Source organism: Arvicanthis niloticus, chromosome 28 (genome assembly GCF_011762505.2).
Source record: "Arvicanthis niloticus isolate mArvNil1 chromosome 28, mArvNil1.pat.X, whole genome shotgun sequence".
Classification (NCBI taxonomy): domain Eukaryota; kingdom Metazoa; phylum Chordata; class Mammalia; order Rodentia; family Muridae; genus Arvicanthis; species Arvicanthis niloticus.
In genome coordinates this window covers 4,382,607-4,433,869 of record NC_133436.1, presented here as the reverse complement: position 1 = coordinate 4,433,869, position 51,263 = coordinate 4,382,607, and the positions used below count along the sequence as shown (strand labels likewise).

The 51,263-nt window shown below is 47.9% G+C and overlaps 1 protein-coding gene across 2 annotated transcripts; it reads right to left on the bottom strand.

Moving 5' to 3' along the window:
• Positions 1–15,666: 15,666 nt before the first annotated feature.
• On the bottom strand, positions 15,667–39,603 carry Ccr6 (C-C motif chemokine receptor 6). 2 transcript variants are annotated; one of them, XM_076926615.1, is made up of 2 exons: positions 29,802–29,981; positions 15,667–18,675 (listed from the first exon to the last, which is right to left on the bottom strand). In XM_076926615.1, the coding sequence occupies exons 1-2, from the start codon at positions 29,940–29,942 to the stop codon at positions 17,569–17,571; spliced, it is 1,248 nt and encodes a 415-aa protein (XP_076782730.1). In that variant the 5' UTR covers positions 29,943–29,981; the 3' UTR covers positions 15,667–17,568. The 2 variants fall into 2 exon arrangements, with proteins under 2 accessions (XP_076782730.1, XP_076782729.1); XM_076926614.1 differs by lacking the exon at positions 29,802–29,981 and adding an exon at positions 39,341–39,603 and having other exon boundaries at positions 15,669–18,675.
• Between the last annotated feature and the right edge of the window lie 11,660 nt (positions 39,604–51,263).

Below are 51,263 nucleotides of genomic sequence, written 5' to 3'. Positions count from 1 at the left end.
CCTCAGACGCTTCATGCCTAGCATTCCCTCACAGGGCAAAGGGCTACAGACTGCATCCTGGTGGTTCTGACCTTGGGGAAGGTCGGGGCTAGGCTATCTTGCTGGTTTTCCCAGTCTGCATGTATGTTCTCTTGCACAATCGCCTGTTTCCATGAAGGTGACAACCAAGTTCCAGGCAAGCCAAGATCCAACAGCAAAGTGAAGGTCTCTGCTTACAGAGCTTCGTGAGGAAGCCAGAGTCCCGAAAACAGCCAGCAGGAGCAGGGTCTGTGGCTGCCAGAGTGCCAGACATGCTCCCAGTCTGTCAGCCCACACTGCCTGGATTTACCAATAGCAACAGAGCAAGCAGGAAGTATCTTTTAGGGGCTCCCAGTGGCCACACACAGAGAATGTGAACATTGAAAAGAATACTTGCTACAGATGTCGAAGCACTGACATAAAGTTCTGTTAATTCCTGACCCTCAAAGGGAAGAGTAACAAAGGCCGTAGAGTGGGAGACAGTGTTCTTCAGATCATCTGTCTGTAATGGATAGTCTTAGGGTTGTACTGCTGTGAACAGACACTGTGATTAGGGAGCTCACAAAGACAACATTTAATTGAGGCTGCCTTACCGGTCAGAGTTTCAGTCCATTATCATCACAGCAGGAGCATGGCAGCATCTCCAGGGCAGGCCATGAGTTGCAGGAGGAAGCTGAGAGTTCTACATCTTAACCCAAAGGCTGTTAGCAGAATACTGACCCCAGGAAGCTAGGATGAGGGTCTTAAAGCCCACCACTCAAAGTGGACAACACCTACTCCAACAGGCCAACCACTTTAATAGTACCACTCATGGGCTGAGTATATACAAAACCCACACAGGGATCCATATCTAAAATGCCCAAGGAGCTCAAGATTCCAATAAAGGACAACCTGTTAAATAATAAGCAGAGGATGTGAGAGACTTTCTCCAAACGCAGAGCCGTCAAGCACAGGACAGTGCAGATGTCCATTACGCCCAGGGAGCTGAAAACCACACTACAAGGAGAGGCCCCTCAAGCAATCATTACTGAATTTTACTTCCTTTTTGTCCTATATTTTACATACATGATTCAATTCAGATGCTAAATCTTAACTGACAAAACATGATCTATATTTGAATTTCACAACAAATGTAATCTTCAGAAAATAGTCAAACTGAAGAGTTTCCAAAAAGGAAACCTAGCCATAAACGCATCAGGTGGCGGTCATAGTGACCAAGTGGGGCCATCTACAGGAGAATTATGTGCTTTGAAGCAGACAATGGACGTTGTAAAATGATAGCACTTCAGGTCAATTCTTACCTTCTCTCCTCTCTTATCCATCTCTCTCCTCTCATCTCCCTCTCTCTCCTCCTTCTCTTCCTCCCCTCACTCTCACCACATAGCCCAAGCTGGCCTGCAACTCATGATCCCCTGTGCCTGCTTTGCTAGTGCCAGGATCCCAGGTCTGCACCATCACATCTTGCTTAGTTCATCCACTCCATGGCCTACTCAGTTGCATTAACATGAAACCATGGATCATTACACAGCTGAAGACAGCTCTTCAATCTGGGGGGAGTTCTTAGCATCTAATGTGCATATTGTTGTCTCCCATTAAAACTGTGCTCATGCTAAGGCACGTGAAGCTGTTCTTACTGATCACATTCCAGAAGTCTTAGTGGCCAAAGGCATCCTCATATCCAACTTGGTCCTAAACGAGCTTTCTCAGGACACCCTGTACCACATGTTCAGTCTTCCCTGGTTTGGGCATTTGGTAAGCAAATGTTGCTGCCATTGTCCCCTTTGATTTCTTAGATTTGCCAAACATTTTATTGCAGAAATTCGAGAATTGGCTCAGAATAAATCCTTATAAAGCTCTACTGAAACTGTAAACAGGGCCCAGACCTTAGCATAATAGAGTCCATGATGAAGCACCATTCAGGCCATAGAACACAGTAGACTGACAGCAACACCTGCCAAAATGAACACAAAGACTGAATCCATCAAAGTCTGTAGTCTGGGGAATATGTCTGCCTTGCTGTTTGGATTCTGTAGTTCCGCTCCTGGAACTGTTCTTGTTAACCAAAGCATGTCAACCCAGAACATAGTTTTTGCTTATAAAGCTCACCCTGGAAAGGCTTGGTGCTACATTGCGGACCCAAACACCCAATGTTGTTGCTGACTAAAAAGACTTTCTGTTGGCTTCAACTCACATCTCAACAGTCTTCTCTGGTGACCCACATCGCAACACATTAACCAGACAATGGCCAAATTCTCCCATGGCTCCCAGCACAGCTGGTGGTGAGCATTGGCACCCCAGAGATAGTACTCCTTCAGCAGTAATCCTTACTGTTCGGTTCAGGTAAGTCCAGGGTGTCAACACAACAGGACACCTCTGTTGAGACAGAATCCGTCGTGTTACCTGTAGCTGACATGCTGGAAGTTTCCAGTGCCTGTGCTCTCCGTTAGACTGTCTTCAGCAAGGTTTCTCTTTCATGCCAGAGACCTGGGGTGTACTAGCCCTGAGTCTACATCATCCACTTCAGATTAAGTGGTGTAGCTATATTTTTTTTTTTTTTTTTGGGTGTGTTTGGGATGTTAATGCTCCAGGCCTTATGCAAAGGAGCCCCAGCCAAACTCCAGAGTCATTAGAGGCTAGGCTCCCTCCTGCGCAGTACTGTCTCCTTAACCAGAGCTTCAGCCTCTGCTCTGGCAGGGCACCAGGCAGAGCATGCTGGTTTGGCACAGTCCTGGCTTCCAGCTCTGATCCTCCTGTTCCTATCGCCAGTGCAGGGATGGTAGACATGCTCCAGCACACCTGGAATTCTCTGGGAATGCCTTCTTAGAGTGATTGTACTTCCTCTCCTCACTCATGTTTGCCTTAGTTGAGACCTTTTGCATTGTTCAAGATGGCACTGCACCTGTGCCTCTTTAGCGGAAGCAAGGCCACCTTGGGTTCTGAGGACTCAGCCTCGGTGGAATGGTTTGCTAAGGGTAACCAAAATCAAGGAAACCTACATTTGCCAGCTGGACTCAGTCAGTGTGATGTAGGAGGAATATCTGAGCTGGCCGGCTGACTCTGTGCCTAGTGAGCCATGCACATGGAAGTGTGGCGGTCTTAGAGTTCTCACTAAGACAACAGGTCAAAGTCTAATGAGTTACCTTTGCTTACTCAACTTCAAGACACTTCCACGTGGAAGCCCTGACGGCCAGAGTGGCTGATCTGCAAGCTAATATTTGCTGTGGCTCATCAGTTTGTCTGGGGGAAGCCAAACAGACAGCAGCTGCATTCCAGCATCACACCCAGTGGAGAAAGGAGTGCTGCCATGCCCCTCCCTGTACCCTGGACCCCTTCCTTGTAGCTCTGAGAAGGTCGTGTGACTGCATGTCACAGCCTTCCTTCCCAAAGCACCTGAGACAGGAGTTCATCCCCACAAGGCTTAGGGCTGGAGCTTTAGCCTGAGATACCAGCCCAAGCGCATACATTTTCCCTCCATATGGCCGATGCCACATGTCTACGTTAGGTTTCCCAGGGACACTGTGGGATTGAGACAGGATCCGAAGGCAGAGGAGTTTTTTCCTAACACATTGACTTCAGATCAGACCTGTGTATGGCAGGTCCTTGCTTTGATTTTCATCTCTCCCATCACTGTAAATCACTGTCGCCCACAGTGTCATCAGACACCAAAGACTGGTGGGCAGGTGTAGCCAACACATAGATAAGGGGGTCTTCACTGCTCACCCTCCAGCAGAACAGGAGAGGCTTGAAGGGGGAGGGGTGCATCCATCCAGGCTCTGCTGTATGCCCGGAGGAGGAATGACCCAACAGGGGATCATGGGAGGTAGACAGGACCAATCAGCATGCTTCTTGAGAACGGGAGGTTCATGGGGAGGTTGGTGGTAAGTAGCTGGCAGAGCCATAGGGCCACAGCATCTCACCACCAGGAGGGACATACTACAAGGGTTCCAGCCTGGGATGCAGGCAAGCAAGCACAGAACAGGTGACAGGACTCTGGTACCTACAGGACAGGGTGACTACAAGTATCTATTTGGGTTTAGGTCCCAGGGACCACAGTCAGCCCCAAACGGCTCAGAAAACACCATGTTCCCTCAGCAAGTAAAATAAAACTCACTGTTATACTCATTTGTACGACCTAAAGCCATTTTCCTACAAATCTATATTATATATTATGTAGATTCCTTCCATGGCTCCCTACCCTCTCCCCTTTCTCTTTTTGAAAACTAGCCTCTGGATTTTTCCCAGGTCCTGGATGACCCTCAAAGTACAGCCATTGTGCTTTTAGACCTGACCTGATAGTTCACAAAAATGAAGCAAGCACACTTGGATTTGGGTGTGCCCAACAGGGGTGCCTCATGACTGGGGAATGGATATCTTGTCTTCCAGCCGGCCAAGTCCCCAAGCACAGCTTCCTGATGTGAGGAACAGCCTCTGTCCTGGGGAACCTGCCCACAAGACTTTCCCTGAGGCCGTCAGAGATAAGGGCAGTCTCTGACAAGGAAGCCTGATCTGTAGCCAAGCTCTGCACAGTGTGTATCATCCCAAGGTGCTGACCTATGGGGCTCCTGGGCTCCTCCACAGTGGAAATGGGTCGAGGGCTCTCCCTGAACTGCCTTTCCTGGTAGGAAGTTACTATCAAAGATATCTACAATGTCATTCACAGAAAACAGGAAATCACAAGGAACGTTTCTGCTGTCTTTGTGATCTGGAATTTCCCCAAAGGCTGAGATATACGAAAGGCTTTTAGTCCTTAGCTTGGAGCTGTTGGGGAGGCTATGGAGACTTTAGGAAGTGGGCTGGAGAATGGGAGGTTATTAGAGGCATGCTCTGAAAGAGGGTTATGAGATTCACAGGCCTTTTTTTTCTCATGTTCCAACTATGAGCTTCCTGTACCACAGAAACCCACCATCATGTGCTATCATGTACTGTGTTCAGAGCAATGGGACCAGTCAGCTATAGACTGAATCTTCTACAACAAAACCTTTCCTGGTTTGGGGTTTTGTTGGTTTGGTTTGGTTTTTTTGTTTGTTTGTTTGTTTGTTTGTTTGTTTTTTAAAGAAAAGTGTTTCTCGGTGTAGCCCTGGCTGTCCTGGAACATGCTTTGTAGACCAGGCTGGCCTCGAACTCAGAGATCTGACTGCCTCTGCTGGGACTAAAGGCATGCACCACCCCCCACCTGGCATTTCCTGTTTTTAATATAATGATTTCTGTTATTTTGTCACAGTCACAGAAAGTGAACACAGCTTCCAAATAGATCAAGTGACAGATGGGAAAAAGGACAAAGGACATGTCTGTTGGGGATTCCAGTAGGCCCTGGGACCTACTCGGGGGATGAGGACCATGTATGGTAGCCATGAGAGATTTCTGGGGCTGTTATAACAAACTCCCATGAGTGGATGGCTTAAGTAGACACATTTCTCACACTCAGGGGGGGCTGGAAATCTATGATGGAGATGCCAGCTGGAATACTACTTACTTATCTCATCAACTCATTCATGATACCTGAGAGAAACAAGGAGGGACGGGGTATTTTAGCTCATGGTTCAGTCTGTCATGGCAGGGAAGGCAAAATAGAGGGAAGGACTCGTTCATAGAGACAGGAGAATGGAGTGAGGTGGCTCATGTCACATTGGACCTGAAAAGAGCAAGACAGGCCAGATCCCAGGATAGGTGTCACCAAAGTCCTGCCCCGTGTCACCTGCTTTAGCCAGACTGCACTGCCAACTGGGAACAAACCAGGAAGCCGTGAAGGACATTTCAGAGTCAAACCATTAATAGCAGCAGGGTTGGTCCTTCAAGGCCCCTTCCTTTGTTTTCCAAATGGTGTTTGTCTTTGCAACTCAACACAGCATTGTCCTCTGTATAAGCTGTCTCTGCATCAAACTCTTTTTAAAAAAACTATTTAGTTGTATGTGTGTATGTGCACTTGTGTGCGCTGGTATTATTTACCGCTAGATGGAATAACAAACCCCAGGAATTCTCCTGCCTCTGCTGGGCAGAGAAGGGAAGGGAAGGGAAGGGAAGAGCTGGGGTTACAGGTATGCACTAAATACCCAGGTTGGTGCCTGTGTGCTGGGATCCAAACCCACCCTTATAATTGTTATTGTTAACAATCATAACTGTTATTGTTATATTGTTAACATGCTCTTATCCATGAGTCAGCTTCTCAGATCCCCAAATCTCCCCTTTTAATAAAGACACTAGTTATGTTTGGTTACGGCTGATGTGTTTTATAAAGCCAATATGTTTTATACAGTGCGGTACGGTGTGGTGGGAGGGGTGGGCCCATGCTGAGGCATCCCCCCCACCCCACCCCGAGGGACCAGCCATACAACTGGTGTAGTATATAATAGAGTTTATTTGGGAAGGGGAGTTGAGATGGGAGTAGAGGCAGAAAAAGAGAAGAAGAGGAGGAGGAGGAGGAAGAGGAGGAAGAGGAGGAAGAGGAGGAAGAGGAGGAAAAGAGAGGGAGGGGGAGGGGGAGGGGAGGGGGAGGGGAGGGGGAGGAGAGAGGGAGAGGGAGGGGGAGGAAGGAAGGAAAGAAGGAAGGAAGGAAGGAAGGAAGGAAGGAAGGGGAAGGGAAGGGAAGGGAAGGGAGAGAAGAGGCTGGCCAGGAACCTTGGAGAGAGATGGGGAGAGGGAAGGTGAGAGAAGGAGAAGGGTCTCAGAGTGAGAATAGGGACAGAGAGACAGAGAGAGAGAGGGGGAGGCCAAACAGTCCCTTTTATAGCAAGCCAGGCCTACCTGACTGTTGCTAGGTAAGTGTTGCACAGAGCACAGAAGAAATGCCAACTAGGGCCACCCCCACATGGCCTCATCTTGAACAGATGGCCAAGTGAAATCCCCATCTCCAAGTCCAGTCACACTCTTAGGTCCTGGAGGTCAGGAGTTCAGTAGGAGGTGGGGACATGGTCACATCTTCAACAATAGTCACCTAGAGTTTTCTCTTGGATTTGCTCATGAGCACTCTCCCTCCTCCCCACTCCCTCCCTCCTCCCCACTCCCTCCCTCCTCCCCACTCACATCTAGCAAGTGCTAACCATCACCAACTTGTCTGTTTGGTCACAATTTTCAGGTGACTCAACTAGAAGATGGAAGTCACCAGAACCATTTGGAGAGGCTGCTGAGACCGTGGCTCCCGCTAGGAACGGTGTGCACCTGGCAGTCTATGAGGAGGGGCTGTGCTATGCTAGGAAACTAGGGCTTGCTGATGTCATTAGTGCTGTGGGGTAAGTGGAGGCATGGGGCAATGAGGGTGTCCAGACGCTGTAAGACAGACTTAGTGGGGTGTGACCAACAGTCTTTTCCTCTCTGCACATTCGAAGGATGGGGTTCAACATAGGGACTTTTTTGAAGCACTCATTTTCCCTGTGCCATGAACTGTTCTCAGAAGCCTGGACTGAAGTGGGCAGTGACCATACGTGGGGATGCAATCTGCTTGCACTGGAGAGAGATCATGGTTCTGTCAGAGTGCTGGAGCAGATATGACCACTGAGGCCCTGCTGATGGGAACTGAGTCGTTTACAGAGTAGAGAATCCTATAGGCTGAGCCTCAAGTGACATTGGTCTTTCGCAGCCACATGGCCCCCGGGGCCCCATCTCCTGCTCTCTATGGAAGTTCTGCAAGCTACTTGTACTCTTACATTGTTTCTCTTCTGGGAACTTGCTGGAGCTGTTCCTGACCTGTAAATCCTGAACCAGAAGATTGGGTAGAACATGACACCAACCCCTGGGGGTTGGGAACAGAACTGTTACCATCCATGTGTCTACACAATGGCCACAAGCCTAAGGTGAGTAAGCGTTTGGAGTGTGGCTAAGTAGTCACAGAAGTAAAACTGGCATTGCATTGAAGTAATTTAGATGTCAACATCCACAGTATGTGGCACCCTGTGGGCTGCCAAACACCAGCACTGAAGCACAGAGTCACAGTGGACAGCCTTAGCAGGGACTGGCCAAGGTCACAGGTAGACCAGGAACCTGGATCTCCTCCAGGATGAGAGCTGCCGAGGGCTGGGCAGAGCCATTTTAGTGGAATGCTGAGTTGGTTATGGAATAAGTTTGAGGAGACCCAGCCGAGGCTGCTGACAGGGGCTATGGTAAGATGGAGGGACAACCCAGGTCAGGAGTTACCAGGACACCTTAGGGTAAAGGAGGTCTTGACACACAACAGAGTGCCCCTGCTATTGAGCAAGGGGGCATTCTTGTTATAAACCAAGGGTACCCAAGAAAGTAGAAATCTGTTTAAGGAGAGATTGTGGGTGCCAATCTGAGTGTTTTTGTCTTATTGGTTTTTTGTTTAAAAAGCAAGCAAGCAAACAAACAAACAAACAAACACAAACAAACAAAGGGGAGAATGGTATCTCAGGACTGACAGACACTACTCTGTCTTGGTGGTTTTAGTCCAAAAAGACTAGCAGAAGCCAAAATCTTTTCAATCTCTCCAAAGAAGATGATATTGCAGGGGCTGGAGAGATGGCTCAGCAGTTAAGAGCACCGACTGCTCTTCCAGAAAACCTGGGTTCAATTCCCAGTAACCACATGGCAGCTCACACTTGGCTATAACTCCAGTTCCAGGGGATCCCACATCCTCATGTATGTAGGCAAAATGCCAACACATATAAAATGAAAATAAATTTTAAGAAAGAGAAGAAGATACCTGAAAATATGTTATCAGAAAGGTCTTGCCAGGTGGTGGTGGTGCACGACTTTAATCCCAGCACTTGGGAGGCAGAGGCAGGCAGATTTCTGAGTTCGAGGCCAGCCTGGTCTACAGAGTGAGTTCCAGGACAGCCAGGACTACACATAGAAACCCTGTCTCGAAAAACCAAAAACAAAAAACAAACAAAAAACAACAACAACAAAAAAAAAAAAAACAAAAAAAAAAAAAGAAGAAAGAAAGAAAGGTCTCAAACCAAGAAGGGGAACAACACAGGACCTGAGTACCCATGAGTGAGCATCTTGTTACTCCACATCTGTGTCCTGTGACACAGATACCAGCGTATATTGATCTGAAGAAACAGTGTACCAAGGGGCTGTGGGTATGCTCAACTTTTGGCCAAGAGTCTGAGGGAAGCCAAAGAAAATGCCACGAACAGATTGCTAAGAGTTGTAGGCTGTCTTCACCGAGAGCTTCTACTTCTGAGTCAGTCTAAGTTAGGACTTTAAGAGTACCACATAAGAGGGCTGGAGAGACGGCTCCATGGTTTAGAGCACTGACTGCTCTTCCAGAGGTCCTGAATCACAACCATCTATCATGGGATCTGATGCCGTCTTCTGGTGTGTCTGAAGAGGGTGACAGTGTACTCATATACAGAAAATATATAATTTTTTTTTAAAAAAGAAAAAAACAACAAATAAGCCTGGCAGTGGTGGCCTACAGAAATCCTGTCTCAAAAAACAAACCAACAAATGAAAACCAAAAAAAAAAAAAAAAAAGAGTAACAAATAAATGATCAGACCTAGGTGGCGGTAGTGTTGAGACCAGGGAGAGGAGATGCCTGAAGTGGGTACTGAGACCATGGAGGGAAGATGGCTCAGCAGTCAAGAAACCCACCAGCATGCCTGATGACCTGGTGTGATCCTTGGAACCCACATAAAAATCAGTATGTGGAAGCATTCATTTGAAATCCTGGCACACCAAAGTGGAAGGCAGAGACAGGAGAATCCACCAGAATCACATAAGCTGAACTGCAGCAGAAACAAGACAGATCCTGCCTCAAAAACAAGGCTGAAGAAGGAGAATTGGCTGATCTTGATGCACACACACACACACACACACACACACACACACACTTAAAAATACTCCTTTGTTTTAAAAAGTAAAAGTGTTTATTACAGGGCTTAACAAATGCCTCTAATCCAGTTTTCAGGAGGCTGAGGCAGAAGTTCAAGGCTAGCCTGTGTTACTCAGTGAAGGAGACCCTGTTTCAACAACAACAACAAAAAAAAAAAAAAAACAAGAAACAAAACAAAATAAAACAACTCTCCTCCCAAACCCCACTAAAGTACTTATATAGCAGCTTGCTCGCCCGTTGAAGAAGGCATCTAAACCCTCCCATTGGAGAAACAACCAGTGCCTTGGTTTCTAAGGACACCACCACACGCTTTCCACCCGTGCAGGTCTATCGTGAGATTTAAGATTCTCAGCTTCTCCCAGTACACACCATCAGAGCACGGTCCCATGTTCGGCTCAGAGCTCAGGGCCGGCAGTCGCCTATACAGGCTGTAGAAGGAACCAGAAGCAAACTCTGGCTGACGGTGTCACCTGGAGAGCTCTGGCTGGCACAGTGCCTGGCTTCAGAGAGAGCTATTAAAGGCTCTGGAAGGCTATAAATACCGGCAGGGTTGAGTCTGCAACTGCTGCTCTGTGGACGTGGACCTATCGCCCTCTAGTGGCAGATTGTAAAGTTGCAAACACACAGAACTCGTGAGAACTCAAGTTCCAGAAAGAGACCCACCAGACAAAGAAGTCCAAGAAGACCACTTGATACTCCTGAAAACATCAAAGCCCCACTTAGAACGTGTATAGCTACGGATCAGGGATAGGAGAGCACGGCTGGGGGACATCCCACTCCATGTCCGTCCTGTCCACATGCAGACTTCGGCACCCAGGTTGAATTCCTATTACCATTCCCACAGCCAGGAAGCTTCCAGGTTCTTCCTACTGAAATGATGAGGGAGATAGACAGACAAACAGACAGACAGACAGACACACACACACACACACAGAGAGAGAGAGAGAGAGAGAGAGAGAGAGAGAGAGAGAGAGAGAGAGAGCCAGATAGTCAGAGTGAGACAGACAGACAGACAGACAGACAGACAAGGAGACACACACACACACACACACAGACTCATGGTGGAGTTAACTAACAGCTGTACCATTATAGATCTTGTTGCATCCCTCTGTATTCCAGAATCCAGGACATCTGGGATTTTATGAAGGTAAACAGCACAGGTGCATGCATCGTGTACCTGTGTTGTCTGAGGTGGAAGCTTATACTCCTGTGAGTTTCTTCTGCAGGAAACATGAACATGTGTGTTCCTAGGATGACCAAGGACAGAGACCACCGGCTGCCTTGCCACAGGGTTAAGCTTCTGCTGTAATGTAAATTATATCGGGAAACTATCGTAAGCTATTAAAAGTTGTTGAAAATGGACTCTTGTCCCTATAACCCCTCCTGTCCCGAGCCAGGCTGTCTGGGAGAGGGAAACCCAGCAAGCTGGAAACCCAGCAAGGGCATGGAAGACATGGAGTCCTTGAGACCACTTAGGAGACAGGCCATTTTCAGCAGGGTTTACCATGCTATAAAAATGCTCACAGAGGGGCTGGAGAGATAGCCCAGCCGGTAAGAGCATCGACTGCTCTTCCAGAGGTCTTGAGTTTAATTCCCCTGACAACCACATGGTGGCTCACAACCATCCGATCCGATGCCCTCTCTTGGTGTGTCTGAAGATAGCGGCAGTGTACTCATATATAAAATAAATCTTAAAAAGAAAATGCCCGCAGAGGGGACAAGAAGCAGGATGCTCATCTATGGAGAGAAAAGCCTCCAGTGGGAGCACCAGCCAACTGCCTCAGCTTCTCAGGTGGTTTCTGCTGGTGCCTGTAAGTTTCTGATTCGATGATGCCACCTGTTTTCTCTCTCAGTTTCTGGCCTCTGGTTAACTGTGTTAGGTGTCATTAACATCCAATTTGATGATGTCTTTCCATCTATCTGTTGCTTCTCTCTGTTGGTTGTTGAGAGGCAGAGAAGGCACGCGTGTGACAGTTGGTGAGGCACATGCTCAGCCTGAGTCAGGCCGTCTGGGGGATGGATGCTGAGGAGAGGGTACTCATATGCATTGATGGGGCTGCTGCATGAAGACCTCACAGAGCAGCTCAAATCTCCAAAACTGCTCCTTGTTCTGGCTCCAGGTCCCAGTGGACCCCCCGGAAGCATTTCCCATCATCCTCTTGGATGTCCTGCCCTACAGTCCTGTGGGAGAGAATTCTCCACCGTTTCATGAGTTGGTGTGACTGTGATCACACGTCTGAGTCACTTTGCAAACCCGAGACAGTAAAGTTCATGGAAAACCGAAGCTGAGATGAGTTGCCTTTCAGATTTCTTTTATCAGGGGAGCTTTAGGCTCGTGGCCACAGGAGGCTGTGAGGTTGAAGACTGTTAGGAGAGACAGACACTGAATAGCATGAAGGTGGTCCCCAAGGCAGAGAGTCTTCAAATCCCTTTAGTCCTGGGTTATTAAGGGAGAATTACTGGTTTAGATCTAAAGGGGGTTAGAAGACCCGTCAGCATCAGGAACAAAGCAGACTGCCTGCTTTTACAGAATCTGTTCTGTCGCAGAGGATATGGTCTATACCACAGGACTGAGTCTACATGCTTGACATCAGGAAGCTACTGGTAAGGGCTGATATGACTCTTGACTGACTCATGTTTGAGCAGTTGGGAGGGAGGCCAGAAGGGAGATAGAGAGACTTTGATGGCTGGCACATAGAGTAGCAAGATCTACTCCCTGGGTCGTGTGCCTTGAGTTTTGGGCCAGAGAGCTGGAGCTCAGGGGACCTGTGAGCTAACAGGAGGGGCAGGACATGATGAGTCTCTGTCCGACGCCTCTGCTGCTCTCTACTCTAGTCTGAAGGCTCAGCAGGCCACCTGTGTGTTCTGGATGGAGTGTCTGCTTGGAGACCCCATTTTCTCAGTCCCTGCTCCTCACCCTCCTCACCCTCCTCACCAGCAGCCATTCCCACAGACTTGACCTCCCTCCATGCGGGGTGCCTCTCCCCAGTGCTCTGCCAGTGCTGTCCGGCACAGCCTGCACTGTTCCACAGCTGTCCTGCCTTTCTCTCACTGGAGGACATGGGTGCCAGAGCAGAGACCACATGTCACCTGCTTGCAGCCATTGACAGAGGTTGAGAGCTGGTGGTCTATGGGAAAGGCGGCATTTGCCCCTGCTCTGCAGGAAAACTCTAGGGAATCTGCTGTTAAAGTTAGCTACCCTGTGCCCTTTCTTTTGTCTCCATCCCTTAATTCAGTAAGTTTCCCAGAATGCTGTGATATCTGGGATGGGACCCTGAGGATGCGTCCTATCAGAGATAGGGTGGTGTCTGAGATGGGGGTCACCTGGAACCCCAGAGGGCAGTATCACCCCGGTCTTGCTGTGGCCCTTCCCACCACAGAATTCACCAGAGAAATGGAGACTACCCAGCGCTCCTGTTACAGGCTTTCTGCTGCTCTCAGGCCTGCCCTTCACAGCCACTGTACTTTGGAGTGGCTCCTCTTCTGCTTCACTGCATGGCACTTCTGTTACTTGTACCCAAAGGACCCTAATAGACACAGAGCTTTTTGCGGCCCGAGCTGCCCCACGCTTGGAGGCCAGAATGTCAGGGACCGCTCTATCGATGTTGGAACCTGCACTGCCAAAAGCCTTGGGGGCTGAGTTGTTAGAGCCTGTACTGCCCCAAGCTGCTCCGGTCCACTGGTTGGGGTTCAGCAAGAGAGAGAGTGAGGATGGATGCGAAGAATGGAGACCAGACAGAGTGTGATTCAATCCCGTTTATTCTTCAGTCTCTCTTCTTCTCTCCAAGTCCCTAGTTCCTAGTACCGAGTCTGAGGTCCTAATCCTAGTTCCAGTTGCTAGTCTCTTTCCCAGTTCCAAGTTCTCTTCCAAGTGCCTGTCTCTAGTACAAGTGTCTAATCCAAGTTGCCTGTCTTGAGTCTCAAGTGCCTACTACTTTCTTCTGTCTGCCTCTTGTCTTTTATTATGTCTCACTTCTAAGCCACACCTTTAAGTCACGCCATTAGGTCTTATCTCTGAATCACACCTTTAAGTCTCACACACCCAAGGGAAAATCCTGGGTATCTAAAACAAGATGTTATCAGAGTGTGCTCAGCTGTTGTAGGCTATTGTAAACAAGTCTCTTGTCAGGGTATATGGCTCAAGATGGCTGCAAGGATGATAGCCACCTTCTGTCAGCTCCCCACAGAGCTGATGCTCTGGAACAGCCTTCCTCAGGGCAATGGGGAGAACGAACCCTTACTACGGAGTGGTCTCTGACTAAAAGAGGAAACATTCCATGGACAAGTGTGGCAGCTAGCAGCCCACAGAAGAGTGTGGCAGATGCCCCTGGTCCCTGTGGCATGAAGGCATCGGAGGCTGGCAGAGCCACCTCGGCAGCGGACGGTTTGTGGAGTTCAGGACCCCACAGCACAGCACCAATCTCTGGTGGTGTGGCTCTGCAGACCCCTCCAGAGATCTATGCAGCCTTCAGGGGGGCACTCAAGAACACATCCCTGACCTCATCACAGCCCATGAGGGTCTTAGGATCAGAGTAGAAGAATTACAGGTAATTTTTAGTTTTATTGTTTGCTGTTATATTTTGATATTGAGTCTCTGTGTTGCATACATTGACTTTGAACTACTAGTGATCCTCCTGCCTCTGGCTTACAAGTTGCTGGGACGACAGGCAGGTGCCAGTATGCTCAGTGTCTCCCCCTTCCTTCTTTCTTTCTTTCTTTCTTTCTTCCTTCCTTCCTTCCTTCCTTCCTTCCTCTCTCTCTCTCTCTCTCTCTCTCTCTCTCTCTCTCTCTCTCTCTCTCTCTCTCTTTTATCTTAGATCACGGTTTCTAGCCATGAAAGGGGGTCAGGTAGATAAGAGGCTAAAGGTGCTGAGTCTGCTGTTGTAAGAGCTGGTCCAGAACGTGGTTTGCGCTCTGGTTCCTCAGCTACCCCAATACCCAGCAGCTCCCTCTGCTCTCCGCCGCCCCAGGCTGGCCCCTCCCTCTCTGTATTTCACACAGTAGTTGTTCCTTTCTCTCTCTGCATGCTAGAAGATGCCTACACCTCAGCAAGACAGTCTGTCCTTCTGTGCCTTTGTCAACACTTAGACTTGATGTAAAAATAAATAAAATAAAATAAAATAAAATAAAATAAAATAAAATAAAATAAAAAAATCCAGAGCTGAGTGCTGTGGGCAGCTGGCCGAGGAATCTAAGGCCCAGGAGGCCAGTGGAAGATTTAAGGACCCCTGATCATTTATAGGATGGTGGAATCTGTCACCTAAGGGTGATCCACTTTCTTTTCTTGTTATCTAACGAGAAACAAAATAATACCTAAAACCAAAATGATTTCAAAGTCACTTCACCCTTAGAACGAAGTGTTTTCCATCGAGAAAATACTAAAATCGTTCCAGGGACACCATGTGTGCCTGTTAATTTTAACTGTAGTCCCAACAGAACCTAGAATCACCTGGGCAGAGCATTAATAATTAGTTATCTAGATGGGCTTGTCCTGAGGGTGTGTGTGTGGGTATGTGTGTGTGTGTGTGTTTGTGTGTGGGTGTCTTGTTAGGTGTGAAGACCCATCCTGAATGTAGGTAGTAGCATTTCATGAACCGGTGAACTGTGTAAAAACTAAGAAAGCAGTGAGCGGCAGGGCTTTCTGCATCCTTCTTCCTCTGCTCCTGGCCGAGGCTGTGACTCTCCTTCACTGACTTCACCGCCACAATAATAGGCGTTGACCTAAAATTGCAAACTGAAACAGGCCTCTTCTTCCCAAAGTTGCTGTTGATCCTGCTGGGTGTTTTATTACATCAGTAGAAATTAAACCAGGACACCATGAAAACGGGTGGGGGGGGGAGGGGAAGGGAGCGGTCTGTTCCCCACTTTCTTTCTTAATGGTTCTTAAAGCAAGACAAATAAAAAGACTCAGAATTATTAAGGCTTGAACATAAGTTTATATTTTAATGTGGGGAAATATTGGAGTAAAGCCAAAGAGTTATGTTTCAAATGCTGAGCTGGGGAGATGGTTCAGGGGGCAAAGCACTTACTTGGCTTGCAAGCACAAAGACCAGCTCAATGGCTAGAATCTATGTAACAACAACAAAAACAAAAAAACAAAGAAAAAAATCCTTGGTGGTGGTGCATGCCTTTAACCCTAGTGCTAGCAGAGGTAGGTGGACCAGGCTACCCCCCACGCCCCACCCCAGGCCTCCTGCCTGCCAGACTAGTTACTCATTTGGTTCTGAGGCACTGAGAGACTTTGTCTTAAAAAAGAAGAAAAAACAAACAAACAACCCCCACATCCCCCGCAAAAAAAAGTCCAGAGCATGAGGAATATACTAGAGGCTGTCCTCTGGCCTCAAACCTTGAGCAAACTCTCTCTCTCTCTCTCTCTCTCTCTCTCTCTCTCTCTCTCTCTCTCTCTCTCGATGTCAACAAAGGCATTGCAACAGCTCACTAGCCATTCAGCTTCCAAACCATGTATCAGAATAGAACATGTCAGTACCTTGACATTCACATCAGCAACTTTTGTAAAGTGATTTGTGTTTCCCCATCTCCAGTACACACTTGTCATCTGCTTATGCAGCCCTTTAAGAACTAGAGTGCTATGAGCTTCTGACGAGGCAGAAGAGACTCAATGAAACCTGTTTTTTATGACTAATTATGACTTTGGGTAGAGCCACCTTAAGACCAGTCTGAGAACCCGACAGTAGTAGCACAGGCCTGTAATCCTAGCTATTTGTAGAGCTGAGGCTCTGGGATTGCCAAGTTCAAGACCTGCCTGGAGACCTTAGTGGGTTCCTCTCTCTAAATGAAAGATACGGAAAGGCGCTGGTACAATTGTAGGATATTATGTGAAACCCTATGTTCAATTTCTAATTTAAATGAAAAACAACAACAACAAAAATCCACTTAGTCTCAGAGGCCAGCATGCTTCCCACTGCTCAGGGGCTTACTTGAAGCTCTTGGTGACCACAGTCTTCACCTCCATCTCAGAACTGGAAGAAAAGCACTTTCAACTACAGACAAGCCAAGTTTACCATCCATGGGATGGATGTTAAGCTGTGCTAGAGTCTGCTAAACCCAGGGCCGGGCTTGGAGCAGTATCCCAGCTTGCTTCCTCAAGCTCTACCCACCCCAGAGGGGAAAAGGGAACCACAAGGGTCGGCTTCCATTTGTGGGCAAGCTCACAGGCCAGTAGCAAGCCAAGGCACCCCACTTCCTACTTGGTTCTTGCCCCCCTCCGCCCAGGTTGATGTTCCGGTTTGTGGATGCTTGCCCTTGCTTTCCTTCTCCGCAGCCTAGTGCTTGCTGAAAAGATAAAAGGGAACCCGTACAGGATCTTTGACTTGCTATCAGCTTCACATGGGTTACAGGGGGGCTTTTGTTGTTTTCCCAAGTTACAACCTTGTTTTGTGCTACGGGTGCTAGGGGTCACTAGGTCCGTGATCCCCTTCATGGACGTTTCTGAATAGAATATGTTTATGTTCATAAGCACTTCGCAGTAATCTAGCATTTCCCACATCTTATTTTGTGGAACACCAACCGAGGAAGAGCTACAATGTTTCTTGTCAACCACACCTGGGAGAACTCGGCTGAGAGTACCACTTCCCTGGGTCTGATCTTACAGGAAGTCTTTGCTGAATTTCCATAGTTACTGTGCGTATTTGGGCATGGCTTTTTTTTTTTTTTTTCTTTGTTTGTTTTTTTTTTTTTCCCCATATATAATAGCAAGTTTCACAAAGGCTTTTGGGGCATGTCGTTTTGTGCTCTCATGTTACATGGTAAAGGATGATGCGTTATCATTTTCCACAGTCTCGCTGGTCTGCCTGGAGATGTAGCTTTCTGAGTAAATCCGGGCACAGAGGAAGCCAGGCACCTTGTTCTTCCTTCTCATACACCACACATCCTTCATGATCTTCATGAAGTAGCTTCTGAATTTCTGTCCAATAAATGCATACAACACGGGGTTGAGGCAGCAGTGCAGGAAAGCCAGGACCTCGGCCACATTCCTGGTGTAGGCAAGGACTTTCTCAGAGCTGCAGCTCCGGCCCACTTTGCCCATGTTGACCGCAGTCACGAGGAGGACCACGTTGTGAGGGATCTGACAAGCCAGGAACACGAGAACCACTGCGATCACAACTCGAATGGCTCTGTGCCTCTTGGAGTTCTGGGCCTGCACCAGGGTCTTGATAATGAACAGATAGCAGAACACCATAAACAGCAAAGGAATGAAGAAGCCGAAGAGCAGCTCCAGTCCCATACCCAGCAGTTTCCACGTGATGGGCTCCGAGACAGACTCGTACCGTGGCTCGCAGACCTCACGGCCCTGCAGCGTGTATTTCTTGTTGAAGATAAATGTGGGGCTCGAGATGATGACGGAAATGAACCACACTGCCAGACAGATGAACTTACTATGTGTCAGTGTTCTGGAGCGTACCCGGAAAGATTTGGTTGCCTGGACGATGGCAATGTACCGATCCATGCTGATACAGGCCAGGAGCAGCATCCCACAGTTAAAGTTGACGGCATATGTGCCTTTCATCAGTTTGCACAGGGCATTGCTGAAAACCCAAGTGTTGGTGGCATGAGTAACTGCCCAGAACGGTAGGGTGAGGACAAAGAGTATGTCTGTGATGGCCATGTTCAACAGGTAGACGTCAGTCATGGACCTGGCTTTCTTGTAGAACGCAAAGGTCATCACCACCATAATGTTGCCCAGGAGGCCAAAAACACATATTAGGGAGTAGGCAATTGGTACAAATACCTTGGTGAACTCTCTGACCTCTTTTAGGGAGCATGGTATTTCACTTGGAGACACAGAATAATCTGTGCTGGTGTAATCCTCCATTCCATAGTTGTACTCCGTGAAATTCATTGTTTCCTGGAAGACAATAAAAATAGAAATCATGACAGCATGTTTTCTTTCTTTCTTTCTTTCTTTCTTTTTTTTTTGTTTTTTTTTGTTTGTTTGTTTTTGTTTTTTGTTTGTTTGTTTTTTAAGACAGGGTTTCTCTGTGTAGCCCTGGCTGTCCTGGAACTCACTCTGTAGACCAGGCTGGCCTCGAACTCAGAAATCCGCCTGCCTCTGCCTCCCAAGTGCTGGGATTAAAGGCGTGCGCCACCACTGCCTGGAGACAGCATGTTTTCAAGCAACCATACATAATCAAGTCCCTGCCAAAATAAAGTAGATTCTCACTCCAGGCGGGAATGGTTCTCTACACGGGTGGTAGAGCCAGATCTGGTGTAGAAAGCAAAGCTGGCGGTTCAGCCACATGCTCACTAGAGCAGATGTTAGGCGAGCAGAGGTGAAGCTGGGGGGAGGGGGGCGAAGAAGGTAAAGTGTGCTGCAGTCACACTATGTTCTGGAACATTCTACCCCATCAGAACACACCGCAGTGTGTATTGCTCAATGTGAAAATACCCACTTGACAGGCTTTCTAGGTCCTGTCTGAGCCTGAGAGCAAACACTGTGGGCTCTGTCTCAGTGACTCAGACCAGCTTCGGTGGTTCGGAAACAGCCATAAAGAACACGTAAACCAATGAGCCTGCCCAGAATTGGTTAGCCATAGTCTGTGAATTGCCAGTTTGTAATCTTTGGCTTAAGAAAAGTCATATCAGGAAAAAAAAAATTGATCTGCACAAAAGTCTTCACCCAAAATTCCAGTTTATTGTATACAAGAAAAAAATCTCACAGAATAAAAATTATAGCTATCTAGACGTGGATAGAGGCTCATGATTTGAAGACTGGAGAGATGGCTCAGTGGCTAAGTACACCCGCCGCTCTTCTGGAGGACCTGGGTTCGATTCCCAGCAACCACATAGTACTATGTTAGGGAGCTCATAGTGCTAACTCCAGTTCCAGGGGATGTGATGCCCTCTTCTGGCCTCTGAAAGCACCTGCATGCATAGCATGAGCTTACTAGGATGAACATCCTGAGTAGACACAGGCATGAAGCCTTTATGATTCTATCATGAAGCCTTTATGATTCTATCCTAGCAAGACAGGAAGAATTAGGAACTGAAAGCTGGAGGCCAAGTGCGGTGAGGCATGCCTGTAACCTCAGCACTCAGGAAGTTCAAAACCAGTCTGGGATATATAGTGAGACGGTCTTGAAAAACCAAAACAAATAGCAAAAGATAAATTAAGATCCGGAGGGAAAAGAAGAGAGCAGGAGGGAGAGATGGAGAGAGGGAAGAGAGGGAGGGAGAGAGGAGAGAAGGACAGGAGGGCAGGAGGGAGGGAGAGCAGGAGGGAGAAGACGAGAGAAAGAGGAAGGGAGGGCAGGAGGGAGAACAGAGCAAGAGGGGAAGGGAGAGGGAGGGAGGGCAGTAGGGAGAGGGACAGAGGACGGGGGAAGGAGGGAAGGATGGAGGGAGAGATTAAAAAGGACCACAGAATATTTATGAACAAGACTTATATGCTGAAAATCTGTGTAGATTTAGGAGAGAGATGTCTAGCATGGGACCGAGTGGTTCTCTATTCAGATGCATTTCTCTGCAAACGGATATGTAAGCACAACACAAACTAAGTCAAAGCAATGGAGGTTTTTACATACAGCAGCTGCTAACTGAGTCTCATTCTACAATGTATTCAAGAGAGGAGACAAAGCTGGAGGAGTCACACAGCCTAACTTGAATTTTTAGAGAAGGCCCTTCTAATAGCTCTCAACTGAGAAGAATCTAATTGCCCAGGAGAACCCTAGTGACCCATGTATTGCCACACAGTGGACTAGTTGATGTGTGGCTACACGTATGTCAAAAGCCCTGAAAGGTCGGCTTCAGTAACTGTGTGTGATTAGGCCCCAGTAACGCTACTCGGAAAACTATCGAATGTTCTTTTACACAAATGTCCTTTCACCAACAGGCAGTGATGGAGAAGATCAAATAGTGGCTACAGAAAGTATATGGACCAGTAGGACTGAGGGGGCCCTGAAGGGTGAGATTGGTAGATTTGGGGAGGGTAGGGGGCTACAGGTGGTGGGAAGCGCAGTAGGAGACGTGAAGGTTCGGGGTAGTACAGAGGTGGTCAGGGCACTGCTGTTGGGGGAGCGTTGTGTACCAAAGCAGGGGAGTGGTCAGAATGGCTCCTTAGCTGGAGGGGTTTGGGTAGAGATGAGACGTGGTAATTTCTTCCCATGTACATTTTGTTGGTGGAAAAAACTGTTGGAATTTAAGACTATGAGGGTCAGCCAACCACACTGTATACCAATGCCCAGCTAAACTCTACATGTAAGACAAATATTTATCTGTACTATGATAAGACACGGTTTCTGAATTCAAGTATAGCCAGTTGAATGGAAGCTTTAAAACGTCTCCTGAGGCTAGGCACTGACCTACAACATAGAGTAAAGATGAGCCTTATAGTTAGGAAGGTACCAGGCAAGTACAACCACCCCAACAGTGTAATTCAGGCCTGTACTGCTCCTGACAGCCCTTGCTGAAGGGAAGGCCAGTGATGCCCTGGCCGTTCCTCATGGCCGGGAGGATCTGGATATGTGGTTGGTTCCCAGGCCAGACCTGAGGGCATTAGTAGCAAAGGCAGACAGTTGTATGGATGCACATTATATTCAAGACAGGATGTCTTAGCTTACTCTTACTGATTAGAATGGTGAGAACCAAGTTCAAAAGACCCACGATTTATAAGTTGCCCCTGTCTTGGCACAACGCTGTGAATGTGCTGGGCCAGCACCCTGGAACTCTGAATATCGCTGATCTCAGCACTGCTGGATTAGCAATCTTGGAGAGAAGATAACTGTCATGATTACTTGAATGCCAGACACTCACAGTACCTGGAAATGAATCAGCTTGTCAAACCACTACTGTTACCACAAGAATGGCTCATGTTGGTGCTAGGAAATTGTACTGATTGCAGATTGGTATCTGGGCCACCACAGCAGGTAGAGTCCTGATCATAATCCACCTTGATAACGCCATCTGAACAGTACTGTGTTCACTGGAGACACGACCTGTTCATTTTCTGTTAGGAGAATTTGTGTTTGGTGATAAAGATGTTGGTGAATTCTTAACTCAATGTTTCTTTCTGTCCTTCAAAGAGTTGAGAGCAAAATAGACTGTCAAGATAGCAAGAAGAGAGTTGCTGAACTCCAGAGCCTTCTGCCTATTTTTCTGTGAACCTACAAGCAACCATAGTCAAGCTGCCCGCCGCAAGATGTCTTTCTGGATTGTTTCTCAGGCTCCAAGTGTCCTCTTTCACACATGTCTACTAATGGGGTCTTACCACATGCCAACTACATACATGTAGGTCATCTGATTCTCAGTGTGTGACCTGGCTGTCCTTGGTGTTTAAATGTTCCTAAGTCAGCAGTTCCCAAACAAGTATGTATGGAAATAGTCTAAGGAACTAATTGATATTAAAGGGATCTATGAAAAACTGCCCCAAGTTGTCTTTTAGAGAGAAACCCTTGGGGGTTCAGTGAGAGCACCGTTAGAAGTCACAGCACCTTGCCTGCCCACCACACTCTGCCTGCCTCTTGTTGGCCTTTTCCCCCTTCCAGGCCAGTGTGGCCCTACAATGTGTGGCAGTAAAATATCAAAGTGCTTAGCACCCCAAAGAGTCTTTGTCATCACCACGTGTGTCTCGGTGAAGTTTATTATATCTCCAAAACATGAAAGTTTTTCAGCTTCCTGTCTGCTCTTTAAAACCATCCCACAGATACTCGGAGAACATCGTTCTTAGGCTGCCCACTCCCTGAGATGTCAGGGAAGGCTCAACCGCTATCAAAAGCTTCAAAAACTCAAGACTTATGAAGCAGGAGAATGAGCGTTTGGGTTCCCAGATCCCCTGTAAGTGCCGGGTAGGTATGGCACCTTACCTGTAACTTTAGCCTCCAGGGGGAGAGATAGGATTCCCAGAGCAACTGGCTAGTGAAACTAACCATGCTCCGACTTCCAGTAAGGTGGAAGAGCAGTTGAAGAAGATTCATGACATCAGGCTTGGGTCTGCACACACATGTGCCCACACATGTGAACACACATGCGAACACACATGAGAACACACATGTGTACATGTTCCATACAATACATGTGAAAAAAATAGGACAAAAGCTTTACAATTTATCTGTGGATACAGAAAAGGTGAGTGTCACCACTGAGGTATGGAGTCAGAACTCATTCAAGAATATCATGATGGAAATCTCAGGTACCAGGCACAGTCTTGGTGGGTCACCAAGTGTTTGCTGGCATGTAGCCATCAATCTGGTCCCAAGCCTTGGGTAGTCATGGTCACAAGACAACAGATAAAGGGAAGTGTGACAGACTTTGCAAATCTATGACTAAATCTGAAATTTGAAAGTTATCAGGAGAAGGAAGCATAGTCTGGTGTACTGGCACAAAGAGGATGGGCCACCAGCTGGGCAGTGGGAGGGGCCTTGCTCTGTGGGTGTGGAACCTGTTCCCAGGCGCACTGGGGCAGACCTTGACAGACATGGTACCCATGGAAATCTTCAGCTGAGAGCTTCTTATCATTCACATCAAGTGTAAGAACAAAGAGAGGAGGCAAATTCATTGTGTCTCAAAATGTCAAGAATACTAAAAAGATAGTAAAGTGGATTACCGAAATTAACGTTTAACTAATATGGGCAGAAGCAAACACTGCGTCGGATCTAAAATGTGCGATTCGGTTGTGGAGGAAACAGAGAAGACTCTGCAGCTGAGCCATCTCTCCTGCACCCTGCATTTGCATTTAAATAGTCAACAGCTCTGAAAAATCCAAGTTTTGCAAGAGCAGGATATATTAGCATTTATTTGATAGGAAGCTCTCCAAGCAGGCACAGCTGACTAGCTCCGCCACAACACCTATGTCCTGTTGAAGTTTGTTCTACTGTGTATTTTAATGCTAAATTCTGTACCAAAGTACTAAATTCTGTACTAGCTAGGCCTACAAGTGAATTTCTGTTGTGTAAACCTTGTACCTTAATTTAAAACTATTGGTTAAATAAAAATGGCCACAGCCAATTAATGGAGGAATTAGAGGTAGGTGGCTTTTTAGTTACCTGATTGAGTAGGGGAGAAAGGAGAAGGAGAAGGAGAGGGGGAGGGAGAGGGAGAGGGAGAGGGAGGAGAGGGAGGGGGAGGGGGAGGGGGAGGGGAGAAGGAGAGGGGAGGGGGAGGGGGGAGAAGGAGAGGGGAAGGGGAGGGGGAGGGGGGAGAGGGAGAGAGAGAGGGAGGGAGAGAGGGAGAGGGAGAGGAAGGGAGAGAGGGAGGGAGAGAGGGAGGGAGAGAGGGAGGGAGAGAGGGAGGGAGAGGGGGAAAGGGGAGAGGGGGACAGGGGGAGAGGGGGACAGGGGGAGAGGGGGACAGGGGGAGAGGGGAGAGGGGGACAGGGGGAGAGGGGAGAGGGGAACAGGGGGAGAGGGGGGAGGGGGAGAGGGGGGAGGGGGAAGGGGGGACGGGGGAGAGGGGGAAAGGGGGAGAGGGAGAGGGAGAGGGAGAGGGAGAGGGAGAGGGAGAGGGAGAGGGAGAGGGAGAGGGAGAGGGAGCAGGAGAGAGGAGAAGGCTCTATGAGAGAAGAGAAACGAGGAGCACATAGCCAGGAGAAACAGCAAGTTTCTGGGGTACACCACTAGGTAGCCAGGACAGAAGTTAGAAAAGTAGATTATGGGGGCTGGAGAGATGGCTCAGCAGCTAAGAGCACTGACTGCTCTTCCAGAGGTCCTGAGTTCAATTCCCAGCAACCACATGGTGGCTCACAACCATCTGTAATGGGATCTGATGCCCTCTTCTGATGTGTCTGAAGAGAGCAAAAGTGTAATCACATATAATAAATAAATCTTTAAAAAAAAAAAGAAAAGAAAAGTAGACTAGGGATTACCCCCCCAGTAATTGTCAAAGTCAAGTACAATAACCATAGTCTGATTCTCATTCATTCGTAAGCTAGTCAGGCATGTGCTTAAATTGGTTGTACTACAATGCCTTCCTACACTTCCAGTCACTCAGCCTTCAGACTTAAACAAACCAGTTATTCTTGACACACCAGTAATGCTGTGCTCACAGATCGGAAGAGGGAAGAGTCTAGTCCTTAGTCTCGGGAACCTGTGAGCATGCTAGTTTACCTGGCAAAGGGACTTTGTGGACGTGGTCAAGCCTAAGTGAGTATCCACACAGGACAGATAGAACTGAGGGTACTTGGGCCTCAAGACTCTCTCACCTGAGACGGAAGAGAGGGAAGCTTGGGATGGGAAGCATGTGTGCTGCTTATGGTGAAGGCAGAAGTCAAGCCACAAGCCTAGCGGGTTTCCTGGAGAGGCTGGCAAGGGCCCTCCGTCTCCCATGGCTGTTGTGAAAGGGACTGAGGCCGACTTACAGCAGGATGGGTCTGAGGCATGGATCCTCCATTAGAAGCCCAGAATAAAATGTGCCCACCTGCCCCACAACTGAGGCTGGTATCAGATCCCTGGCTGCAGAACCGAAAGGAGCTCAGCCATATGAACTTGGTGGCAGTGTTAGGAGACTCCTAACTCAGCAAAATGAATGCTTGTTTAACTTTAAGGCAAAAAAAAAAAAAAAAAAAAAAAAAAAAAAAAAAAAAAAAAAAAACCAACACTGAAACCACCAGGCTCAGAATGAGGTCGGTGCCAGATCTGCACCTGGCTCTGGCCAGATTTAATCAGTGATAAGGGGTTGAAGGAGGAGTGTGGGGATCCTTGGTGATTGAACAAGCACGATAAAGTGTTGTTGAGCTTCAGAAGTGGAGGGTCAGCTAGATAGAAAGGACATCCATCATGACTTGAGGGAGGGATCGTGACTTGAAAGAGGGGCTTCTACTCCACCCTAAAGCGGGACTCTGAGCTAACATGAGTGACAGGAAGAATTTCAGATAATTCAACATCAGCAACACAGGCCCCTTGAAACATGGTGTCCCCCAGTTTGAGTGGGGACTTTTTATTGCATACGTGTCTGGAGTTTATGGGTGATCTGAGCAAGGTCTCTTGGAGGCAGAAAGTAGTTACAGGGGCATCTTCTGTCTGGTGAAGAGTGGGGATGACATGGGGTGCTTTTCTATTTTTTCTTTTTTTGGGGGGAGTTGGGTGTTTTTTTGTTTTGTTTTGTTGTTTTGTTTTGTTTTTTTCGAGACAGGGTTTCTCTGTGTAGCCCTGGCTGTCCTGGAACTCACTCTGTAGACCAGGCTGTCCTCGAACTCAGAAATCCGCCTGCCTCTGCCTCCCAAGTGCTAGGATTAAAGGCGTGTGCCACCACCGCCTGGCAGTCTTTTCATTACGCTGAAACCATGTTCATCCCTAGTCAGCTGGGTGGGGGTGGGGTGGGAGTGTAAGGGGGGTTGGCCCTGTTCCCGGAAAGAACTGCTTCCTTTGCCAAGTGCCCACTCATGCCTGTGGGTTACCACAAAGCCTGCTGTCAGGTGAGGCCTACGGGTCCTCTGGATGCCTGTTTTCTCTCTCTCAAGCTGCAGAGCTTTAATTTTCTAGGCATCCCCACCAGAAACCCATTCACACGAAAAGGACATTGCTCAGCTCTGTGCAGCCCTAGTTGTCCCTGGCTTAACTTCATATGACAACTCCAATGAAGACATCTTCAGTGTCACCCTATAATCTCACATACCAAAAGAAGAGGTTGAGGGAGGTGTCTTAGCAATAGTTTAGGATATACATTGAAGGCCACCAAATGGCACATATGGCTAATGCCCAGACACTTACACATGCACTCTTGGCCGTCTTCCTCTCTGTGATCCATAGAGAGTCTCCTACCCAGGCCCTCCATGTACCTTACTTCCTGAGATAACCAATAAAATCCCCACATCTGCTTCAGACTAGCTATGCCTGAAGTTCTTTTTGGCGTCAAACCCATAAAACTTGATTTGGTATCTATCCAGGTCCCTAAAGAATTACAGGTGCTCCTCAGGCTGCTGAGGGGACACTGTGGAGCTGTGTCTCTCTGTCCCTTCACCACAGACAAGCCTACTGTCTATGGAACCTTTTGAGCCAATGTTGTCTGGAGGAGTCTTTGGAAAATGCTGAACTAAAAATGGCAGGCACAGAGGCTCCCCAGAGCCTGTCCCTGGGCCATGCTGTGCTGGACTGCAGTGGCTTACTCTCTCTACAGTGCTGCTCCACCTGATTCGGAAAGGAGAGCTTCTTTGGTATGCTGACCCCTTCACACCCAAGTGGAACCTGTCTCTCAGAACTGGAAAGTCAAAGCTCTCAAGCTGTGTTCACTCCCTTCACTAGCGTCTCATGGATTGGCTCTAGAATCAGAAACCAGCCCTTCGGGACAGCACGGCTTCGAATGGCTTTTTAGTTCTCTCAGAGGCACCTTCTCCCCTCTCTCAACCTTCTCCCCTCTCTCACCCTCTCTCATCTCTGCTCTCTCTTTTCCCTCCCTCTTTCTTCACTCTGCCTTCTCTCTCTCCGCCCAGCACCCAAATGATTAGGTCAGCTCATGGCTTTTGCATTTAAGGTTTGAAACCACACAGGAACGAACACCTCTTCCCCTTTCCAACAAATGGAGCAGTGTCAGGGTGCAAAGGGGAATTCATGCTCACGGCCTGGGCCGACCCTGCTTCTGTCTCCAGGTTCTAACACTTCAGAGGCAACTCTTTTAACCTCATAGCGAAAGGAACCGCTACTCGAGGGAAAATTCAATACTAGTAATATTTTCAACACAGTCTAAAACTAATCTTTAATGTACTAAAATATGGTTCCTTAGAGCCGTTTTTATTATGGGTTCTGTGCAAAGAAACTGTTTCTAAAGGTGACATGCATCCCACTCTCAGTTAGAGCCTCAGCTGGTACCAGAGAGTGAATGATAATCCTGGGAGAATGGTTAAGACTGGCTTTGAGATGGGACAGAGACAGGCAGCCCAGATGGGGCAGAGGAGGGAGAGGGAGGGACAGAGAGAGGAACAGAGACAGGGAGATGGAGGGAGAAAGTGTGTTTATGCATGTATCCAGATTTGTGTGTGTGTGCATCTTTCTATGTGTATATGTGCATATGTGTAGATGCATTGATGTTCATGTGTATAGATATGTAGGCATGGATATTTGTGTATGCATGCACGAACCTACATGCGTGTGTCTATAAGCCTGTATGTGTTGTCTATACATAAGCGTTTCTAATGGTGTGTATGGATAGGTGCATGTCTGTGCATATGTATACATATGCACATGTATGCCCGCACCCGCATGTTATATACTGGTCTAGTCGTGTATGAATGAGTTCCTGTGCATAACTGTGAAGAAGAGTATTCATAGACAAGGGATGTGTGTGTGTGTGTACAGCTGTGTACAGGTTGTAAAGCAAGTTTCAGTCATATGCGGGCATCGAGATCACTGTTCTTTGTCTGTTGCTGCTGCAACCTTACAGAGCTCCTTCAGGTAGGTAGCACGTTAGTGTCACAGCAGATAGGTCACAGCCCATCTGAGACGATGGCTGTGTTTAACACCCCTGCCCCTGTCACCCTGTCACCCATTGTCTGGGCAAATTTGCCATGCAGTTCCTATAAGACCTTACGTCCATCAAAGTGTTCTTACTACAACCCTGGGTGTTTGATGTGTGTGTTAAGCATTCCCTGGAATCACAGGCAGGCTGGCTCTGTCCTGCTCTGTCTCTGCTCTGTCCTCGGTGCAGCTGAAACCCTTCACTACTTCCTTCTGCTTTTGAGCTGGTTAGGAGGAACCCAGAAGGTATTTTCCAGTGATTTGCTTTCTTGTCTGGAAGCCCACTTTTGCACTGTGTATTTTGTTTGCCTTGTCTTTTGAGACAAAGTCTCACCGTTTGTACAAGGTGGACTTGCACCCACAATCCTTTGCCTTTATCTCCTGAATTCTGGGAGTACAGGCTGGTGCTATATGCGTAGCTAATATTTTCTTTATTTATTTGCAGGATTTAAATCTTTAACTGCTTCAAGAGTAGTTGTAATGCAGGCTTTGTGTCTGTTCTGTACTTGGGGCGGGGGGTGCTGGTCTCCACAATGTCCCGGGCACAGCCTTGCATTGTCTGAAGCTCCTGCTGCCTCTGTGTCTTAGGGCTTGGTTTCACATCTCTCTGTGTACTGAGTTAAATAAAGCATTGCATTTTTAGGGTTCTAGAGAGATGAGTTCATTACTAAGAGCAAGTACTGGCCTTGCAGAGGACTAGAGCTCCATTCCCAGCACAGGTTTGACAGATCTTGGCGATTTGTAATTCCAGCTCCTGTGGGATCTGACGCCTGTGGCTTCTATGGACACTTACACTAATGCGATTGTGTCCCCGCCCACATATACACAAAATGAAAAATAGATAACAAGTCTTAAGGAAAACATTTCTGAGGTCTGTGCTTCACTCCCTGCATGACAAAAACAATAAGTTAGGCCTGGTGGGGTTTTGCTGTGATTCTAGATCTTCAGGAGCGTGAGGGTAGGAAAATAGCCTGGGCTATGATGTGAATTTGAAATCAAGTTATACACCCTAGTGAGACCCTGTCTCAAAATAAAGTAAAAATATATCTAGGAATATGGCTCACTGGTGGAGTTCATGTCTGGCATGCACAATACCCTAGATTCCATTTCTAGTAATACACACACACACACACACACACACACACACACACACACCCCACATACCACATACACATATATGTACATACACTACATATACATACACACACAAACCATACACACACACCACATATACACACCACACACAAACACATCACATATCACACACACACACACACACACACACACACACACACACACACACACACCCTTCCTCTCCAGACTGATGTCTCTCAGATACTTCCTAAAGAAACCAGCAGTAAGCATACCATCTATAACGCTCTGGTGCGAGGCAGGAGAATAAACTTCCCAGCAAGCCATACAGAAAAAGCCAGCTTCTGGAAAACATGCTCCTCTCCTAAAACCATATAACAGAACCATAGGACTTATTACATGGAAGCTTGGTGTGCCCATGTCCTGTAGGAAAGTGTCCTTACCATAGGTGAGAATGTCCTAGAACCTAAGACGTGTGCAAAAAAAAAAAAAAAAAAAAAACATTGGGAAAGGATGCATGCTCACCCCAGGAAATGCTGAGCTCCAAAGTGGGCTGGCCAGGTACCCTCACCTCAATGGTTGTCCAGGCTCCAGTCCTAAGTATGTGAGGACTATTCTGTTGACAGATGCAACCAGTGTTCATTGAGAGACGGGTAGTGAGATGCTAGAATTGCCAGAAGAAAGTCACCGACTCACCACTTCCTATTTAAAAGCAACGCCTATCTGCCTGGATGCAAATGGTTAACCATGTACAGACTGCAAGTTGTAAAAGAATTATTAAATACCATCATCATCACTATCACTATCCACTGTCATTATCACCACCACTGTCATCACCATCATCCGACTTGGAGTCAGATTAGTGCAAAAAAAGAGGAGAGAAGAATTTGGTTTTGCGGTTTCTCAAGGAAGAGAGCCTTTGTGCTGTTTTCTACCTGAGGTGTTGGGGTTCCGAATCAAAGTCTCCTGGGACTGAGGATGCTGGAGCCACCTGGAGGCAGTGTGAGCATTTTCAGTGTTCAGAGAGGCTGAAGCCGGGGTGGGGGGTGGGGGGTGGGAGTGGGGGTGGGGGGGGTTAGAGCCTGAGTTGAGCTCTGCTGTGCCCCAGCAGTCCTGCAGCCACAAGAAAGATGCTGCCCCAGACTGCAGCCAGCTCCCACAGTGGTCCCCACCTCAAGCACCCGGGAGGGTGGGAGAGAGGTTTGCATGGGACAGAGATGGAGGAACAGTCTTCAGTGATGCTAGCTTCCATTTCCATGCAGTGAGATTGAATATAGGGATCCCTAAAGTAGAACCCCTTGTCTCCACAAAATGCATGGTGAGGGTTCCCATGACTATCCTGTCTTCAACCAGATCCTGGGAAGCAACAAGTGAGGACTGGCTTAGAAAACTCACTTCTAGGTGTGTTGGCTGTGTAGCTAGCTCCTCTGAATTCCTCCTGTGACACTTCCTCCTGGATTCAAAAAGTAAGGTTTACAGTTGAGGAAACTCCTGAAATTTGCAAGATTCATAAGGATCCTCTCCAAGGTTATGTCCACAGTGATAATGGCTGAAGGGAGGAGATTCCGTGCTGGGAGCTCCAGGGCCGTCAATGCCACAGGGGAGGTCCCAGGATACAGTCACCTTTGAGTCACATAGCCCTCCTTTTAAAAATCTTATTTTATGTGTGTGAGTCCTCTGCTTGCATGTATGTCTATGTACTGCATGTGCATGTGGTGCTCAAAGAGTCAGAAGAGGGCATCCAAAGACCCCCTGGAACTGAAGGTAGGGACGGATGTGAGCTGCCATGTGGGCGCTGGGGATCGAAACCCAGGGGGTCCTCTGTAAGAACAAGTGCTCTTAACCACTGAGCCATCTCTCCAGCCCCAAGGGGTAAAGAGATTTTTCTTCTTGTCTCCAGTAGTTTAAACACAAGAGAAGCACAGACACACAGAACTGTGAAGTTGTTCACACCTCTGTGACCAGGAAGCAAGTCCCAGGAAATGCTGAACACAGCCCTGGGGAGACACAGCGGTCAGTTCCGTAGCAGGGCTGACTGACCCCCACTCTCACTTCCTAGAGGTGTTGACCACGTGGTCTTGCAACCCACGGCACGACTGGCTCGGTCTCGATACACTTTGCTTTACACCTTTCTGCACCACAGAACCTTGAACCCAGCTTGTTCCTAAGCTTGACTATGGGGAGGAAAACTAGAACCTGTCCTGCCCTGCCCTACGCAGGAACTGGCTGTCATGATGGAATATTTGTCTACCCAGAGTCCTGCTCACTGCCTGCACTGTCAAGCTTTCCCATTGAAGACTTCACGGCTCTGCTTGTCTGCCCTTGGCGCTCCATGGCGGGTGAAGAGTCTGCAGAACTTGTGACCACAACTGTCCTGTCTTTGGACAGACATCCTCCTTTCTGCTTTCCTGGTCTCTGGCAGAGCCAGGGAGTATTCCAAGTGGCCCGGGCCTATTGCCTGTGAGAGAGGTCTGTGCTGCGCCTGTATCCTTCCCCGCTTGAACTATCACATGCCCCTCCCCCCATAAGAAAGAAAGCTTAAGCCCCTCCCCCTGGCCCCATTCTTCATACACACACCCACACCCCTGGGGCATCTGCTCCTTTCTGGAGTAGAAACTGGTAGGGTTAACTTCCCATCCCTCCCCCTCCCCTTCTCATCTCCTCCCCCTCATCCCAGGGAATTCACTGGCTGCACGGAGGAAGAAGCCAGGCTCCTAGGATGACTGAGGATATGTGCTCCTGGCCTGTCTTTCCTCCCAGTCCTCCCCATTCTTTTCATGAAGATGAGACAGGATCTCACTATGTAGTCCTGTCTGCTGTGGAATTCACTGTGTAGAGCAGAGAGTTGCCTGCCTCTGCCTCCCGAGTGCTAGAATCAAAGGTGTGCACCCTACACCTGGCTGAACATTAAAAACAAACAAACAAACAAACAAACAAACACACCTGCACTCAAGCTAGGACATGAATCTCTTATAGAGAACCCCCAGAAAAGACTTGCCTGAAAGAAATAAAACAATCAATAAAACAGATGTAACTTTGTTAAGAACATCCCCCAAAAATATTAAACAGAAATTCTACATTTTGAGCTAAAGTAATGTGAGACAACTGCCATGAAGGCACATCTTCTTTCCCTGAAAACAGGGACTTTTCTGACCTCCCTTCACCCAAGAGTGTAAAGTGAACCACAAAATCCTGCCCGCCCCCACAGCTCCTACTTCCCCCACCTTCCCCCAGCTTTCCATGGCTCTCAGCCCACACCAGATGGCTTCCGTTCAAGTGGCCGTGGTTTCCTGGGCTCTGTCGATGGTACGGAGCTGTGGTCTCTCAAGCTCTATGGTGCTTGGTGTGTTCTCTCCCTCAGTAGTTCTTCCACGTCTCAAAGAAAAACCCACACTATACATTACACTGAGAGCTCCAAGTGCCTCTGTTTTATCTGGGAATGCCCCATGCCAAGCTCCACCTACCAATGTGAAATGGCACAGTACATAGAAAGGAAGCCCCATTGTCAGCAGCGGTTCAATTTATATTAGCACGTTCCATTCTGAACATGATGCAGTCAACGTGAGAGTTTCATTTGGAACAAAGTCCAGAGACAGCTGGGTGGACTGGCAGGTCAGTAGGCACTGTGTTTGAGCTTTCTCCTTCTGGTAAGCAGGAGAGGACTTGAGTATCATCTAAGGTTCTCGGGTGGAGGGAATCAAGGACTGTGGGCCTGCAGGGTCTTGGGCACTCCTGACCCAACTAGGCTCTCGAAGCCAGACATTGGTGGTGTCTTAAGTCTGCCTCTGCATGGGTAAAGTGAGCCTGACATTGGTAAAGACTCAGAGGGATTAGGGTGGCTTGACACAGCTTTACAGTTGAGAGAGAGAGAGAGAGAGAGAGAGAGAGAGAGAGAGAGAGAGAGAGAGAGAGAGAACGAGTACATGGGGCCCAGAGAGATGTCAACTGAGGTCAAAGGGCAAATCAAAGCATGGGAGAAAAACCAAAGTACTATCCAGAAGTTCAGGTTTCTTAAAAACCAATGCGGGCTGACTGGGGAAAGCAGGAGAAAAAAGAGGTTAAAAAAACATCTGCATGGTGGAGCCTCCCATGAAAAGCAACTGTGTGTCTAATAGCTGGGTCCCAGCAGCCTAAGAATTGCCTCTTGGTATGAGTGTTCCGGGGGAAGCTTTACTTCAGGGAGGGAGTGAATGCCGAGGATGCCCACAGCAGCTGTGGAAAGACCCGAAGACTGGCAGGGACTCCAACAGGAGACTGACTTACAGCCAGCAAACACAAGAGATTCATCCATTCACTCTTCAGTATCATCCCACAACGCTACCTCTCATGCTTCGTACGGCCTCTCACTTTTCATACGGTCTCCCAATCCCCCTTCTGGCTTCAGTCACAGCTGCAGAGGACGGGGATGTAGGGACTGTCCAGGAAAGAAAGACACACAGAGACATGGGGAACAGAGATACAGAGCTCATGGGGTACAGAGGTACGGTGCTCATGAGACCGTGGGGTAGGGGGAGACTGGGGCACACAGACTGTGGAGGAGACCGCAGGGGACAAAGGCAAAGAGACCATGGCGATGGTGATGCAGAGGAGACAGTAGGGGATGATGATGCAGAGTCAATGGAGGGAGGAGCCTAAGAGACCATGGAGAATGAACACGTAGAGTCTATGGGGACAGCTAAAGGACTTACTATCCCCTGATGGACATCTCTCCTCCGATAGAACTCAACCCTTAACCAGTAAGAATGGCTTAGCTCTTGACCACTTGCCCTCTGGTTTTCCTGGGATTTTCTAGGATATGTAAAGTTCACTGCTAAAGCCAAAGCTGGAAAGGGGATTCCTGCGGCCTCACAGAGATGTTGGTACTGAGGACTGGGATTCGGGCACTCTCCTCTTCTGCAGGTGAGGATATACTCAGGGAAGACGTGAGGGATACCAGGAAGCTAGACTCCACAGCAGTGGGTAGTGACCTGACAGATGAGCGTGCAACTGTCCTGTAAGTGGAGGACAGTCCAGTTCCCCATTGCACCATGGGAAAGCATGGGCCAGTGCCTTCAGATGGGAAACGGCACATCACCTGATATCTAGAAATGGAGGGTATCTCTCTCTCTTGTTAACCGCCACCCACTCAATAGCTGGAGCAAAGGCCCGGTGGACCTGTGTTCTGAGGGAAGGCAAATAGATCTGAAAATTAAAGTGCTGGAGGCCAGCTGTGGGGGAAGGGCTGGCTGCTATGCAGGCAGGAAGCCCCAGCCTGCATGGTGTTTTCCCCCCTCCTCCCCACCCCCAAGAGACAGAGCCCAGTTTGGCATCCTTTCTTCTAAATACCTTCGACAGCTTCCCTTCTGTGGGGCTGTTCTGAAAACAGCTGGGGCTGTTCTGTCGGTGTTCTGAGACAAGACACCTCGCTTATGGCTATTGTCCTGCACCGGACATCTGGTCACTGTCCTGAACATGATCTCCATCAAAACAATAGTTGGCCGTTCTTTATCAAATAGGAAATTTTGATTTGATCATGTGGCAATGCCAGAGCCTTTGAAACAATTTTTTTTTTTTTTTTTTGAGGTCCTGAAATTAAACTACTCTGGCTGTAGGGTCAAACACACAGCTTTTTTTTCTCTTCGAAGTATATAGATAAATAGGCTATAAATAAGTAGAAACTGATAAGCCACACCCAGATGTACAGCCGCCAGGAGTAAGTGTGTAGAACTACGATGAACATGTTTGGGGTAGTCTAGGCACTGGAGAGCAGCTTGGTATCTACACCTCTACTTCCTGGATGTCTGGATGAGACTAGTGAGTCACACAGTGAGCTGGCTGTCAGAATTGTGAACCCGCCTAGGTTTATAGTCACCAATCAATCCCCACTGCTGAAAACAGTACTCGGCCACCTGTCCTCCCCCCTCAGGAAAGTTAGCCGAGCAAAGGGCCTGGGACCTCCACTGGTTTATTGCAGGGGTCCTTGGCCCAGATTTAGGGCCTTCAACTCCATTCTGCTTGCGGGGAAAGGCCACATTGACTTACAGAGCTGGGTTTCCCCCACTTCAGTGTCCCAGGGTAAAAATGTCACAGCAGCTGCCCTGGCTGCTACCAAACATCACAGACCCCGTGGACTGAGAATTTTTACACTGGTGGAAAGGTACATGCTAAGCTAGGAGGCCTGGAGAGAGGCAGGAATGGTCCATGCCTGCTCTTCCATCCTTATTCCCTCTCACCCTGTTGGGCTGACTGGCAGGTCCCTCTTAAGCACAAGGTGGCAGTTATCAAATGCCCTACTAACTCCTAAAGACAGAGCTCCTGACCTAGGGCCTCGGAGTCAGGTTCGGGAGCATAGCAAATGTTGAGTCCTATTTCTAAGCCCCACGGTGGGGGGGGGGGGGCAGGGGGACGAGCTGGAAGGAAATACAGAAGCGGCCACAGGGGCAGCCCACACTAAATACTAGGTTCCCTGTCCCCAGGGCTGTGGGGAGCCATTTTTAGCAGTGGGATTCTTTGCTGTGGTGAGTCTGCCCAGCCCTACCCTGGTCCTGCCTGGCTATCATGCCCTACTCATGAACGCCATAGAATACCACTTCTTCTTCCACCTGCCTTTTCCTCCCCCTTGGTTTCTCCTCTCTGCTTGGTCATCTGTAAGATTTTACACTCCTTGTCAAATAGAAACATTTTAACAAGCAAGAGGAAATGTATGGTTGGCGGGATTCATTAGACTGCTGGGAAGTATGACATTTTGTTTTCTTTGAGACAGGGTCTCTTGCGGTCTAGGCTGATCTCCAGCTGGCTGTGTAACTGAGGGTGACTTTCTTCCGATGCTCTGGCCTCCTCCTCCGGAGTGCTGGGATTACTAGGATTACAGGTGTGTGTCATCAAACGCAGTTTTGTATAGCACTAGGGTTCAGACTCAGTGCCTCTGCCTGGCTCTTAGATTCTGAATTCAATCTCTCCCTTTCCGTCTCTCTTTCCTGCTTCCCTCTCCCTCTCTCCCTCTCTCCTTCTCTCCCTCTATCCCTCTCTCTCTCTCCCTCTCTCCCTCTCTCTTCCTACCTTCCTCCCTCTCCCTGTCTTTCTCTCTTTATTTTCTCTCCCTTTCTTTCTTTTTTTTTTTCTTTCTTTCTTTCTTTCTTTCTTTCTTTCTTTCTTTCTTTCTTTCCTTCCTTCCTTCCTTCCTTCCTTCCTTCTTTCCTTCCTTCCTTTCTTTCTTTGCTTTTCAAGACAGGGTTTCTTTGTGTAGCTCTGTCTGTCCTGGAGCTAGCTCTGCCTTTGCTAGGATTAAAGGTGTGGACCACCACCGCCTGGCCTGAATTCAGTTTCTTACCATCGACTACTGAGCTCTGAACGACTCACTGGGAGCTCGTCAGATTAAATTTGGCAATAGCAGTGATAACTGCTGGTACCTGAAGACATCTCTTCCTACCTCGCTGTCAGTGAGGGTTACCCATCTGAGCATCGTACACACTGACCACGAAGCCCCATGAGGGAAAACCATGGTATAACATAACACCCGATGCAGCTCCTTCTAGCCTTGTCTTGCCTTCCTTGGCCTTTGCGCATAGTCTCTGCTGAGGACAGGTGAGCATCCTCTCTCCAGCAAATGAAGAGGCTTCAAGTGTGAGTCTGACACAGTTGTCCCGTGTGTGAGTGTATGGAGCTGGCATGCCTGTCTGTGTCAGTGGTTTCTGTCAGCCTTTGCTGGTAACTCAAGGCCTATCTTGCCTCGTTGGTTGGCATTCCTGCGGACTCTTTGCTTCTAGAAATTCCAGGCTGAGAAATCAGACAGCTCTGTTGATCAGAACTGTGCCTAAAATAAGAGTCAGTATACATGAAGGCACACCTGAGCATCTCCCCTGGGAGAAGCACCCAGGGGCTTTCGGTATCTATTTTGGCTATAATGTCTTTTTCTGCTCATTTCCTCTTTCTGGGACTGGCTTAGAAGATAGGAGAAGGTAGGAGGTCCCCAGGTAAGCCAGGGCCCAGGAAGCCTAAGGCACTTAGCACAGCAGGGGAAAGCATGGATGTCCCATGCCACTCTAGTCACAGCACAACAGCATTTATAGATGTCACTCATTAACCTAGAGCACCGAGAAACCCACAAGTTTGTCACTTTCACTTGGAAGTTGATGTTATCGGAAGAATGTCTTCTGGCGTCCTGAGTTTTCCGGAGAACTGCCCAGAAGCATTGGGTGGGTTTGTGCTTTCCACTTGGTGGGCTCCAGGCTCATCAGCTGTTTTCTCTGTCAGCACGAGGCAGAGGCGCCTCCTCTGTCCTGGCCTTGCCCCTCTGCCTCAACCTTTTCCTACTCTTCTAGGTCCATTTCTTCTGCTGAGCTTCATCTACCTTAGGGGACACCCTGCTGGCTAGTACAGCCCTGGGTAAGAAGAACACCAGAGTTTGGGTTTGTGGAATCTGCATCTCCTGTCCTTGTTACAGTGCTTCTCCAGAGGGGTCTCTTGAATTGCAAATGTTTCTATAATTCTTTGCCAAGTGCTGACTGCCTTACAGTAGTGCGGTGACAACTTAAATGTTGTATTCTAGGCATGCCTGTGTTAGCAGTGTCTGTCAGCCTTTGCCAGTAACTCAAGGTCTATCTTGCCTCATTGGTTGGCATTTCCATGGACTCTATGCTTCTAGAAGTTCCAGGCTGAGAAATCAGACTGCCCTATTTATCAGAACTGTGTCTAGGCACCTCTGGATATCTCCCCTGGGAGAAGCATCCAAGCTGAGGGCAAGACAGCAAGCTCCCAGTGAGTCATTCAGAGCTCAGTGGTTGATGATAAGAAACTGAATTCAGGCCAGATGGTGGTGATGCATGCCTTTAATCCCAGCACTCGGGAGGCAGAGGCAGAGGTAGAGGCAGACTCCTGGACAGCCAGAGCTACACAAGAAAACCCTGTCTTGAAATATGAAGAAAGAAAGAAAGAAAGAAAGAAAGAAAGAAAGAAAGAAGGGAGGGAGGGAGGGAGGGAGGGAGGGAGGGAGAGGAGAGAGAGGAAGAAGAAAGAGAAGAAGAAGAAGAGGAGGAGGAGGAGGAAGAGGAGGAAGAGGAGGAGGAGAAGAAGAAGAAGAAGAGGAAGAGGAAGAGGAGGAGGAGAAGGAGGAGGGGGAAGAGGAGGAGAGGAAGAGGATGAGGAGGAGGAGGGGGAGGAGAAGAAGAAGAAGAAGGAGAAGAAGAAGAAGAAGAAGAAGAAGAAGAAGAAGAAGAAGAAGAAGAAGAAGAGGAGGAGGAGGAGGAGGAAGAGGAGGAGGAGGAGGAGGGGGGGAAGAGGAGGAGAGGAAGAGGATGAGGAGGAGGAGGAGGAGGAGGGGGGGAAGAGGAGGAGAGGAAGAGGATGAGGAGGGGGAGGAGGAGGAGAAGAAGAAGAAGAGGAGGAGGAGGAGGAGGAGGAGGGGAAAGAGGAGAGGAAGAGGAGGAGGAGGAGGAGGAAGAAGAAGAAGAGGAGGAGGAGGAGAAGAAGAAGAAGAAGAAGGAGGAGGAGGAGGAGGAGGAGGGATGAAGGGAGGGAGAGAGAGAGAGGCAAGGTAGAGCTCTTGCCTGGTGTACATGGAAGATTAGGTCCAATTCCCAACAGTTCAGAAAACCTGGTACAGTGGTACATGCCAGTAATCTCAGCATTTAGGAGATGATGGCAGAGGATCAGGGTTATCCTTGCCTACATTGCAAGATCAAGATATTTGAGACCTTGTCTAAAAAGATAACCAAACAAAAATACATCATAATCTATCTCCTTATGGGGTAGAAAGGGCAGAGACCCCCAACACCTGAACATCATACCCCTTTCCTGCAGCATCCAAGGGCATGACTTCTTCCCACCCCTGGGCGTGGTTGGAACAACATTCAATGTTCTAAGCCCCATAGAATACTTACAGCACTCAAAGACTACCAAAGTGAGCACCTGTCTTTCATCTCAATGGGACTGACGGAACCCAAGTCCATAAGTACCCAGGACTTGGTAATGTAACCACCACGACATTCTTCACCTCCACAGCCTGCCATTTACAATGGCAGAAACCTAGTGCTTCCCAAAGTCCAAAAATGAAACAAAACTTACCAAAAATGTTCCAGCCCACAAACCAGCAGCTGCAGCTTCTCTCTTAAATTTCAGATTCCTTAGAGCTCTGCTTCCTCTCACGGGTGTGGAGACCCTGGCCCTAGTCACAAGGGATTGAAAGTGATGACTTCAAACTGCAGGTGACTAGAACAAGTGTCTGTCCTTGCTGTTCTGGTAGGGGCCGGGTTCCTCAAAGCAGTGTGTGGCTTGTTCTTCACCCTCCTGGGGGTGGGTGCCTTACCACAAGTGTTCTGTCTTCAACACTGCAGACCATATGAGGGTAGCAAAGGTGGAGGCAGGAAGGCACCTTATGCAACTAGGTCAATGATTTCACTGTGACATGCAAATTTTTTTTGTTGTTGTTTCAGAATTATTACATCTGTGGAATGCTTCTTGATTCTTGGAAATTACATATCATCTAGATAGTTGTAAAGTTCGTTGAAAGGTGGTCCTGTCCACCTAGTGGACTATACTCAGCTGCCCATGTCTTTGCTACTGAAGGAAGGAAGTGTAAAAACCTCAGTGCCCCCAGGACAGTCTTTGTTTGTCCCTTGGTGGAAAACACCAGCGATTTCTGGTAGGCAAGGTGAGTGACAACCCAGGACTCTGGCCCCCCTGTCTCTCCTGTCCTGTGAGTCTCAGTGATAGCGCAAAAGGCCACTAATAAATATGTGGCACAAGGCAAGGCTACTTTCCATTTACTCCTGGCAAATCATTTTTGAAAAATAGATATTGTTACTCTTATTTCTCAGGCGTGACAAAGCCAGCTTGCTTAGGTCTTGCTTAGGAGCGGCAGGCTCAGTTAAGAAAACTGCTGAGGGTTTTTGCTATGGACCTGCATCCATCTCTCCCATCACCAAACACTCATTCAGTGACCAGTCTGTGAAGCACAGTGTTCAAGGAATAGGAGAGAGAGAGAGAGAGAGAGAGAGAGAGAGAGAGAGAGAGAGAGAGGCAGAGACAGAGAGAGACAGACAGACAAAAAGACAGAAAAAGACAGACAAAAAGACAAAAAGGAACAGAGAGAATGAGAAACGGAGAAAGAGGGGAGGAGAGAGAGAAACAGAGGGAGACAAAAAAGAGAGAGAGACAGAGACAGACACAGAGAGGCAGAGAGATATATATAGAGAGAGACAGAGAAGAGAGAGACAGAGTCAGAGACACAGAGAGAGACACAGAGACACACAGAGACAGACAAAAAGACAGAGACAGACAAAAAAGACAGAAAGGGACAGAGAGAGAGACAAAAAGACAGAGAGCAGAGAGAATGAGAAACAGAGAAAGAGGGGAGGAGAGAGAGAAACAGAGGGAGACAAAAAAGAGACAGAGACATAGAGCAGAGAGAGACAGAGACAGACACAGACAGGCAGAGAGAGATGGAGAGAGAGAGACAGAGGAGAGAGAGAGAGAGAGAGAGAGAGAGAGAGAGAGAGAGAGAGAGCATGTGAGACAGAGCAGGGAACCAAACAGGTGAAGTCCTTAACCTTGAAGGATTTACATGCTGATCAAAGGACAGCAAACCCAGTGAAGTCCAGTGTGCCCAGTATGCAGCCTTTGCTGTGACACACCTAGCTAGTGGACTCTGTTACATACAGTAACCATATGTGAGAGGGTCTCTGATGGAGAAGAAGGAAGTGGTTTCCAGGATGGGGGATCTAACACTGAAAGAGAACCCTGGCCTTGGAGGCAAGAGTGATGGTAGAAAGCTGAGACAGAAGCAAGGCAAGAATGGGACACTGCACACCTCCCTTCTCTACACTGATGCAGGAGACTGCCCTTCCCTAGAAAGGAACTGTGGGTTCACGCTGCTTTTGAAGCACCTTGAATTCACATACAGCTGGGGGAGACTTTCGGTTCTTGTTATACCGGCTTGCTTGAGTTTCTGTCATCTGGGATACTTCATCATCTGGGTACATGGAAATAAACTGAACTGGCCGAGGTGTGACATCCCCAGTGTCACACAGGCAGCACTGGCTCTTCACACTGCTGATAGGATTTCAGAAGAGAAGTCACTCTTGCCTTCTGATCCACATGGCTCAGAGGAGGGACAAATGATACAGCCTCAGGTCAGCCTGAGTTCTAGATGATTCCAAATCCCACATCTGGAACTGGTTCATCATAACAAAGAAGGTTGGGCTTATCCACCTCTGGTTTTGACACAACATATTTGATGGCCTTATTCCCACTGGCTTATATCTGGAGGAACCTGATAAGAGGCCAGCCTTGAGTGGCCTGGGCACAAAATAAATAAGACTTTCCACAGTTGTCTAAACTCAAGCACACACAGCTTGGCCCTGAGGCTCAATGACAAGCTACCCTGAGCTGCATGAACCTTCTATTTTCAGAGCCTCTCAAAGGCCCGGGTCAGGAAATCACAGTCCAGGTCTACAGATGTTAGGGTCAAGCTTATTTTTTGGTACTTATAGCCTGTCCACTGATGATCAACAACTGTGAACCTGAACCTCATTAAACACACCTTGCTACCACAGAACCTTGGGGTCTCGGAGTTGCCACACCCAACACCACTTCCTCATTCGTTGAAAGCAGCCTGCTCAGGCTGGTTTGGAAGCATCAGTAAGTCACCCACCATGGGCTCTTATGTCTAGCGTGTTTTTCTCTAGCTCAGCCCCAGCTCACAGTTTCAGGGAAGTGAAGTTCCTTGGGGTGATGGACATGGTGGGAAGGCGTTGGCCAATCATATGTGCAGCACCATGCTGGCAGGACCTGAAGCAACTATAGCAGCCCACAGAGCTTCTATAAGGTAGAACAGAATCAGCTAAGGTGGCATGGCCCACCTGCCAGGGAAGGACCTCAGAGCAAGGAGACTGCTCGGGATGATGGAGAAGAGTGATCTTGTAGATACAGGCCATAGGAACCCCAGCATTCAGTAGTGCCCTTCAGGAAGCCCCGAGCAGTCAGCTAGACTGAAGTACCTGCTCTAGGGGTGGCCAACCCCTCCCACCAACCCCACAAAGGCCAGTGACTCAGTGTAAAAGAAAGAATAAGGTAGTCTTGAGCTTAACAACACAGACATCTCATCATGGAGGTTGGTTAACATTTCCGCCCAGTTTGTCAGACCTGAACCCCATGTGGTATGGTGACTTGAGAAATCCCAGACAGCTACTCAGACGCGGGCTGCTAAGATCTGGGTTCAGACTTGAAGAGATTTCTCCTCGATATTTCTCCGCTTGTTTTCTCCCTGTCATTTTCATCCAGAGTTCTGTCAGCTTGACTGTTATCTCACTTACTGAAAAACCCAACTCAGTGTGAAAAGAGGGAGCCCAGCACAGTGGGACTCATCAACCTTACCCCGAGCCAACTAGACAGAAGCAGTTGCCGCAGAGCAGGCTGGGAATGACAGTGATTTCACTAGCTGGACGTGTCAGTTTCTATCTCAGGGATTCCTGGAGGCACCCCAGGATAACACACAGGATAACTGGGGGCTACAGGAATTGCTGTCCATTGTGAAGGAAGAGGTCGGCTTCTTCATAAACAGAACTGTGGGGATTGTGAGTAGAAGCTTGGAGAGGCCCCTGAGGCGCTGCTATGGGAGATAATTTCAACCTTGTTAGTTTGTCTGACACCTGACAAATAGTGTCTCTTTAGATGATTAAATTAAGACAAAGTTGTCACTATTGGTCCTGACCCATTGTGACTGGTGTCCTTGTTAGAAAGACAGTGGCAACCATGAGGTGGCTCAGCAGATAAAGGCAGTTGCTTGACAGGCCTGACAGTCTTTGTTGATACTTAGAACCTGTGTTGTGGAAAGAAAGGCCTGACTCCTACAATTTTCTGATAGCCACCATATGCCCTGGTATGGGTGTCCCTCCTCCTCAATAAATAAATGTTAAAGGAAGAAAAACAAAGACGGGGAAGGTGGCTGGCAAGATGGCTCAGCGGTTGAGAACACTTCACAGGTCTTCCAGAGGACCTGGGTTCGATTCCCAGCACCCACATAGGGGCTCACAGCTGCTTATAACTCCAGTTCCAGGGGATCAGAAGTCCTCTTCTGGTCTCCACAGGCATCAGGGATGTACACATGCACAGACATACATGCAGGTATGATACTCATATTCACAGATCAAAAACAAATGGCGCCATGTTGCTGTGCCCCATCCTTATAAAGTATAAGGTTAAGAAAAGCTCTCCGTGCCCCCCTTAATAGGAACTTACCCCTTCATGAGGCTCTGCTTTTCTGACTTAATCCTCCTGTGAATTACTTCCTAAGTCTTAGACGTGAGGACTTCAATATCTGAGTTTGGGGGACACACCTATTAAAACCATAGCATTTGTGCTTTGGTTTCATAGGGCATCTGGATGAAGGTTTAGGTTCCCAACAGGCAAAAGCCCCTGACCTGCCTCCTCCCCAACATGGTGACCCAGAGGCAGAGGAACAGAAACTTGTCGGCAACTACAGAACCATAGTGACATCCTGCCCTGCCTGCCCACGCTGCTGGCTTGGGGCCAGCAGCTCCAAGTGTGTGGATGCTCCTTGCTTAGGCATAGCCCCTCATCAAAAAACTGACAGAGGCCTCTGTCCTTCGCTGTAGGGATGGGCTCAGGACAGAGGAGGTGAAAGGCAGCTTCAGCAGCTAAGACTTGAGTAACCTACACTACTTCTCCTGGTACACATAGCTCTCTGCACACGCCTCCCAACGCCATCATTCTGTCCACAATCCAGGCAATATGGTGTCTTCAACACCTGCACAGACTACCATCAGAGTTTCCCCTCCCGATGTTTGCTGTCCCTTTAGAGGAACATTATACATTCCCAATTCTCTGTCCCTGTAATGCTGTCACACACTCGTGTGTAGGCATAAATTTTTTGCAACCTACTTTCAACATCTTCTCTAGCCCACCACCCAGCAGAGGGAGTGGAAGAGGAAGGTTATTAGGATATGGGGGGAGTGGGCCTGATCAGCAATAGTTCTTTAGGGGTGAGTTTGATCTTCTTGGGCAGCTGTTCAGTCCCATAGCAAACATCAAATACAATCCAGCAGCTGCAGACCAGTCCTCTAGGCGGGCAGACACCAGGCACAAACCAGCAACTATATATAGTTCAATCCTGAAGGAATCTCCAGGCTTGCCTACTGGCCTGAGGTGAGGCTGCTGCTGGAACCTCACAAGCAGTTCTTGGGTGAGTTTCTTCTCTCTTCATCACAGGTTGAGCTAAACAATGCTATGTAAGGTGAACCAATGCATGCATATCTTTAGTGAAGAAAAGCGAAGTGGAACAAACCAAGCCAAGACTCGGTGCTCATCACCCACTGACTGTGGGGTCATATGTATACTCCTTCATCAGTGTGTCCTTTCACATGTCTCCTCTATCCAAACATCCTTTCACCTGTGTCTGCTTCAGGAAAACATTCTTTCATGTGTTTGCTTTAGCAAGATATCCTCTCACCTGTGTGCCCCAGTGAAACATCATCCGACATAACTAACTTTCCAAAGAACTAGAAGCTTAGACTTCTCTGGTATTAGCTAATGGTGTCGAAAATCTACAACATGGATGGGACAGTGTAGCACCTGCAGTCTGAATGTGTTTGGTAAGCATCCATGTGTCAGAAAATTAAAACCAATAATCTTGTGTTAATGTACTTAGAGGTAGAGCCTTTGGGGGGAAATGGGAGGGGGACCTGCCCCAAGCATGCTTCACAATAAGATGGAGATACGGCAATGCAATTCACATTTTATTATAAAAAAAAAAAAAAAAAAACCAGCAAACATTAAAAAAAAATCAGATCATTTATCCTGGAATCCTTGACCCTGAAAAGTTAGAATTTGTGTAGTGCATAAATTTTCCTTCTGGGGAGATATAAAAGTGGTTTTTCATAGTCGGAAGTCTATAGATTAAAAGCTTATTTTAACACCTTCTGAGAAGGCTTGCCATCGGTCAGGATGCTAAAAGGAGTCAAAGGGACCCACAGCGTAGAAGTCACCCACGGTACCTGCGTGGTGGAAGGACAAAGACTATTCCCATCAAGTGTCCTGCACTGGCCAGTGACAGAGGGGGAACAGAGAGAGTAAAAGCTTTTATTGCCTTCTTCAGCTCCCTGAATTTTCAAGTAGATGCTGAAGATGGTCCCCTCATCCACCCTAAACCACTGAGATGCTTATCCAGGCATCCAGCTTCTGACCTCAGTCATCCTGTCTCCCATCTCCAGGACTATGGCACAGGAGCCTGCTGCAAAGTGCTATAGTGGGCTGTGTTGGAGACCACAGAGGGCCCCCTTTAGGTGTTTGATGGGCACTTGCATAAATCCCCCTTCTCTCTCCATTTGGGGTCCCAAAACTTAGCTGGGTTCCCTGGACTAGCCAGTGAGCCTTGCTAGACAGCAGTCTTACATAGAGTCCCACTTCCCTGATCTCTCCCATAACTGTCTGATCCTTGAATACCCGCCTCGTATGGATCTTGCTGTCCAATGCCAGGAGCTGCTTCTAGGCATTCTCTAATCAAGGCAAAACTCAGGACACCTGTAAACACTGTTTCATCCTGGGGTAGCAAGCCTTTTTATTGTCCTAATGCATGCACTAAACATGTATATAGCAAGAATCTACAATGAAAGTTTGCTTTGATTTGCAGGAATGAGCAGCAGTTGAGAGCCTAATTCCTTCCCGATTGATGCGGAAATTCATAGATTTAGAAGATTTCACCTACTATAGCCAGAAGGAACAGTAGGGCTGGATTCAGTTTTGCTAAGAACAGTTGGTTACTGGTGACATCAAATTGTGGGGACTGAAAAGGTTCACTATACGTGAAAGATGTTGGTCCGTGTGAATCCAACAGGTGGGAACACACTCATTATGATATTCCTGGCAATCGCTTCCTTTTTGCATGGACTGAGTTGAGCTATTACAAAGCATTGCCCTCGGCCTTTAGGAGGATGCTGTAGTCTGCAGGATATTTGATCACACCGTGAGCTCCAAGATTGTGTTACTTACTGAAAAAAAACCTTGTGGTGTACCTCAGCCCTAACACACACCTTTAATCCAAGAGCTAAATAAAGTCAATCCTAGGTCAAGAGGTGGAGCAAGTACCAGCTGACAGGGAGTGAACATAACTTAACATTGAGCTGAAGGGTATTTAAGACAGCATGGAGGAGGAAAAGCTTTATTCCTTCTGGGATGTCAGTGGAGTAGGAAGGTCAGCTGGGTGTTTTCTCTGCCTCTCTGAGCTAGCAGGCTTTCGCCACAGTGTCTGGCTCCTGAGTCTTCCATTGGTCAAACTGAACGGTTGGGATCTTTGTTTATAAAACAACAGCGATTTCCTAACAAAAATCAGTTCTAAAGATCAGAATAGAAAGATTTGGCCCTTCTCTCTCTCTCTCTCTCTCTCTCTCTCTCTCTCTCTCTCTTCTGTCTGCTAACAAAAGTCGTACATGTAAAAACTTAAACACTTTGGGTTGGGTGCTGCCATTTCTGTCCCCAGATGGAATCCCATTCTTTCTCAGAATTCAGTTTCTGAACCACCCTTGCCTTAGGTCACTCAGATGAGAGGTCCTCCGAGCCAGTCTTTGTAGTCAGTGCTTCGGGAAGAAAACGCAACTCTATAAATTCAAATAGAATGTGAACCTAGTAAATCCTAGGAAGTTGACCGAGGCACCAAACAGCCCATGTTATAAAGACAATGGTAACAAAATAAAATAGTGATTCTCCTGGCACGGTGTTGAATCCCTAAACATGCCTGTTTCATTTCTTCTCTGCGTGATGGTTTTCTACAAGTCTGCTTTCTGTTCCTCTTTTTTGATGGACATCTTTCCCTGATTTCCTTCTCACCAGCATGTCTTACAAGTCCAAGAAGCTGGGACCTATAATCTCTCTCTCTCTCTCTCTCTCTCTCTCTCTCTCTCTCTCTCTCTCTCTCTCTCTGGTTTTTAGAGACAGGGTTTCTCTGTATAGCCCGGACTGTCCTGGAACTCACTCTGTAGACCAGGCTGGCCTCTAACTCAGAAATCCGCCTGCCTCTGCCTCCCAAGTGCTGGGATTAAAGGCGTGCGCCACCACCGCCCGGCCTATAAACTCTCTTTGGGCAACTGGTACTTCCAAGCCTGAAGATGCTCACGGTTGAACTCACTGCTCAGCTATGAACGGTTCTGAGAGTGTTGATCCTCCACAATCGGATCCCAGTGACTGCCAGGTGTCAACAGCTGCCTCATCGGATCTCTAATGGAAGGCACCTCCCACCAGACCCAGAGACAAGTAATTCCATCTCGGTGTTCCTTCCTCCGATTTTCTGTCTTTCTCTGACCTGTCATCTGTCTAGCTGTAAAGACCACAAAGCAGGAATGTTTCTTGATGATTTTCCCCACAATCTTCACCTCTTCGGGAAATGTCACAGTGTGGGGATTGCTTGTGTCTCTCATTGCTTCTGGCAGGTAATGCACCATGGCCTGTGTTGAACGTGATCACTAGATAAAGGTTCAGTGCCTGCCATGCTTCATGGTGATAACAAATATTTTATAGAGGAAAGCATCGGCATGATGAGGCTGTCTCTTTCCTCCTCAAACTTTTCACAGGCCCCTCCAGGCACACTTAGGCAGTTGTTGAGTTCCTGAAGGAGACACGGAGGCTTTGTGCTACGGGGTGGGCACTAGGGGAACCTGGAGAGTTCAGCACAAACATTCCTACAAGAGAATGAATGCAATACCTGCTTTCCACTCAGAAGGAGGGAGCAAACATGTTTTCTAGCCTGGTAACCTTTGCACTATTTGTGTGGCCAGAGACTTTTCCAGCACAAGACCTTTCCCCAAACCCTTACTATAATTTTTTTTTTCCTGTCAATCTGTAGAACTCATGTCTATGGACTTTACAGGATTTCAGTGTAGTCACATCTGATCTGTATTTAACTTGCTGTGTTCCCCAAGGAGAGGAGTTTTCACCAAGTTGTGCTGTGCTTAAATATGACTAAAATAAACCACTCAGGGTCAGACTCCATGGCTCATCTCTCTGCAGCCCTTTAAGGCCACAGAGAGCCCCTGAAGATTGCTGATCCAGCCAGCTGTGCACAGCGGGTCTCTCTTCCCCAGCCTTCCACGAGGGACCTCTGAACTCTTCTCCCATCTGTCAGAGGGACTCGTTGACTCTGTCTTAGTCACTTTAAATCTTCTGTCATCTATGGGACACTCAGTGTAAACAGATACAAGCCCCAAAAAGCTAAGGGTAGCTTAAGCTTACCTCAAGATCAATCTTGGGCAAAACTAATGGTGGGTTATTGGGCCATACCAAACTTAAGCCTGGAATCAATAATCAATTCTTTCCTTTTTTTCCTTTCCTTTCCTTTCCTTTCCTTTCCTTTCCTCTTCCTCTCCCTCCCCTCCCCTCCCCTCCCCTCCCCTCCCCTCCTTTCCTTCATGCTCCGATTTTTTTTAAGACAGGGTCTTATGTAGCCTAAGCTGGACTTAAACTTGCTATGTACCTGAGATGACCTTGAACTCCTGCTCCTACTGCCTTGTCCTCTAAGTGCTCAGATGATGAGCATGTGATGCCCAGCTCAGATTTTATTCCTTTTTCTAAAAAACAAACAAACAAAAACCAAACAAACAAAAAAACCCACGAATAAACGAATAACCAACGTTCTTCCATGTTGGGAGCTGACTTTAGTAGAAAGCGGCTAGATCAACTTTGCAGCCATCTGGAACCATATACCCTGATTAAAGACTTGGTTGTCAAAAGCCTATAACAGCTGGAGCACACTCTGATAAAAATATTGTTTATCCCACATAGCTTGTTTTGCTGTTTAGTGACCTCAGCTGTATGGTGCACGTGGTAAAATGTTTTCACCTGTGTTCTCCTGCTTGTGTATATAAATACCTCAGAATTCCCTTCAATAGGAGAGACTTGAGGGAGACTTGAGAAAATAGAAGAGACTGAATCACACCCTGTCTTGTCTCCATTCTTCGCGTCTCTTGCCCCAAGAGCCACACTCTCTCTTGACCAGAGCACTTAGCCCCAAAAGTGTTGAGGCAAAGTGTTGAGGCAGAATGTGGGCCTCAACACTTCCAGAGTGTAGTTTCACATCTGTTTCAGGATCAGGATGGCTCTATGGAGTTCTCTGCAGGACAATGTCCCCTTGAGGACCTCCCATCTGCTCCCATGAGTGAGTCACACACAAGGTCCAGGCTCCCACAGGACAACAGGGGATGGGAGGGACTTGGAGCTAGACCCAAAGGTCCCTAGGTCCCAAACAGAACATGAGGGGAAATGCATGGGCGGTTCTGACTCAGTGCCTAGAAAGGTTTTAGTGCACACTGCAGACTCTGTGGGCTGCAGAAAAAGGTAGGGACTCACCTTCTTGAGTCACTGAGCAGCTGGCTTCCTTCCTGGGTGTCTCTGAGCCTGGGTGCAACAGAGGCAATGTGGTCAGCATAAGCGCGGCTGCCACAAGCTCATCTTGATCTTGGTGGACCACTTCAGATTCATTTAAAACCCTCTGGGTAGGGTTAGGAAGATCTCTTAGTCAGCATTAGTACCTGAGTTTGGTACCCCACACCCATATAAACACTGGGTAGAACACCCACATAAATGCTGGGTGCAGCAGCCTGGAAGTGGGGTTGAAGTGAGCACAGAGATAAATTCTGGGAGCTCCTTGGCCAACCAGACAAGACAATTGATAACATACAGGTTCAGTGAGAGACTCTGTCTCAACAACAACAAAAAAATAAGGTGGATATTGATTGAGAAAGACACTGGCTACACACACACACACACACACACACACACACACACAGAATGGTAGCTCTCATCAGGGAGCGTCTTTGGAGACTAAATTTTGTGCTGATTAGAAACTCTCTCACACTCATACCCATTCTCATACTGGGGCCAGGCTGAGGCTGGGAACCTAGATCTCATTCCTTATGTCACACTCAATCAGAACACATATCAGGCCAAGCTGGACTCCTGGGACCTGTGACAGGAAGAACTGTGAAGCCACATTCCCAAAGCACAGGGATGCTGGACCCTATTCATCTGCCACCAGTACCATCCGCCTACTGGGAAGGACACCAGACCTGGGGAGCAAGCATCCTGCCAATTTCTTTGCTGATCAGAAAGTAAACTGGCCTTTTCTGCCAGACCCAGCCCATGGGCTAGCATAGACGTGAACTGCCTCAGAGGGTGGTCTGACCGCTCAGGCATTTGGTCTGAAATGAGTACACCCAGTCTCCAAACTAGAAAGGTGGGGGCATTCTGGAAGCTGTACCAAGGTTGTATAGAGCTGTTGTGGGGAAGAAAACAACCTGTTCTCACTTCCCCTCGTATGTCTAAGGGTTACATACCAGGAACTGAGCCGGGCATGAGGCACACAGAGGAGAGGCAGTTTTTTTAGTAGATAAACTTTACACAGGGACAGTGGTCCAATGAATGGAACTTATCACCTGTGTTTCATATTCAGTACACATAGCTAACCTGAAAGTGCTTCGGCAGAACACAAAGATAAGGGTCGCTGACCTCCCCACTGTGACTACTCTGTTTGCAGGACGCCTAGTGTCATGTTATAAACATGAGTTACAGAGAGCTTTAATGAGAGGTGTGTAGCTGGAGGGACATCACGAAGTTTGACGAGTATGTGCAAGCTCTTGGGTTCTATTCCCAGCACCACACAAAACCTCAGGTCAGAGATACAACAGGATATTTAAAAAACAAACAAAAAAAAAAAAAAAAAAAAAAAGAAAGAAAAAAAAATCAACCTCAAGTTTCTAGGTGCTTAGCAAATTGTCCTGCTACGTTGCGCTGTGGAAAAGTACACGATGTCTAAATAGCCCAAGATCACACGAGACACTGGCGCAGACTGGAAGTGAAACAGAGGCTGTGGGGTGCTACTCCATGCAGATCAGAGTCCTCATTGCTGTCAGACCACAAGCCCTGAGAGACAGCAGTGTGCCCTCAATTCCTGTACATCCACCGGGTGTATGCGGCTAAATGTTTC

What these genes read in the sequence shown, in the direction of transcription:
- Ccr6 (XM_076926615.1), bottom strand. Translation starts at nt 29,942, where the DNA reads ATGAACACTGGTTGCATCTGTCAACAGAATAGTCCTCACATACTTAGG. An exon ending in AGCATGCATCCTTTCCCAAT is followed by an intron (nt 18,676 to 29,801) that starts GTTTTTTTTTTT and finishes ATTGTCTTCCAG; the next exon opens with GAAACAATGAATTTCACGGA.